Below are 70,998 nucleotides of genomic sequence, written 5' to 3'. Positions count from 1 at the left end.
TTGACCTATTTTCTCACTATCTCAGTTCTAAAAGGTCATCCCTTCACTTGGAGGCTGTGCCCTCAGGGCCTATGAATGACAACATTTTCCTTACGCTCACCCAGTCCAGGCCTCTTAATATTCTGTAGATTTCAATGAGATCTTCCCCCTCCTCCTTCTAAACAGCATTGATTATGGACCCAGAGTCCTCAATCACTGCACATGTGACATCTTCCTGTGTGCCAGCTATGGCTCCAACTGGAAAGAGTATGCCCCCAATACTCATTTGATTCCAATTTTGCTCAGGCTCCTTCATGCCATTCCTAATCAAATGCGACCCTGCTATCAAGGCCGTCACTTACTCCTCCCCTCTGGGTTTCAGCTCTTTTGACCATGTTTGAACCAAGGCTGTAATGAGGTCAGGAGCTAAGTGGCCTTGGCACAACCCAAACCAGGCATCAGTGAGTAGGTTAATGCTGCTTACACGTACTGCTTGATATCAATGCTGATGGCAATTTTCATTACTTTGCTGAAGATTGAGAGTAACTAATGGGGCGGTAGCTGGCCAAGTTGGCTTTGTCCTGCTTTTTGTGTGCAGATAAATGCATCTTTACTGTACGATCCAGTGGTTCCAGGTGTGACTTCACCACGGCAGCAAAACATCCCTGCTCTATACTTGAACCCTTTTGCTATGAATGCCAACTTATCTTTTTCCTTCTTTACGGCCTGCATGCTTATCTTCAGCAACTGGTGCACAAAGACACAGACATCTCATTATACATTCCCTTCTCTCAATTTATAGCCACTCAGATAATAATGTGCCTTCCTGCTTTTGCTACGGAAGTGGATAACCTCACATTTATTGACATTATACTTCATCTGCCATGTATTTGCACACTCATTCAGCCTGTCCAAATCACGCTGCATTTGAATACGTTCCCAATCAAGTTTGTTCTTTCTATACAGTGAAACTCAAGGAAAGGCAGCAGCATATCCAAGTCAGAATTGATTAGGAAATAAATTTCAATGAAATGAGAAATTGAGAAGGGAACAAAAGTACATTTTACTGTAATTTTTTAGCTTCAGTTGAGTGGTTAAGAAGTTTAAGAAAAGTTATTGCTGTTGCATTTGAAGTGAATGAGAAGTGATAATTTGTTTGAAACTTCTTTCAAAATGCCTGGGCCTCAGGCAGAAGCTCTAACAGAGGTTTGTTATTTCTGTTGATAACAATGGACTGTCTGATGAGCTAGAGATTGGGGGTGGAGTCAGGATGCGATCACATTACGAATTGGTCCACCTCAGTGCTCTCACAAGTGAGCAAGCCATAATGCCAGAAGTAACCTCAAACCTGTGCAGGAAACTTGGATATCGTATTGAAATTAACAAAGGATTAACAGCTACAAGGGTTTACCAACAATGATGATGACACACACTCAGGTAAGGATGATACTTTATGACAGAGTTTTTGACAGAGTTTAGGAGCTACACAGCTTTGCATTGGAGTTTCTGCAATTTGAATTTGTTGAGTATATTAACCTAGCATTTCTGGTGATGCTACTCAACATGGAACCATTCATTCGAATAGTTTACTGTTAGCACTCCAATCAACTTCAGGATCCAGATCTGCACATGGAAGGATATGCATTGCAATTGACAGACAGTGAAAAAGATGATTGGTGATCTGTCCGGTTTCACTTGAACTGGCCAACACACTCTGCTGGTTTGGTGGAGGGAGGGTGTGAATGGCACGGGTGAGGGCAGACTCCCCCCTCCCCCAGTGGAGACTGGTTAGTAATGCACTTGAAGGAGTTCCAATCAAGTTTGCTCATTGTATTCCCAAATCTCATTCAGGATTTACCGATGATGCTGTATTTGTGTTTAGAATTTTGACCTTTCGTAGATAATTTGGTCAGTTACCCTTGTGAGAGAATGGAACTGAAGGTGTTGTTTTTCATTTTTAGTCGTTCAGTATCTGCTGAGTTTGTCAACAAAGATTCATTTGTTACTTTCCTATTCACCACTGCATTGTGCAAAGCCCTTTCATCAATTAAATCACTTTGAAATATCCCGTTATGATGCTCAAAATGCATAAAGTTAGTTTTCACACAACAAAGCTGTCAGCTGGAATATGTGCTCAGTTCTCTGGCGTGATACTTCACCAGGTGACTGTTTTGCCAACTAAGTCACAGAGAGTCTGCAGTTTGGAGCTTTATTAATATAAGTCAAATTAATTTTGATTTGTTAATGGTTGTATGTTTAAACCAAAACATAGGAGCAAATTGCTGCCAATGCTGGAATCAAAAAATATTCTGATGAAGAGTCACCTCGACTCAAACGTTAGCTTTGAGAGTGTGGTGCTGGAAAGGCACAGCAGGTCAGTCAGCATCAGAGCAGCAGGAGGATCAATGTTTCAGGCAAAAGCGTTGCGTGAGGAATGTTACCTTGCTGTCTCTCCACGGATGTCGCCTTGATTGATGTTCGAATATTAAGGAACAGATCATGTCCCAGCTGTGTAGCTGAAACCAGACGCCTTGCTTTTTGGCTTCTTAGGCTAATGTTTCACCATTTTGATACTTTTCGGGTGGCTGGCTGCTGGTGCCTCAGTTGTAGCTTTCACTTTTGAAGGTGACTTGTGTAGTTACTGATTCCTGATGAAGTGCTCATGCTCGGAGCGTCAATTCCCCTGCTCCTTGGATGCTGCTTGACCTGCTGTGCTTTTACGACATAGAACATAGAAGATTACAGCGCAGTAGAGGTCCTTCATCCCTTGATGTTGCGCCAATCTGTCGAACCAATCTGAAGCCCATCTAAACTGCACTATTCTACTTTCACCCATTTGCCTATCCAATGACTATTTAAATGCCCTTAAAGTTGGTGAGTCTACTACTGTTGCAGGCAGTGCGTTCCATGCGCCTACTATTCTCTGAGTGAAGAAACTACCTCTGACATCTGTCCTACATCTATCACCCCTCAATATAAAGCTATGTCCTCTCAGGCCAGCCATCACCGTCCAAGGAAAAAGGCTACCACTGTCCACCCTGTCTAACCCTTTGATTGTCTTATATGTCTCAATTAAGTTGCCTCTCAAACTTCTTCTTGCTAATGAAAGCTGCCTCAAGTCCCTCAGCCTTTCCTCGTGAGACCTTCCCTCCATACTATGCAACATCCGAGTAAATCTCTTCCGAGCTATTTCCAAAGCTTCAACATGCTTCCCGGAGTTCATGGGAGAGGGGGAGAATGAGAAGGGAAAAGTGCGGGGAAAGGTTTTCACACAGAGGATGGTAGGTGCTTGGATCACGTTGCCAGTTGAAGCGCTGGAAGCAGGGACGTTTAAGGTTCACCTTATAGAACATAGAACATAAAAAGATACAGCGCAGTATAGGCCCTTTGGCCCTCGATGTTGCACCGATTCAAGCCCACCTGACCTACACTAGCCCACTATCCTCCATATGCCTATCCAATGCCTGTTTAAATGCCCATAAAGAGGGAGAGTCCAACACTGCTACTGGCAGGGCATTCCATGAACGCACGACTAGCTGAGTAAAGAATCTACCCCTAACATCTGTCCTATACCTACCACCCCTTAATTTAAAGCTATGCCCCCTCATAATATCTGACTCCATACATGGAACAAGGTTCTCATGGTCAACCCTATCTAAATCCCTAATCATCTTGTACATCTCCAGCAACTCACCCCTAAACTTTCTTTTCTCCAATGAAAACAGCCCCAAGTGCCTCGGCCTTTCCTCATACGATCGTCCTACCATACCAGGCAACATCCTGGTAAACCTCCTCTGCGCCCGTTCCAATGCCTCCACATCCTTCCTACAGTATGGCGACCAATACTGCACACAATACTCCAGATGCGGCCACACCAGAGTCTTATACAACTGCAACATGAATACAACTGCAACATGAATATATCTTGTAAGACACGTCTGCAAATTTACTAATCCATCCACCTATGTTATGCCTGCATCTAAGTCATTTATAAAAATGACAAACAGCAGTGGTCCCAAAACAGACCCTTGTGGCACACCACTAGTAACCGGACTCCAGGCTGAATATTTTCCATCAACCACCACTCGCTGCCTCCTTTCAGAAAGCCAGTTTCCAAGCCAAACTGCTAAATCACCCTCAATTCCATGCCTCTGCATTTTCTCCAACAGCCTACCACGCGGAGCCTTATCAAAGGCTCCCGGCGTCCTGCCTGTCCACCCCATTGAAAACAATAGCGTGCTTCTTGAGAATTCTTGATCGGTCACTCAGAATTTTGACACTCAGTTGAGTTTGATTCTGTCCAACTACATTCTTGCCCATAAAGCTGTAAGATTTCCTTTGATGACGCGCAGGCTGTGTCTTCAGACTCACCGTATAACTGAATGTTCCCACTGTGAAAGCACCACTTCACCTGTGTGTGTTCCTCGCGCAGTTTCTGAAGGTTGCAGCGCAACGTGACTCAGCCGTATCAACGAAACCGGTGTCCACCTCCATTCTTACCGGTTTGCCGTTCAGTAAGGGAGCGACCGGGGCGTCGGCAGGTATCGCCAGTATCTGTAACCACAACATCTCATTGGTTTGTGCGTCAGGGCTTTTGTCTTCTTGCCCTTTTTGTACCATTTAGGATTTCTTCCTGTACTTTTGCTGCAGGTTATTGGTACTTTCATCCCCGAGCGCACCGACTTAGTATATTCTTTTTTAATGCTGCAGTTTCTGCACACAGCTTCTTTCTACCAGCAATTTGCTGCTGCCTGACATGTGTTTCCACAGCAGTGGCAGTTTTGTGTCTGCGTTGGTGCTTGTCCCTGGGCCACCATTTGTGAACTCTCAGCCACCATTTTGTGAGGTGTTGACCTTCCTTGGCTGCGAGTTCCATCACGGTTGCCATTCCCAGCACTTTCATTTAAGTGTAGTCACCTTTGCGTCAGTAATCTCTTCTGGATCGCTTCACATCTTGCGGCAGGCTGCTACAAAAGGTAGAGTCTCGCGGGATCTGAGGTGAGCCGGCTAGCTGGATACAAAGCCAGCTCGGTCACAGAAGACAGAGAGTAGCGGTGGAAGCGCATTTTTCGGAAAGGGGATCAGTAACTAGTGGTATCCCGCAGGGCACAGTGCTAGGACCTTTGTTGTTTGTGACGTGTAAATAAATGATCTGTATAAACAGCTGTACAAAACTCCAGTTAGGCTACAATTGGGATACCGCGCGCAGTGCTGTTCGGCACACTCACTGCCAGAAGGATGTGGATGCTTTGGAGAGGGTGCAGAGAAGGTTTACCAGGACCTTGCCTGCCCTGGAGTGCTTCTGTTGTGAGGAGAGGTTGAATAAACTTGGGATTGTTGTCACGGCAAAGGCGGAAGCTGAGGGGCGACCCGATAGGGGTTGGACAGCATACTGAGAGGCATCGGAAGGGTGGCGAGTCAGTGGGTACAGGTTCACGGTGAGAGGGGGAAAGTGAGAAGGGAGAAGTGCGGAGAAAGGTTTTCACATAGGGGATGGTGGGTGTCTGGAACGCGTTGCCAGTCGAAGCGCTGGAAGCAGGCACGTTAGGAACGTTTCAGGCTCACCTTGTTGGACACGTGAACGGGAGGCGGAACGGCGGGACTGAAACCGCGTCTGGGCAACAGGTAGCACGCCCAAACAAGGAGTAGGAATCGGCACAGGCTCGCTGGGCCCTGTGTCATCGATCCGACGGTGCCAAAGTCTCCGGCCACGTGTACAACTGTGGTGAAATTCCGCAAATACCTTGTAGACGGGGCTGTGACAGGGACCTTATTGGGGTGTCCACGATAATGGGGGCCACGGAGGGCACTTTTGCTGAGTTTGCAGATGGCACAAAGATAGCTAGAGGGACGGGTAGTTTTGAGGAAATGGGCAGGCTGCAGAAGAGCGTGGACACGTTGGGCGAGTGGGGAAAAGAAGTGACCAAGTGTGCGTAATTGCACTTTGGTAGCAAGAACAATCGGGTAGACGATTTTCTGAACGAGGGAAAGGCTTTGCAAATCTGCAGCGCAGAGGGTCTTGGGAGTCCTAGTTCCAGGTTGTTTCAAGATTAACATGCAGGTCCATCCGATGGTTCGGAAGGCAAATGCAGTGCCGGCATTCATTTCAAGCGGGCGAGAAAACAGGAGCGGGGACGTGCTGCCGAGGCTGCATCAGGCTCTGGTCTGACCACAGGTGGAATATTGGGAGCAGTTTTGTGCCGTGTACCGAAGGAAGGGATGCGCTGGTGTTGGGACGGAGTCTAGAGAAGGTTTCCCCTGGGTTTGTCACATGAGGTCTCTGGGTCTGTGCCCGATGGTGTTTCGAAAGGTAAGGCGGGATCTGACCGAAGCTTACAAGCTACTGGGGGGCCTGGTCAGAGTGGTTGTGAAGAAGATGGTCCCGCTAGTAGGCGAGACGAGGACCTGGAAGTACAGCCTCAGGGTGAAGGGTCGCCCCTTCAGGCCGAGATGAGGTTGCATTTAAGACAGAGATGGAGAGGTTCAAAGTTTGGGAGAAGATTTGTAGCTCGGGTGCTCGTTGTTGTGGTTCTGTTCGCCGAACTGGGAATTTGTGTTTGTGCCGAGCTAGGTGACATCGTCAGTGCTTGGGAGCCTCCTGTGAAGCGCTTCTGTGATGTTTCCTCCGGCGTTTGTAGTGATTTGTACCTGCCGCTTCCGGTTATCAGTTCCAGTTGTTTGATTAGATTAGATTACTTACAATGTGGAAACAGGCCCTTTGGCCCAACAAGTCCACACCGACCCGCCGAAGCGCAACACCACGGGCAATTTAGCATGGCCAATTCACCTGACCCGCACATCTTTGGACTGTGGGAGGAAACCGGAGTACCCGGAGGAAACCCACACAGGCACGGGGAGAATGTGCAAACTCCACACAGTCTGTCGCCTGAGTTGGGAATTGAACCCGGGTCTCTGGCGTTGTGAGGCAGCAGTGCTAACCACGGTGCCACCGTGCCGCCCACACAGTGTCCGCTGCAGTGGCCGGTATATTGGGTCCAGGTCGATGTGGATTCATTATTGAATGAATCTGTGGATGAGTGCCATGCCTCTAGGAATTCCCTGGCTGTTCTCTGTTTGGCTTGTCCTATAATAGTAGTGCTTCACAGAAGCGCTTCACAGAGATAGAGAGGCTCTTGATTATAAGGGGATCAAGGGTCGTGGGGAGAGGGCAGGAGAATCGGGGTTGAGAAACCTGTGAGCCACAGCCGAATGGCCTGATTCTGCTCCTACGTCTTACGGGCCGTCAGACCTTCCGTGGTCTTGCGGTCATGACAGAAAGCAGTTGTTTCCCAGAGGGTGGTGGCGGTCTGGAATTCACTGCTTGGGAGGGTAGCGAGGCGGGGAACCTCAAAACCTTGAAAAACTACTTGGATGAGCACTGGAAATGTCATAACTTTTCCTGGCTACGGACCAAGTGCTGGAAAGTGGGACTAGAGCAGACTTAGAGTAGCTTTGTCAGTGCGGACTCGGAGGGCCAGAAGGCCTCTTCTGTACTGTGTGACTGTGTGGGGAAGCTTTCTGATTCCCATCTGTTGATTGAGGCCGCGCTACTGATGCTTCCTGATGCGGAGCAGCCGGATGGATCCAAGTGCGCACTGAAGGTGAGAGGGTGGGAGAGAGCTTCGGAGCCTCCGCCCGTTTGGTTCAGGTTCCGTCTCGTCCTGATGCATGCATCGATGTAGGTGCTCAGTGGTTACCGATAGAGTGAAGGTGCAGTTGATCACTGACTCCACGCGTGGTGCTGCAGGTTGTAATGTCTAGACGAAAACAGAACTCGCTGCAACCTTCGGGAGAAGGGTCACTGGACTCGAAGCGTTAATTCTGCTTTCTCTCCACAGAAGCTGAGGTTTTGCTTACTGGGTGTTTTGCTTTATTTTGCATTTTCGACCTTGCTTTTTGATTGCACGGCCGCTATCAAACCATTAGCTTGCTGTTAGCACTGCAATTAGCACTCTTGAATCTTGATTTGCAATTCTAAGGAAGCAGACTGAATTGGAATGTTTGGAGCGGGAGCCGAACCAATAAGGGCTGATTTGCTGTAAATTGATCTTCACATCCCTGGTCGTGCTGTTCATTTGCACGAGGTGGGTTGGGGGATGGGAGTTCACATTTTCCAAGACAAGATGGGTTAGTCTGTAAGAGTTTCTGTTTGTAAAGGTGAGCCGAGATTTCCTGGCACTGAGATTTTTCGAGTAAAAAATGAGGTCTGCAGGTCAGAATTCGAACCTGCTCCAATCATTTGCCTTGTGGGGAGGCAGGGACTTTTCACATTGGTAACAGCCTGAGGCAAAGTCTTGGAAACAAGAGCATTTTATTCTTTACGGCCTTGCAAGAACGGGCGTTTCGCTCAAGCAATCAGGCGAGCAAAAGCGCGCCAAAACAAAGCATGTAAGCATTCTTATTCAGTTTGCAAGTTGCGGAATCACGCCTCCCTTTTCCCATCCTATCATAAGCCGATTTACCTGACTTGTTTTTCTCTAATTTTCCTGATCTGACTACCCTGCTGTCCTTGTCCTTGTCTGTTACAGCCTGTCTGTTATTTTAGCCAGTTCCCCTTATCATACTATAAGCTTATTGTGAGATGCCCCTACTGCTTCTTTTGTGGTCAGCCACAACACTTTAAAGTTTTTTTTTAAGATTAGATTAGATTACTTACAGTGTGGAAACAGGCCCTTCGGCCCAACAAGTCCACACTGACCCGCCGAAGCGCAACCCACCCATACCCCCACACTTATCCCTTACCTAACACTACAGGCAATTTAGCATGGCCAATTCACCTGACCCGCACATCTTTGTGACTGTGGGAGGAAACCGGAGCACCCGGAGGAAACCCACGCAGACACAGGGAGAACGTGCAAACTCCACACAGTCAGTCGCCTGAGGCTGGAATTGAACCCAGGTCCCTGGTGCTATGAGGCAGCAGTGCTAACCACTGTGCCACCGTGCCGCCCACACTGTGCCACCGTGCCGCCCACACAAGTTATTTCTTAGTTTAAAACTATTTCTTAAACAAAAACCTCTATATTCGTTAAAATCTTAGCCTTAAGTATACCGCAAGAATCCCGCGACCGTTTGTGTAATGTTCCCCTTCCCCTCCCCCCACAACATGGTGGGCCGAAGGGCCTGTACTGTGCTGTACTGTTCTATGTTCTAACTGCAGGCACATCCACACACACACACACGCACACACATCAAAGACATGGAGGGCTCGGCTGAATCTACTGCTCTCTTCTCTGCCTGTCACATTTCATCGAGCTAGTGTCCTAGGCCCAAGCATCTTCAGCGAGTGGTTAGAATATGCAGTGCACTGCCTGAGAGAGAGGGTGCTGGAGGCAGATTCAATGGTGACTTTGGTTGGAGGGTCGGATACTTATCTGAAGAGAGGGCGAGTGGGACTGGGGAAGTTGCTCGTGCAGAGAGCTGATGCAGACAAGACAGGCTGAATGTCTCATTCAATGCGTGCAGTTCTGCAGTTGGTTACCACCTCCTCAAGTCACGTCAGCTTAGCCCTGACCCACCTGATTGGTGAGATACTGACAATCTCTACATGACCATGAGGCAGTGCTTCACTGACAGGGGAAAAAAAGCAACTGCTGTAAACGGATCTGCTGCTCTAGTTAGAAATCCTGGGAGGACTACGGCGACAGGGAAACTGTCAGCAGTGATCTACAAGTCTTTGAACAGAATCAAGCTGATTGAAAACATGGAGGACAAATGGGACTTGAGGCAGTCCGCGGTATTGTAGTTATCGCTTCTCGGCCTTTTGGCTAAGATCAAGTGTAGTATCTGTTCTTATCAGTTTAATATCTGATACGTCCCTTATCTGGGGACCATATATTAAATTGATTTTTGGAGCAGGGAGATGGAATAGGGGCTTGCTCCGTCCACTCCACGCATCGACCTGGTATTGTAGTACCTCCGGGAACGGTGCACCCCTCATCTAAAAACAGCTTCATGTTTATAGCGCAGGCTTTCGGTGTTTCATTTCTCACACCTCACATCCAGCCGGGCGTGAGTTGATTCAAACTCGTCTGTTCTAAGGTAGCTGTTCAGCTCCCGCTCCCTATCCTTCTCTCGCCGTCTCTGTCTCTTGCGCACCTTGACACTTGCTCTCAATGTCATCCCCTCACCCCTGCTGCGTGCTGCACCGTCCCGCCAATGCCGGGCCCCGATCACACCACATGGTGTCAGAATTTGGGAGTTGCAGCAACCGTAGCTGCCCACCAGCTTTTCCTACTCGTGAGCGACATTTCAGAAAAACAAGAGAAGGTCAACTGTGCTACGTTGCTGCATGCTGCTGGGGATGAAGCTATCTAGGGGTTCAGTCGTTTTGATTTTGATGACTTGAAAGAGAGATTTCGAGAACACTGTGAGCTAGGACAAAAATAATCGGGACGTATTTAAGGCACATGCTTTTCATCAGAGTGCAAGGGCAGGCGGAATCGATAGGTACGTATGTGACTGACCGGAAAAACGAGGCAAAGGACTGTGAGTTTCAGCCACTTTCCGATTCACTGAGCCGCGACAGAATCGTGTGTGCTATCACGACTGACTGAGTCAGAGGCAGGTTACTCAGAGAGTCAATTCTCACTGGGAAAAGCAAAGAGACAGCACTAACTCGACAACAGCACGTGAGAAAACGTAGAACAAACAAACCAATGTTTGCTGACCGGAACTGGCCTGGAAAGATAATAAGGCAGGTAGGAGCACTGCAGATTATCCGGCACCTGGGCTGTGTACGCAGGGACTGGCACAACACCCCCTTGCCTTCTTTTGCACTACTTTGCTGCCTCAGCCAGAACTGGCAGCATTCTAAGTCAGTCTCACACAAGCAGCGTGTGCCAGCTGTCTGTGACAACAAATTCCAAAGACTCACAACCCTCTGAGAGAAGACGTTTCTCCTGATCTCACTCTTAAATTGGTGCCTCTTTATTCTGTTCAGTTCTAGACACTCCCATGAGGGAAAATGTCCTCTCAGCATTTACCCTGTCGAGCCACGTAAGAATCCAATATGTTTCAATAAGATTGTGTCTCATTCATTTCAACTCAGGATCTACACTCATCTGGAGGTAGGGTTTACCGGGCTCAATTTTACTGAAAAGCTGACCTCCGGCTAGTTCAGCAAATAGGTCGTTGAGCAAAGGGAAAGGAAACCGCCTAGCACACACCAGCAGGTGAACTGTTGCAGCATGATATTGCGGCTCCGGAACTCAATCCCTCTACGAATGAAACCCAACAGCCTTCTTAACAGCACTATCCACCTGGGGGTGGCAACTTTCAGGGATCTATGTACATGGGACTCCAAGATCCCTCTGCACATCCACACTACCAATAATCTTTCCATCGACCCAGTACTCTGCCTTCCAGTTATTCTTCCCAAAGTGCATCACCTCACATTTAGCTGCATTGAACTCCATTTGCCACCTCTCAGCCCGATTCTGCAGTTTATCCAAGTCCCCCTGCAACCTGTAACATTCTTCCACACTGACCACTACTCCACCGACTTTAGCGTCGTCTGCAAATTTACTAATCCATCCACCTATGTTATGCCTGCGTCTAAGTCATTTATAAAAATGACAAACAGCAGTGGTCCCAAAACAGACCCTTGTGGCACACCACTAGTAACCGGACTCCAGGCTGAATATTTTCCATCAACCACCACTCGCTGCCTCCTTTCAGAAAGCCAGTTTCCAAGCCAAACTGCTAAATCACCCTCAATTCCATGCCTCTGCATTTTCTCCAACAGCCTACCACGCGGAGCCTTATCAAAGGCTCCCGGCGTCCTGCCTGTTCACCCCATTGAAAACAATAGCGTGCTTCTTGAGAATTCTTGATCGGTCACTCAGAATTTTGACACTCAGTTGAGTTTGATTCTGTCCAACTACATTCTTGTCCATAAAGCTGTAAGATTTCCTTTGATGACGCGCAGGCTGTGTCTTCAGACTCACCGTATAACTGAACGTACCCACTGTGAAAGCACCACTTCACCTGTGTGTGTTCCTCGCGCAGTTTCTGAAGGTTGCAGCGCAACGTGACTCAGCCGTATCAACGAAACCTGACGTATGCAGGGCAGCCGAAGGTGTGCCGAACCTGCGGGAGGTCAGGCCACATGGCGGCCGACTGCAAGGTGACCGTATGCCGAAATTGCAAGCAGGAAGGCCACCTGACCAAGGATTGTAAGGAGGCCAAGAACTGTAACCTGTGCAGAGAGGCGGGCCACATGTACAAGGCCTGCCCAAGACGAGGAGCCGCTACCTACGCACAGATGGCCGGAGGTAGCAACACGAATACGAGCCGCGGACCAACAAAGACGAGGAAGGCAAATGAAAATAGTGTGGAAACGGTGCCTGGAGGCACCCAGAAGGAAGAGCAGGCAGTAGCGGAGCAGACGGCAGACAGCGGGGAGGTGCAGCAGCCGATCCAAGCTCCGTCAAGGCAGTCGGAGGAAATGGAAGAGGAGGAATCAAAGGATGCAGAGGACTGGATCACAGTAAAAAACAGGAAGAGGAAACCTCTCGGGGGCCCCAAAGCCACCCAGCGAAGGGGAAAGCGACACCTACAAGCCGAAGACGCATGCAGCTCTTCCGATGGTGAGGATGGGCGCAAGAAGGGTCGTCATCAGAGGAAGAGGCAGAGCGCTGTGAGGAGAAAGGAGGGCAGCACCGCCCAGGAAGGAAAGGACGATCCCTCTGAGGGGACGGGTAAAGGCCTCCCCCTACCCGGTGAGAACCAGGAGGTACTCACCGGCCCACAGCTCCAGGTATCTGGGAGCAGCGGTCCTATGACAGCCCTGCTGTCAGACGGAGAACTGGTCAGTGCGGACCACGGGCCCGACACGAAGACAACAGAGTGGGGTAATGGCCCTAGCGCGGAGCTGGACAGTTACCTCAGCCCTGCCAAGGTCCAACAGTTTGCCGCCACCACAGGGATGCACGCAGCTACCCCAGAAGGGCAAGACCAGCAGCAAACGGACACCGGTAAACCTGTAAACTGTTAAAATGGGGTTGAAAATTGCTAGCATCAACGTGCGTAGCATCAAATCGGCTACGCGATGCGTTTCAACGCTGGCCTCCCTGGCCAGCGTCAAAGCCGACGTCCTGTTTCTGCACGAGTGTGGGATACCCCACCTCAGCAGTTACAGGAGGTGGTCGAGCTTGTGGGCCCATGGGCCGTCAGTGTGGTCGGGGGGCAACGATAACCGCTCCTCAGGCCTAGGGATCCTTTTGCGGGGAGGTAACTTCACCATCTCCGAGGTTAAGGAGGTGGTGGGCGGGCGCCTCCTCGTCACGGATGTTAAACACAGAAACGCTCCCGTAAGACTAATCAACGTGTACGCCCCAGCGGATAAGAGTGAACGGTTGGCCGTCCTGCAACAGCTTCCACTGTTGCTGGCTACGTCCAGGCCGGTCATTCTGGCCGGAGACTTCAACTGCATCATTGATGCAGATGGACGATCCGGCGGGGGGGACAGTAAACTGGACGCTACGTCCAGAGCCCTGATGGAAACGGTCAAAGATGCCAAGCTGCACGACGTCTTCAGCACCCCTGCAGATGGAGCGCAGCGTAGATACACATGGTCACGGGTAGACGGGTCTATCCGCTCAAGGATAGATTACCTGTTTGTGTCCCGAACGTTCTCGGTCAGAACCACCGACGTCAAGCCGGTGTTCTTCTCTGACCACTGCCTCCTACTGGCCGACTGTCACCTACAGGACGAGCAGCGGACGGGCAAGGGAACGTGGAAACTGAACACTAAGCTGTTGACCCCGGAAACATCGAGGAGCTCAAGAGGGATTACGCAGGTTGGAGAACCGCGAAGTGTCTCTTTGAGTCTCCAGCAGACTGGTGGGAAACAGTAAAAGGGAACATCAAGAGATTCTTCATCCTCAAAGGTGTTCAGGAGGCGAGAGAGAGGGGGGGGAAACTGTCCCAACTCCAGAAAAGTATGCAGAACCTGCTCCTGCTGCAGACGTTGGGGGTCGATGTCACGGAGGACCTCAAGGAGGTGAAGGGCCAGCAAGCCTCGCTCTTTGCCTCGGAGGCCTCCAAGATAATCTTCCGGTCCAGGGTCCGCTCGGTAGAGCAGGACGAGACGTGCTCACGTTTCTTCTTCCAGAAGGTGCACAAAGAGAGCTCCGTGCTCAGCAGCCTGAAGGAAGAAGATGGCTCGGTAACGTCATCTCAGGCTGACATCATGAGGATCAGCAAATCCTTCTATGCCAGCCTGTATGACACGAAGCCAACCGACAGCACGGCCTCACAGTCGTTCCTGTCCTCTATCACGGAGGTCCTAGAGGACGGAACGCGAGAGAGGCTGGACCAGCCGCTATCTCTGGATGAGCTGACCAGGGCCTTCGAGTCCTTTGAAAAGAATAGGGTTCAAATGTTTTAGTAGGATCAGACATGGGGGTAAAAAAGGGGGAGGCGTGGCATTACTTGTCAAAGACAGTATCACAGCAGTGGAATGGACGATGGAAGAGGACTTGCCATCTGAGGTAGTTTGGGCTGAGGTTAGAAATAGGAAAGGTGAGGTCACCCTGTTAGGTGTTTTCTACAGGCCTCCTAATAGTCCTAGAGAAGTAGAGGATAATATTGCGAGGATGATTCAGGAAAAGAGTGAAGGTAGCAGGGTGGTTGTTATGGGGGACTTTAACTTCCCAGATATTGACTGGGAGAGCTATAGCTCGAGTTCATTAGATGGGTCGGTGTTTGTACAATGTGTGCAGGAGGGTTTCCTGACACAATATGTCGACAGGCCAACAAGAGGGGAGGCTATATTGGATTTGGTTCTAGGTAATGAACCAGGCCAGGTGTTAGACTTGGAGGTAGGTGAGCACTTCGGGGACAGTGACCACAACTCGGTGACTTTTACTTTAGTGATGGAGAGGGATAATCGTGCGCCGCAGGGCAAGAGCTATAGCTGGGGGCAGGGAAATTATGATGCAGTGAGGCATGACTTAGGATGTGTGGATTGGAAAAACAGGCTTCAAGAGAAGAACACTAATGAGATGTGGGGATTGTTCAAGGAGCAGCTACTGCGTGTCCTCGATAGGTATGTACCAGTCAGGCATGGTGTAAAGGGCCTTGTGAGGCAGCCGTGGTTTAGTAAGGAATTGGAGTCCCTTGTGAAAGGGAAGAAGGCGGCATATGTAAAGATGAGGCGTGAAGGTTCAGTAGGGGCGATTGAGAGTTATAAGGTAGCCAGGAAGGAGCTAAAGAGGGAGCTAAGAGAAGCGAGAAGGGGACATGAAAAGTCTTTAGCTGGTAGGATTAGGGAAAACCCAAAGGCTTTCTATAGGTATGTCAAGAATAAAAGGATGACTAGGGTAGGTATCGGTCCAGTCAAGGATAGTAGTGGGAAGTTGTGTGTGGAGGCGGAGGAGATTGGAGAGACATTAAATCAGTACTTTTCATCAGTATTCACTCAGGAACAGGACACTGTTGCTGATGTGAATATGGAATCACAAATAATTAGAATGGATGCCCTGGAAATATGCAGGGAAGAGGTTTTGGGAATATTGGAAAGGATGAATATAGATAAGTCTCCTGGGCCTGATGGCATTTACCCCAGGATCCTATGGGAAGCTAGGGAGGAGATAGCAGAGCCATTGGCCTGGATTTTTATGTCGTCATTGTCAACGGGAATAGTACCAGAGGACTGGAGGATAGCGAATGTGGTCCCATTGTTCAAGAAAGGGAGTAGGGATAGCCCTAGTAACTATAGGCCAGTGAGTCTGACTTCAGTGGTGGGCAAAGTCTTAGAGAGAATGGTAAGGGATAAGATTTATGAACATCTGGGTAGGAATAACGTGATCAGGGATAGCCAGCATGGTTTTGTGAAGGGCAGGTCGTGCCTCACAAACCTTATTGAGTTCTTTGAGAAGGTGACTAAGGAAGTGGATGAGGGTAAAGCAGTAGATGTTGTGTATATGGATTTTAGTAAGGCGTTCGATAAGGTTCCCCATGGTAGGCTAATGCTAAAACTTCGGAGGTATGGCATTGAGGATACATTAGAGGTTTGGATTAGGAATTGGCTGGCTGGAAGGAGACAGAGGGTAGTAGTTGATGGATTATGTTCATCTTGGAGCGCAGTTACTAGCGGTGTACCACAAGGATCTGTTTTGGGACCATTGCTTTTTGTTATCTTTATAAATGATCTAGAGGAAGGACTTGAAAGCTGGGTAAGCAAGTTTGCGGATGACACAAAAGTCAGTGGAGTTGTGGATAGTGAGGAAGGAAGTGGTAGGTTACAGCGGGATATAGATAAGTTGCAGAGCTGGGCGGAAATGTGGCAAATGGAATTCAATGTAGCTAAGTGCGAAGTCGTTCACTTTGGTAGGAATAACAAGATGATGGATTACTGGGCTAATGGTAGGCTACTTGGTAGTGTGGATGAGCAGAGGGATCTTGGTGTCTATGTACACAGATCTCTGAAAGTTGCCACCCAGGTAAATAGTGCTGTGAGGAAGGCATATGGTGTACTGGGCTTTATTGGCAGAGGAATTGAGTTCCGGAGTCCTGAGGTCATGTTGCAGTTGTATAAGACTCTGGTGAGGCCTCATCTGGAGTATTGTGTGCAGTTTTGGTCGCCATACTATAGGAAGGATGTGGAAGCTTTAGAACGAGTGCAGAGGAGGTTTACCAGGATGTTGCCTGGAATGGTAGGAAAATCTTATGAGGAAAGGCTGAGGCACTTGGGGCTGTTCTCATTGGAGAAGAGAAGGTTTAGGGGAGATCTGATAGAAGTGTATAAGATGATTAGGGGTTTAGATAGGGTAGATACTAAGAACCTTTTACCGCTAATGGAGTCAGGTGTTACTAGGGGACATAGCTTTAAATTAAGGGGTGGTAGGTATAGGACAGATGTTAGGGGTAGATTCTTCACACAGCGGGTTGTGAGTTCATGGAATGCCCTGCCCGTATCAGTGGTGAACTCTCCTTCTTTATGGTCATTTAAGCGGGCATTGGATAGGCATTTGGAAGTTATTGGGCTAGTATAGATTAGATTAGATTAGATTTACAGTGTGGAAACAGGCCCTTCGGCCCAACAAGTCCACACCGACCCGCCGAAGCGCAACCCACCCATACCCCTACATTTACCCCTTACCTAACACTACGGGCAATTTAGCTTGGCCAATTCACCTGACCCGCACATCTTTGTGACTGTGGGAGGAAACCGGAGCACCCGGAGGAAACCCACGCAGACACGGGGAGAACGTGCAAACTCCACACAGTCAGTCGCCTGAGTCGGGAATTGAACCCAGGTCTACAGGCGCTGTGAGGCAGCAGTGCTAACCACTGTGCCACCGTGCCGCCCACTAGGTTAGGTAGGATTCGGTCGGCGCAACATCGAGGGCCGAAGGGCCTGTACTGCGCTGTATCCTTCTATGTTCTATGTTCTATAATAAAACTCCCGGAAGCGACGGCTTACCGGTCGAGATCTATTCCGCTCTTTGGGACTTGATTGGCCGGGACCTGCTGGAGGTGTATGTCAGTATGCTTCGGGCAGGTACCATGAGTGAATCCATGAGGAAAGGCATCATCACCCTCATCTACAAGCAGAAGGGGGAGAGGGACGAAATTAGAAATTGGAGACCGATCTCACTGTTAAACACAGACTACAAAATCTTGTCAAAGGTCATCGCTAACCGGGTCAGGTCTGCTCTGGGAGCGGTGATCCACCCCGACCAAACCTGTGCTGTACCGGGCAGGAAGATCTCTGAGAGTCTCGCACTCCTCAGGGATACGATCGCCTACGTGCAGGACAGTGGGGTGGACACCTGCCTCATCAGCCTGGACCAGGAGAAAGCCTTTGACAGGATATCGCATACATATATGAGGGATGTCCTCTCCAAAATGGGCTTTGGGGAGGGAATCTGCAATTGGATCAGACTGCTCTACACCAACATTGTCAGTGCAGTCTCAATCAATGGGTGGGAATCAGATAGCTTCCCTGTAAGATCTGGAGTCAGGCAGGGCTGCCCACTCTCTCCTGCCTTGTTTGTATGTTGCATAGAGCCATTTGCCGAATCCATCAGGAAGGATGCGAGCCTGAGAGGGGTGACTATTCCTGGCAGCGGGGGCCTACAGGTTAAGGCCTCCCTGTACATGGATGACGTCGCCGTTTTCTGCTCGGATCCGCTGTCCGTGCACAGACTCCTGTGCATCTGCGACCAGTTCGAACGGGCCTCGGGGGCCCAGGTAAACCGAGGGAAGAGCGAGGCCATGCTCTTCGGGAACTGGACCGACCAATCCTATATCCCCTTCACCGTCAGGACTGACCACCTGAAGGTGCTGGGTATTTGGTTCGGGGGTGCTGGGGCGTGCGCCAAGACCTGGGAGGAGCGGATCAGGAAGATGAGACAGAAACTAGGCAGATGGGAGCAACGGTCGCTCTCCATCGCGGGGAAAAACCTGGTCATCAGGTGCGAGGTACTCTCAGTATTGTTGTATGTGGCACAGGTCTGGCCTATCCCCAGAACCTGTGCTGCCGCAGTCACCCGGGCCATCTTCCACTTCATGTGGAGATCAAAGATGGACCCGGTCCGAAGAGACACCATGTACAAAGACCGGTGCAATGGGGGAAAAAACACTCCCAATGCCACCCTCGCCCTGATGGCCACCTTTGTGTGTGGCTGCATCAAGCTGTGCGTGGATCCCCGGTACGCAAACACCAAGTGTCACTACGTACTGAGGTTCTACCTGTCCCCGGTGTTGCGAAGGATGGGCCTGGCCTCGCTGCCGCGGAACGCTCCGAGTAGTTGGACCGTTCCGTACCACCTGTCCTTCGTGGAGAAATTTCTGAAGAAAAACACCTTTGACCACAAGTCCATCAGGAAGTGGTCAGCACGTAGCGTCCTTGAGACCCTTCGGGAAAAGGAGAGGGCGGATCCTGTTGAGTGGTTCCCTGAGCAGACTGTCAAAGCAATTTGGCAGAATGCCTCATCGCCAGAACTTTCTAACAAGCACCAAGACATGGCTTGGCTGGTGGTGAGAAGGGCTCTACCTGTGAGATCGTTTATGCACGCCCGGACTCTCTGCCGCACCGCACGCTGCCCTCGAAGCGGCTGCGGGGGGGAACGAGACTGTCACACACCTCCTTCTGGAATGTGCCTATGCAGAGGAAGTCTGGAGAGGAATGCAGTGGTATTTGTCGAGGTTCGTCCTGAGCAGCGCCGTGACACGGGACTCCGTGCTCTACGGCCTGTTCCCCGGGACGCACACCGAGACGAATATCAACTGCGCCTGGAGGATCATCAACTCGGTGAAGGACGCTCTCTGGGTGGTCCGAAACCTGTTGATCTTCCAGCTGAAGGAGTTGACCCCGACTGAGTGTTGCAGACTGGCACATTCCAAGGTCCAAGACTACGTGTTGAGGGACGCGCTGAAGCTTGGGGCAGCTGCCGCCAAGGCACGGTGGGGAAAGAGGGCGGATCCTGTTGAGTGGTTCCCTGAGCAGACTGTCAAAGCAATTTGGCAGAATGCCTCATCGCCAGAACTTTCTAACAAGCACCAAGACATGGCTTGGCTGATGGTGAGAAGGGCTCTACCTGTGAGATCGTTTATGCACGCCCGGACTCTCTGCCGCACCGCACGCTGCCCTCGAAGCGGCTGCGGGGGGGACGAGACTGTCACACACCTCCTTCTGGAATGTGCCTATGCAGAGGAAGTCTGGAGAGGAATGCAGTGGTATTTGTCGAGGTTCGTCCCGAGCAGCGCCGTGACACGGGACTCCGTGCTCTACGGCCTGTTCCCCGGGACGCACACCGAGACGAATATCAACTGCGCCTGGAGGATCATCAACTCGGTGAAGGACGCTCTCTGGGTGGTCCGAAACCTGTTGATCTTCCAGCTGAAGGAGTTGACCCCGACTGAGTGTTGCAGACTGGCACATTCCAAGGTCCAAGACTACGTGTTGAGGGATGCGCTGAAGCTTGGGGCAGCTGCCGCCAAGGCGCGGTGGGGAAAGACCACCGTTTAACATCTGCCTGTCTAAAGAAGATCAGGGGGCCCACGATAATGAGGGCCACGGAGGGCATTTTTGCTGAGTTTGCAGATGGCACAAAGATAGCTAGAGGGACGGGTAGTTTTGAGGAAATGGGCAGGCTGCAGAAGAGCGTGGACACGTTGGGCGAGTGGGGAAAAGAAGTGACCAAGTGTGCGTAATTGCACTTTGGTAGCAAGAACAATCGGGTAGACGATTTTCTGAACGAGGGAAAGGCTTTGCAAATCTGCAGCGCAGAGGGTCTTGGGAGTCCTAGTTCCAGGTTGTTTCAAGATTAACATGCAGGTCCATCCGATGGTTCGGAAGGCAAATGCAGTGCCGGCATTCATTTCAAGCGGGCGAGAAAACAGGAGCGGGGACGTGCTGCCGAGGCTGCATCAGGCTCTGGTCTGACCACAGGTGGAATATTGGGAGCAGTTTTGTGCCGTGTACCGAAGGAAGGGATGCGCTGGTGTTGGGACGGAGTCTAGAGAAGGTTTCCCCTGGGTTTGTCACATGAGGTCTCTGGGTCTGTGCCCGATGGTGTTTCGAAAGGTAAGGCGGGATCTGACCGAAGCTTACAAGCTACTGGGGGGCCTGGTCAGAGTGGTTGTGAAGAAGATGGTCCCGCTAGTAGGCGAGACGAGGACCTGGAAGTACAGCCTCAGGGTGAAGGGTCGCCCCTTCAGGCCGAGATGAGGTTGCATTTAAGACAGAGATGGAGAGGTTCAAAGTTTGGGAGAAGATTTGTAGCTCGGGTGCTCGTTGTTGTGGTTCTGTTCGCCGAGCTGGGAATTTGTGTTTGTGCCGAGCTAGGTGACATCGTCAGTGCTTGGGAGCCTCCTGTGAAGCGCTTCTGTGATGTTTCCTCCGGCGTTTGTAGTGATTTGTACCTGCCGCTTCCGGTTATCAGTTCCAGTTGTTTGATTAGATTAGATTACTTACAATGTGGAAACAGGCCCTTCGGCCCAACAAGTCCACACCGACCCGCCGAAGCGCAACACCACGGGCAATTTAGCATGGCCAATTCACCTGACCCGCACATCTTTGGACTGTGGGAGGAAACCGGAGTACCCGGAGGAAACCCACACAGGCACGGGGAGAATGTGCAAACTCCACACAGTCTGTCGCCTGAGTTGGGAATTGAACCCGGGTCTCTGGCGTTGTGAGGCAGCAGTGCTAACCACGGTGCCACCGTGCCGCCCACACAGTGTCCGCTGCAGTGGCCGGTATATTGGGTCCAGGTCGATGTGGATTCATTATTGAATGAATCTGTGGATGAGTGCCATGCCTCTAGGAATTCCCTGGCTGTTCTCTGTTTGGCTTGTCCTATAATAGTAGTGCTTCACAGAAGCGCTTCACAGAGATAGAGAGGCTCTTGATTATAAGGGGATCAAGGGTCGTGGGGAGAGGGCAGGAGAATCGGGGTTGAGAAACCTGTGAGCCACGGCCAAATGGCCTGATTCTGCTCCTACGTCTTACGGGCCGTCAGACCTTCCGTGGTCTTGCGGTCATGACAGAAAGCAGTTGTTTCCCAGAGGGTGGCGGCGGTCTGGAATGCACTGCTTGGGAGGGTAGCGAGGCGGGGAACCTCAAAACCTTGAAAAACTACTTGGATGAGCACTGGAAATGTCATAACTTTTCCTGGCTACGGACCAAGTGCTGGAAAGTGGGACTAGAGCAGACTTAGAGTAGCTTTGTCAGTGCGGACTTGGAGGGCCAGAAGGCCTCTTCTGTACTGTGTGACTGTGTGGGGAAGCTTTCTGATTCCCATCTGTTGATTGAGGCTGCGCTACTGATGCTTCCTGATGCGGAGCAGCCGGATGGATCCAAGTGCGCATTGAAGGTGAGAGGGTGGGAGAGAGCTTCGGAGCCTCCGTCCGTTTGGTTCAGGTTCCGTCTCGTCCTGATGCATGCATCGATGTAGGTGCTCAGTGGTTACCGATAGAGTGAAGGTGCAGTTGATCACTGACTCCACGCGTGGTGCTGCAGGTTGTAATGTCTAGACGAAAACAGAACTCGCTGCAACCTTCGGGAGAAGGGTCACTGGACTCGAAGCGTTAATTCTGCTTTCTCTCCACAGAAGCTGAGGTTTTGCTTACTGGGTGTTTTGCTTTATTTTGCATTTTAGACCTTGCTTTTTGATTGCACGGCCGCTATCAAACCATTAGCTTGCTGTTAGCGCTGCAATTAGCACTCTTGAATCTTGATTTGCAATTCTAAGGAAGCAGACTGAATTGGAATGTTTGGAGCGGGAGCCGAACCAATTAAGGCTGATTTGCTGTAAATTGATCTTCACATCCCTGGTCGTGCTGTTCATTTGCACGAGGTGGGTTGGGGGATGGGAGTTCACATTTTCCAAGACAAGATGGGTTAGTCTGTAAGAGTTTCTGTTTGTAAAGGTGAGCCGAGATTTCCTGGCAGTGAGATTTTTCGGTCAGAATTCGAACCTGCTCCAATCATTTGCCTTGTGGGGAGGCAGGGACTTTTCACATTGGTAACAGCCTGAGGCAAAGTCTTGGAAACAAGAGCATTTTATTCTTTACGGCCTTGCAAGAACGGGCGTTTCGCTCAAGCAATCAGGCTAGCAAAAGCGCGCCAAAACAAAGCATGTAAGCATTCTTATTCAGTTTGCAAGTTGCGGAATCACGCCTCCCTTTTCCCATCCTATCATAAGCCGATTTACCTGACTTGTTTTTCTCTAATTTTCCTGATCTGACTACCCTGCTGTCCTTGTCCTTGTCTGTTACAGCCTGTCTGTTATTTTAGCCAGTTCCCCTTATCATACTATAAGCTTATTGTGAGATGCCCCTACTGCTTCTTTTGTGGTCAGCCACAACACTTTAAAGTTTTTTTTTAAGATTAGATTAGATTACTTACAGTGTGGAAACAGGCCCTTCGGCCCAACAAGTCCACACTGACCCGCCGAAGCGCAACCCACCCATACCCCCACACTTATCCCTTACCTAACACTACAGGCAATTTAGCATGGCCAATTCACCTGACCCGCACATCTTTGTGACTGTGGGAGGAAACCGGAGCACCCGGAGGAAACCCACGCAGACACAGGGAGAACGTGCAAACTCCACACAGTCAGTCGCCTGAGGCTGGAATTGAACCCAGGTCCCTGGTGCTATGAGGCAGCAGTGCTAACCACTGTGCCACCGTGCCGCCCACACTGTGCCACCGTGCCGCCCACACAAGTTATTTCTTAGTTTAAAACTATTTCTTAAACAAAAACCTCTATATTCGTTAAAATCTTAGCCTTAAGTATACCGCAAGAATCCCGCGACCGTTTGTGTAATGTTCCCCTTCCCCTCCCCCCACAACATGGTGGGCCGAAGGGCCTGTACTGTGCTGTACTGTTCTATGTTCTAACTGCAGGCACATCCACACACACACACACGCACACACATCAAAGACATGGAGGGCTCGGCTGAATCTACTGCTCTCTTCTCTGCCTGTCACATTTCATCGAGCTAGTGTCCTAGGCCCAAGCATCTTCAGCGAGTGGTTAGAATATGCAGTGCACTGCCTGAGAGAGAGGGTGCTGGAGGCAGATTCAATGGTGACTTTGGTTGGAGGGTCGGATACTTATCTGAAGAGAGGGCGAGTGGGACTGGGGAAGTTGCTCGTGCAGAGAGCTGATGCAGACAAGACAGGCTGAATGTCTCATTCAATGCGTGCAGTTCTGCAGTTGGTTACCACCTCCTCAAGTCACGTCAGCTTAGCCCTGACCCACCTGATTGGTGAGATACTGACAATCTCTACATGACCATGAGGCAGTGCTTCACTGACAGGGGAAAAAAAGCAACTGCTGTAAACGGATCTGCTGCTCTAGTTAGAAATCCTGGGAGGACTACGGCGACAGGGAAACTGTCAGCAGTGATCTACAAGTCTTTGAACAGAATCAAGCTGATTGAAAACATGGAGGACAAATGGGACTTGAGGCAGTCCGCGGTATTGTAGTTATCGCTTCTCGGCCTTTTGGCTAAGATCAAGTGTAGTATCTGTTCTTATCAGTTTAATATCTGATACGTCCCTTATCTGGGGACCATATATTAAATTGATTTTTGGAGCAGGGAGATGGAATAGGGGCTTGCTCCGTCCACTCCACGCATCGACCTGGTATTGTAGTACCTCCGGGAACGGTGCACCCCTCATCTAAAAACAGCTTCATGTTTATAGCGCAGGCTTTCGGTGTTTCATTTCTCACACCTCACATCCAGCCGGGCGTGAGTTGATTCAAACTCGTCTGTTCTAAGGTAGCTGTTCAGCTCCCGCTCCCTATCCTTCTCTCGCCGTCTCTGTCTCTTGCGCACCTTGACACTTGCTCTCAATGTCATCCCCTCACCCCTGCTGCGTGCTGCACCGTCCCGCCAATGCCGGGCCCCGATCACACCACATGGTGTCAGAATTTGGGAGTTGCAGCAACCGTAGCTGCCCACCAGCTTTTCCTACTCGTGAGCGACATTTCAGAAAAACAAGAGAAGGTCAACTGTGCTACGTTGCTGCATGCTGCTGGGGATGAAGCTATCTAGGGGTTCAGTCGTTTTGATTTTGATGACTTGAAAGAGAGATTTCGAGAACACTGTGAGCTAGGACAAAAATAATCGGGACGTATTTAAGGCACATGCTTTTCATCAGAGTGCAAGGGCAGGCGGAATCGATAGGTACGTATGTGACTGACCGGAAAAACGAGGCAAAGGACTGTGAGTTTCAGCCACTTTCCGATTCACTGAGCCGCGACAGAATCGTGTGTGCTATCACGACTGACTGAGTCAGAGGCAGGTTACTCAGAGAGTCAATTCTCACTGGGAAAAGCAAAGAGACAGCACTAACTCGACAACAGCACGTGAGAAAACGTAGAACAAACAAACCAATGTTTGCTGACCGGAACTGGCCTGGAAAGATAATAAGGCAGGTAGGAGCACTGCAGATTATCCGGCACCTGGGCTGTGTACGCAGGGACTGGCACAACACCCCCTTGCCTTCTTTTGCACTACTTTGCTGCCTCAGCCAGAACTGGCAGCATTCTAAGTCAGTCTCACACAAGCAGCGTGTGCCAGCTGTCTGTGACAACAAATTCCAAAGACTCACAACCCTCTGAGAGAAGACGTTTCTCCTGATCTCACTCTTAAATTGGTGCCTCTTTATTCTGTTCAGTTCTAGACACTCCCATGAGGGAAAATGTCCTCTCAGCATTTACCCTGTCGAGCCACGTAAGAATCCAATATGTTTCAATAAGATTGTGTCTCATTCATTTCAACTCAGGATCTACACTCATCTGGAGGTAGGGTTTACCGGGCTCAATTTTACTGAAAAGCTGACCTCCGGCTAGTTCAGCAAATAGGTCGTTGAGCAAAGGGAAAGGAAACCGCCTAGCACACACCAGCAGGTGAACTGTTGCAGCATGATATTGCGGCTCCGGAACTCAATCCCTCTACGAATGAAACCCAACAGCCTTCTTAACAGCACTATCCACCTGGGGGTGGCAACTTTCAGGGATCTATGTACATGGGACTCCAAGATCCCTCTGCACATCCACACTACCAATAATCTTTCCATCGACCCAGTACTCTGCCTTCCAGTTATTCTTCCCAAAGTGCATCACCTCACATTTAGCTGCATTGAACTCCATTTGCCACCTCTCAGCCCGATTCTGCAGTTTATCCAAGTCCCCCTGCAACCTGTAACATTCTTCCACACTGACCACTACTCCACCGACTTTAGCGTCGTCTGCAAATTTACTAATCCATCCACCTATGTTATGCCTGCGTCTAAGTCATTTATAAAAATGACAAACAGCAGTGGTCCCAAAACAGACCCTTGTGGCACACCACTAGTAACCGGACTCCAGGCTGAATATTTTCCATCAACCACCACTCGCTGCCTCCTTTCAGAAAGCCAGTTTCCAAGCCAAACTGCTAAATCACCCTCAATTCCATGCCTCTGCATTTTCTCCAACAGCCTACCACGCGGAGCCTTATCAAAGGCTCCCGGCGTCCTGCCTGTTCACCCCATTGAAAACAATAGCGTGCTTCTTGAGAATTCTTGATCGGTCACTCAGAATTTTGACACTCAGTTGAGTTTGATTCTGTCCAACTACATTCTTGTCCATAAAGCTGTAAGATTTCCTTTGATGACGCGCAGGCTGTGTCTTCAGACTCACCGTATAACTGAACGTACCCACTGTGAAAGCACCACTTCACCTGTGTGTGTTCCTCGCGCAGTTTCTGAAGGTTGCAGCGCAACGTGACTCAGCCGTATCAACGAAACCTGACGTATGCAGGGCAGCCGAAGGTGTGCCGAACCTGCGGGAGGTCAGGCCACATGGCGGCCGACTGCAAGGTGACCGTATGCCGAAATTGCAAGCAGGAAGGCCACCTGACCAAGGATTGTAAGGAGGCCAAGAACTGTAACCTGTGCAGAGAGGCGGGCCACATGTACAAGGCCTGCCCAAGACGAGGAGCCGCTACCTACGCACAGATGGCCGGAGGTAGCAACACGAATACGAGCCGCGGACCAACAAAGACGAGGAAGGCAAATGAAAATAGTGTGGAAACGGTGCCTGGAGGCACCCAGAAGGAAGAGCAGGCAGTAGCGGAGCAGACGGCAGACAGCGGGGAGGTGCAGCAGCCGATCCAAGCTCCGTCAAGGCAGTCGGAGGAAATGGAAGAGGAGGAATCAAAGGATGCAGAGGACTGGATCACAGTAAAAAACAGGAAGAGGAAACCTCTCGGGGGCCCCAAAGCCACCCAGCGAAGGGGAAAGCGACACCTACAAGCCGAAGACGCATGCAGCTCTTCCGATGGTGAGGATGGGCGCAAGAAGGGTCGTCATCAGAGGAAGAGGCAGAGCGCTGTGAGGAGAAAGGAGGGCAGCACCGCCCAGGAAGGAAAGGACGATCCCTCTGAGGGGACGGGTAAAGGCCTCCCCCTACCCGGTGAGAACCAGGAGGTACTCACCGGCCCACAGCTCCAGGTATCTGGGAGCAGCGGTCCTATGACAGCCCTGCTGTCAGACGGAGAACTGGTCAGTGCGGACCACGGGCCCGACACGAAGACAACAGAGTGGGGTAATGGCCCTAGCGCGGAGCTGGACAGTTACCTCAGCCCTGCCAAGGTCCAACAGTTTGCCGCCACCACAGGGATGCACGCAGCTACCCCAGAAGGGCAAGACCAGCAGCAAACGGACACCGGTAAACCTGTAAACTGTTAAAATGGGGTTGAAAATTGCTAGCATCAACGTGCGTAGCATCAAATCGGCTACGCGATGCGTTTCAACGCTGGCCTCCCTGGCCAGCGTCAAAGCCGACGTCCTGTTTCTGCACGAGTGTGGGATACCCCACCTCAGCAGTTACAGGAGGTGGTCGAGCTTGTGGGCCCATGGGCCGTCAGTGTGGTCGGGGGGCAACGATAACCGCTCCTCAGGCCTAGGGATCCTTTTGCGGGGAGGTAACTTCACCATCTCCGAGGTTAAGGAGGTGGTGGGCGGGCGCCTCCTCGTCACGGATGTTAAATACAGAAACGCTCCCGTAAGACTAATCAACGTGTACGCCCCAGCGGATAAGAGTGAACGGTTGGCCGTCCTGCAACAGCTTCCACTGTTGCTGGCTACGTCCAGGCCGGTCATTCTGGCCGGAGACTTCAACTGCATCGTTGATGCAGATGGACGATCCGGCGGGGGGACAGTAAACTGGACGCTACGTCCAGAGCCCTGATGGAAACGGTCAAAGATGCCAAGCTGCACGACGTCTTCAGCACCCCTGCAGATGGAGCGCAGCGTAGATACACATGGTCACGGGTAGACGGGTCTATCCGCTCAAGGATAGATTACCTGTTTGTGTCCCGAACGTTCTCGGTCAGAACCACCGACGTCAAGCCGGTGTTCTTCTCTGACCACTGCCTCCTACTGGCCGACTGTCACCTACAGGACGAGCAGCGGACGGGCAAGGGAACGTGGAAACTGAACACTAAGCTGTTGACCCCGGGAAACATCGAGGAGCTCAAGAGGGATTACGCAGGTTGGAGAACCGCGAAGTGTCTCTTTTGAGTCTCCAGCAGACTGGTGGGAAACAGTAAAAGGGAACATCAAGAGATTCTTCATCCTCAAAGGTGTTCAGGAGGCGAGAGAGAGGGGGGGGGAAACTGTCCCAACTCCAGAAAAGTATGCAGAACCTGCTCCTGCTGCAGACGTTGGGGGTCGATGTCACGGAGGACCTCAAGGAGGTGAAGGGCCAGCAAGCCTCGCTCTTTGCCTCGGAGGCCTCCAAGATAATCTTCCGGTCCAGGGTCCGCTCGGTAGAGCAGGACGAGACGTGCTCACGTTTCTTCTTCCAGAAGGTGCACAAAGAGAGCTCCGTGCTCAGCAGCCTGAAGGAAGAAGATGGCTCGGTAACGTCATCTCAGGCTGACATCATGAGGATCAGCAAATCCTTCTATGCCAGCCTGTATGACACGAAGCCAACCGACAGCACGGCCTCACAGTCGTTCCTGTCCTCTATCACGGAGGTCCTAGAGGACGGAACGCGAGAGAGGCTGGACCAGCCGCTATCTCTGGATGAGCTGACCAGGGCCTTCGAGTCCTTCGAAAAGAATAGGGTTCAAATGTTTTAGTAGGATCAGACATGGGGGTAAAAAAGGGGGAGGCGTGGCATTACTTGTCAAAGACAGTATCACAGCAGTGGAATGGACGATGGAAGAGGACTTGCCATCTGAGGTAGTTTGGGCTGAGGTTAGAAATAGGAAAGGTGAGGTCACCCTGTTAGGTGTTTTCTACAGGCCTCCTAATAGTCCTAGAGAAGTAGAGGATAATATTGCGAGGATGATTCAGGAAAAGAGTGAAGGTAGCAGGGTGGTTGTTATGGGGGACTTTAACTTCCCAGATATTGACTGGGAGAGCTATAGCTCGAGTTCATTAGATGGGTCGGTGTTTGTACAATGTGTGCAGGAGGGTTTCCTGACACAATATGTCGACAGGCCAACAAGAGGGGAGGCTATATTGGATTTGGTTCTAGGTAATGAACCAGGCCAGGTGTTAGACTTGGAGGTAGGTGAGCACTTCGGGGACAGTGACCACAACTCGGTGACTTTTACTTTAGTGATGGAGAGGGATAATCGTGCGCCGCAGGGCAAGAGCTATAGCTGGGGGCAGGGAAATTATGATGCAGTGAGGCATGACTTAGGATGTGTGGATTGGAAAAACAGGCTTCAAGAGAAGAACACTAATGAGATGTGGGGATTGTTCAAGGAGCAGCTACTGCGTGTCCTCGATAGGTATGTACCAGTCAGGCATGGTGTAAAGGGCCTTGTGAGGCAGCCGTGGTTTAGTAAAGAATTGGAGTCCCTTGTGAAAGGGAAGAAGGCGGCATATGTAAAGATGAGGCGTGAAGGTTCAGTAGGGGCGATTGAGAGTTATAAGGTAGCCAGGAAGGAGCTAAAGAGGGAGCTAAGAGAAGCGAGAAGGGGACATGAAAAGTCTTTAGCTGGTAGGATTAGGGAAAACCCAAAGGCTTTCTATAGGTATGTCAAGAATAAAAGGATGACTAGGGTAGGTATCGGTCCAGTCAAGGATAGTAGTGGGAAGTTGTGTGTGGAGGCGGAGGAGATTGGAGAGACATTAAATCAGTACTTTTCATCAGTATTCACTCAGGAACAGGACACTGTTGCTGATGTGAATATGGAATCACAAATAATTAGAATGGATGCCCTGGAAATATGCAGGGAAGAGGTTTTGGGAATATTGGAAAGGATGAATATAGATAAGTCTCCTGGGCCTGATGGCATTTACCCCAGGATCCTATGGGAAGCTAGGGAGGAGATAGCAGAGCCATTGGCCTGGATTTTTATGTCGTCATTGTCAACGGGAATAGTACCAGAGGACTGGAGGATAGCGAATGTGGTCCCATTGTTCAAGAAAGGGAGTAGGGATAGCCCTAGTAACTATAGGCCAGTGAGTCTGACTTCAGTGGTGGGCAAAGTCTTAGAGAGAATGGTAAGGGATAAGATTTATGAACATCTGGGTAGGAATAACGTGATCAGGGATAGCCAGCATGGTTTTGTGAAGGGCAGGTCGTGCCTCACAAACCTTATTGAGTTCTTTGAGAAGGTGACTAAGGAAGTGGATGAGGGTAAAGCAGTAGATGTTGTGTATATGGATTTTAGTAAGGCGTTCGATAAGGTTCCCCATGGTAGGCTAATGCTAAAACTTCGGAGGTATGGCATTGAGGATACATTAGAGGTTTGGATTAGGAATTGGCTGGCTGGAAGGAGACAGAGGGTAGTAGTTGATGGATTATGTTCATCTTGGAGCGCAGTTACTAGCGGTGTACCACAAGGATCTGTTTTGGGACCATTGCTTTTTGTTATCTTTATAAATGATCTAGAGGAAGGACTTGAAAGCTGGGTAAGCAAGTTTGCGGATGACACAAAAGTCAGTGGAGTTGTGGATAGTGAGGAAGGAAGTGGTAGGTTACAGCGGGATATAGATAAGTTGCAGAGCTGGGCGGAAATGTGGCAAATGGAATTCAATGTAGCTAAGTGCGAAGTCGTTCACTTTGGTAGGAATAACAAGATGATGGATTACTGGGCTAATGGTAGGCTACTTGGTAGTGTGGATGAGCAGAGGGATCTTGGTGTCTATGTACACAGATCTCTGAAAGTTGCCACCCAGGTAAATAGTGCTGTGAGGAAGGCATATGGTGTACTGGGCTTTATTGGCAGAGGAATTGAGTTCCGGAGTCCTGAGGTCATGTTGCAGTTGTATAAGACTCTGGTGAGGCCTCATCTGGAGTATTGTGTGCAGTTTTGGTCGCCATACTATAGGAAGGATGTGGAAGCTTTAGAACGAGTGCAGAGGAGGTTTACCAGGATGTTGCCTGGAATGGTAGGAAAATCTTATGAGGAAAGGCTGAGGCACTTGGGGCTGTTCTCATTGGAGAAGAGAAGGTTTAGGGGAGATCTGATAGAAGTGTATAAGATGATTAGGGGTTTAGATAGGGTAGATACTAAGAACCTTTTACCGCTAATGGAGTCAGGTGTTACTAGGGGACATAGCTTTAAATTAAGGGGTGGTAGGTATAGGACAGATGTTAGGGGTAGATTCTTCACACAGCGGGTTGTGAGTTCATGGAATGCCCTGCCCGTATCAGTGGTGAACTCTCCTTCTTTATGGTCATTTAAGCGGGCATTGGATAGGCATTTGGAAGTTATTGGGCTAGTATAGGTTAGGTAGGATTCGGTCGGCGCAACATCGAGGGCCGAAGGGCCTGTACTGCGCTGTATCCTTCTATGTTCTATGTTCTATAATAAAACTCCCGGAAGCGACGGCTTACCGGTCGAGATCTATTCCGCTCTTTGGGACTTGATTGGCCGGGACCTGCTGGAGGTGTATGTCAGTATGCTTCGGGCAGGTACCATGAGTGAATCCATGAGGAAAGGCATCATCACCCTCATCTACAAGCAGAAGGGGGAGAGGGACGAAATTAGAAATTGGAGACCGATCTCACTGTTAAACACAGACTACAAAATCTTGTCAAAGGTCATCGCTAACCGGGTCAGGTCTGCTCTGGGAGCGGTGATCCACCCCGACCAAACCTGTGCTGTACCGGGCAGGAAGATCTCTGAGAGTCTCGCACTCCTCAGGGATACGATCGCCTACGTGCAGGACAGTGGGGTGGACACCTGCCTCATCAGCCTGGACCAGGAGAAAGCCTTTGACAGGATATCGCATACATATATGAGGGATGTCCTCTCCAAAATGGGCTTTGGGGAGGGAATCTGCAATTGGATCAGACTGCTCTACACCAACATTGTCAGTGCAGTCTCAATCAATGGGTGGGAATCAGATAGCTTCCCTGTAAGATCTGGAGTCAGGCAGGGCTGCCCACTCTCTCCTGCCTTGTTTGTATGTTGCATAGAGCCATTTGCCGAATCCATCAGGAAGGATGCGAGCCTGAGAGGGGTGACTATTCCTGGCAGCGGGGGCCTACAGGTTAAGGCCTCCCTGTACATGGATGACGTCGCCGTTTTCTGCTCGGATCCGCTGTCCGTGCACAGACTCCTGTGCATCTGCGACCAGTTCGAACGGGCCTCGGGGGCCCAGGTAAACCGAGGGAAGAGCGAGGCCATGCTCTTCGGGAACTGGACCGACCAATCCTATATCCCCTTCACCGTCAGGACTGACCACCTGAAGGTGCTGGGTATTTGGTTCGGGGGTGCTGGGGCGTGCGCCAAGACCTGGGAGGAGCGGATCAGGAAGATGAGACAGAAACTAGGCAGATGGGAGCAACGGTCGCTCTCCATCGCGGGGAAAAACCTGGTCATCAGGTGCGAGGTACTCTCAGTATTGTTGTATGTGGCACAGGTCTGGCCTATCCCCAGAACCTGTGCTGCCGCAGTCACCCGGGCCATCTTCCACTTCATGTGGAGATCAAAGATGGACCCGGTCCGAAGAGACACCATGTACAAAGACCGGTGCAATGGGGGAAAAAACACTCCCAATGCCACCCTCGCCCTGATGGCCACCTTTGTGTGTGGCTGCATCAAGCTGTGCGTGGATCCCCGGTACGCATACACCAAGTGTCACTACGTACTGAGGTTCTACCTGTCCCCGGTGTTGCGAAGGATGGGCCTGGCCTCGCTGCCGCGGAACGCTCCGAGTAGTTGGACCGTTCCGTACCACCTGTCCTTCGTGGAGAAATTTCTGAAGAAAAACACCTTTGACCACAAGTCCATCAGGAAGTGGTCAGCACGTAGCGTCCTTGAGACCCTTCGGGAAAAGGAGAGGGCGGATCCTGTTGAGTGGTTCCCTGAGCAGACTGTCAAAGCAATTTGGCAGAATGCCTCATCGCCAGAACTTTCTAACAAGCACCAAGACATGGCTTGGCTGGTGGTGAGAAGGGCTCTACCTGTGAGATCGTTTATGCACGCCCGGACTCTCTGCCGCACCGCACGCTGCCCTCGAAGCGGCTGCGGGGGGGACGAGACTGTCACACACCTCCTTCTGGAATGTGCCTATGCAGAGGAAGTCTGGAGAGGAATGCAGTGGTATTTGTCGAGGTTCGTCCCGAGCAGCGCCGTGACACGGGACTCCGTGCTCTACGGCCTGTTCCCCGGGACGCACACCGAGACGAATATCAACTGCGCCTGGAGGATCATCAACTCGGTGAAGGACGCTCTCTGGGTGGTCCGAAACCTGTTGATCTTCCAGCTGAAGGAGTTGACCCCGACTGAGTGTTGCAGACTGGCACATTCCAAGGTCCAAGACTACGTGTTGAGGGATGCGCTGAAGCTTGGGGCAGCTGCCGCCAAGGCGCGGTGGGGAAAGACCACCGTTTAACATCTGCCTGTCTAAAGAAGATCAGGGGGCCCACGATAATGAGGGCCACGGAGGGCATTTTTGCTGAGTTTGCAGATGGCACAAAGATAGCTAGAGGGACGGGTAGTTTTGAGGAAATGGGCAGGCTGCAGAAGAGCGTGGACACGTTGGGCGAGTGGGGAAAAGAAGTGACCAAGTGTGCGTAATTGCACTTTGGTAGCAAGAACAATCGGGTAGACGATTTTCTGAACGAGGGAAAGGCTTTGCAAATCTGCAGCGCAGAGGGTCTTGGGAGTCCTAGTTCCAGGTTGTTTCAAGATTAACATGCAGGTCCATCCGATGGTTCGGAAGGCAAATGCAGTGCCGGCATTCATTTCAAGCGGGCGAGAAAACAGGAGCGGGGACGTGCTGCCGAGGCTGCATCAGGCTCTGGTCTGACCACAGGTGGAATATTGGGAGCAGTTTTGTGCCGTGTACCGAAGGAAGGGATGCGCTGGTGTTGGGACGGAGTCTAGAGAAGGTTTCCCCTGGGTTTGTCACATGAGGTCTCTGGGTCTGTGCCCGATGGTGTTTCGAAAGGTAAGGCGGGATCTGACCGAAGCTTACAAGCTACTGGGGGGCCTGGTCAGAGTGGTTGTGAAGAAGATGGTCCCGCTAGTAGGCGAGACGAGGACCTGGAAGTACAGCCTCAGGGTGAAGGGTCGCCCCTTCAGGCCGAGATGAGGTTGCATTTAAGACAGAGATGGAGAGGTTCAAAGTTTGGGAGAAGATTTGTAGCTCGGGTGCTCGTTGTTGTGGTTCTGTTCGCCGAGCTGGGAATTTGTGTTTGTGCCGAGCTAGGTGACATCGTCAGTGCTTGGGAGCCTCCTGTGAAGCGCTTCTGTGATGTTTCCTCCGGCGTTTGTAGTGATTTGTACCTGCCGCTTCCGGTTATCAGTTCCAGTTGTTTGATTAGATTAGATTACTTACAATGTGGAAACAGGCCCTTCGGCCCAACAAGTCCACACCGACCCGCCGAAGCGCAACACCACGGGCAATTTAGCATGGCCAATTCACCTGACCCGCACATCTTTGGACTGTGGGAGGAAACCGGAGTACCCGGAGGAAACCCACACAGGCACGGGGAGAATGTGCAAACTCCACACAGTCTGTCGCCTGAGTTGGGAATTGAACCCGGGTCTCTGGCGTTGTGAGGCAGCAGTGCTAACCACGGTGCCACCGTGCCGCCCACACAGTGTCCGCTGCAGTGGCCGGTATATTGGGTCCAGGTCGATGTGGATTCATTATTGAATGAATCTGTGGATGAGTGCCATGCCTCTAGGAATTCCCTGGCTGTTCTCTGTTTGGCTTGTCCTATAATAGTAGTGCTTCACAGAAGCGCTTCACAGAGATAGAGAGGCTCTTGATTATAAGGGGATCAAGGGTCGTGGGGAGAGGGCAGGAGAATCGGGGTTGAGAAACCTGTGAGCCACGGCCAAATGGCCTGATTCTGCTCCTACGTCTTACGGGCCGTCAGACCTTCCGTGGTCTTGCGGTCATGACAGAAAGCAGTTGTTTCCCAGAGGGTGGCGGCGGTCTGGAATGCACTGCTTGGGAGGGTAGCGAGGCGGGGAACCTCAAAACCTTGAAAAACTACTTGGATGAGCACTGGAAATGTCATAACTTTTCCTGGCTACGGACCAAGTGCTGGAAAGTGGGACTAGAGCAGACTTAGAGTAGCTTTGTCAGTGCGGACTCGGAGAGCCAGAAGGCCTCTTCTGTACTGTGTGACTGTGTGGGGAAGCTTTCTGATTCCCATCTGTTGATTGAGGCCGCGCTACTGATGCTTCCTGATGCGGAGCAGCCGGATGGATCCAAGTGCGCATTGAAGGTGAGAGGGTGGGAGAGAGCTTCGGAGCCTCCGTCCGTTTGGTTCAGGTTCCGTCTCGTCCTGATGCATGCATCGATGTAGGTGCTCAGTGGTTACCGATAGAGTGAAGGTGCAGTTGATCACTGACTCCACGCGTGGTGCTGCAGGTTGTAATGTCTAGACGAAAACAGAACTCGCTGCAACCTTCGGGAGAAGGGTCACTGGACTCGAAGCGTTAATTCTGCTTTCTCTCCACAGAAGCTGAGGTTTTGCTTACTGGGTGTTTTGCTTTATTTTGCATTTTAGACCTTGCTTTTTGATTGCACGGCCGCTATCAAACCATTAGCTTGCTGTTAGCGCTGCAATTAGCACTCTTGAATCTTATTTTGCAATTCTAAGGAAGCAGACTGAATTGGAATGTTTGGAGCGGGAGCCGAACCAATTAAGGCTGATTTGCTGTAAATTGATCTTCACATCCCTGGTCGTGCTGTTCATTTGCACGAGGTGGGTTGGGGGATGGGAGTTCACATTTTCCAAGACAAGATGGGTTAGTCTGTAAGAGTTTCTGTTTGTAAAGGTGAGCCGAGATTTCCTGGCACTGAGATTTTTCGGTCAGAATTCGAACCTGCTCCAATCATTTGCCTTGTGGGGAGGCAGGGACTTTTCACATTGGTAACAGCCTGAGGCAAAGTCTTGGAAACAAGAGCATTTTATTCTTTACGGCCTTGCAAGAACGGGCGTTTCGCTCAAGCAATCAGGCGAGCAAAAGCGCGCCAAAACAAAGCATGTAAGCATTCTTATTCAGTTTGCAAGTTGCGGAATCACGCCTCCCTTTTCCCATCCTATCATAAGCCGATTTACCTGACTTGTTTTTCTCTAATTTTCCTGATCTGACTACCCTGCTGTCCTTGTCCTTGTCTGTTACAGCCTGTCTGTTATTTTAGCCAGTTCCCCTTATCATACTATAAGCTTATTGTGAGATGCCCCTACTGCTTCTTTTGTGGTCAGCCACAACACTTTAAAGTTTTTTTTTAAGATTAGATTAGATTACTTACAGTGTGGAAACAGGCCCTTCGGCCCAACAAGTCCACACTGACCCGCCGAAGCGCAACCCACCCATACCCCCACACTTATCCCTTACCTAACACTACAGGCAATTTAGCATGGCCAATTCACCTGACCCGCACATCTTTGTGACTGTGGGAGGAAACCGGAGCACCCGGAGGAAACCCACGCAGACACGGGGAGAACGTGCAAACTCCACACAGCCTGAGGCTGGAATTGAACCCAGGTCCCTGGTGCTATGAGGCAGCAGTGCTAACCACTGTGCCACCGTGCCGCCCACACTGTGCCACCGTGCCGCCCACACAAGTTATTTCTTAGTTTAAAACTATTTCTTAAACAAAAACCTCTATATTCGTTAAAATCTTAGCCTTAAGTATACCGCAAGAATCCCGCGACCGTTTGTGTAATGTTCCCCTTCCCCTCCCCCCACAACATGGTGGGCCGAAGGGCCTGTACTGTGCTGTACTGTTCTATGTTCTAACTGCAGGCACATCCACACACACACACACGCACACACATCAAAGACATGGAGGGCTCGGCTGAATCTACTGCTCTCTTCTCTGCCTGTCACATTTCATCGAGCTAGTGTCCTAGGCCCAAGCATCTTCAGCGAGTGGTTAGAATATGCAGTGCACTGCCTGAGAGAGAGGGTGCTGGAGGCAGATTCAATGGTGACTTTGGTCGGAGGGTCGGATACTTATCTGAAGAGAGGGCGAGTGGGACTGGGGAAGTTGCTCGTGCAGAGAGCTGATGCAGACATGACAGGCTGAATGTCTCATTCAATGCGTGCAGTTCTGCAGTTGGTTACCACCTCCTCAAGTCACGTCAGCTTAGCCCTGACCCACCTGATTGGTGAGATACTGACAATCTCTACATGACCATGAGGCAGTGCTTCACTGACAGGGGAAAAAAAGCAACTGCTGTAAACGGATCTGCTGCTCTAGTTAGAAATCCTGGGAGGACTACGGCGACAGGGAAACTGTCAGCAGTGATCTACAAGTCTTTGAACAGAATCAAGCTGATTGAAAACATGGAGGACAAATGGGACTTGAGGCAGTCCGCGGTATTGTAGTTATCGCTTCTCGGCCTTTTGGCTAAGATCAAGTGTAGTATCTGTTCTTATCAGTTTAATATCTGATACGTCCCTTATCTGGGGACCATATATTAAATTGATTTTTGGAGCAGGGAGATGGAATAGGGGCTTGCTCCGTCCACTCCACGCATCGACCTGGTATTGCAGTACCTCCGGGAACGGTGCACCCCTCATCTATAAATCTTAAAAACAGCTTCATGTTTATAGCGCAGGCTTTCGGTGCTTCATTTCTCACACCTCACATCCAGCCGGGCGTGAGTCGATTCAAACTCGTCTGTTCTAAGGTAGCTGTTCAGCTCCCGCTCCCTATCCTTCTCTCGCCGTCTCTGTCTCTTGCGCACCTTGACACTTGCTCTCAATGTCATCCCCTCACCCCTGCTGCGTGCTGCACCGTCCCGCCAATGCCGGGCCCCGATCACACCACATGGTGTCAGAATTTGGGAGTTGCAGCAACCGTAGCTGCCCACCAGCTTTTCCTACTCGTGAGCGACATTTCAGAAAAACAAGAGAAGGTCAACTGTGCTACGTTGCTGCATGCTGCTGGGGATGAAGCTATCTAGGGGTTCAGTCGTTTTGATTTTGATGACTTGAAAGAGAGATTTCGAGAACACTGTGAGCTAGGACAAAAATAATCGGGACGTATTTAAGGCACATGCTTTTCATCAGAGTGCAAGGGCAGGCGGAATCGATAGGTACGTATGTGACTGACCGGAAAAACGAGGCAAAGGACTGTGAGTTTCAGCCACTTTCCGATTCACTGAGCCGCGACAGAATCGTGTGTGCTATCACGACTGACTGAGTCAGAGGCAGGTTACTCAGAGAGTCAATTCTCACTGGGAAAAGCAAAGAGACAGCACTAACTCGACAACAGCACGTGAGAAAACGTAGAACAAACAAACCAATGTTTGCTGACCGGAACTGGCCTGGAAAGATAATAAGGCAGGTAGGAGCACTGCAGATTATCCGGCACCTGGGCTGTGTACGCAGGGACTGGCACAACACCCCCTTGCCTTCTTTTGCACTACTTTGCTGCCTCAGCCAGAACTGGCAGCATTCTAAGTCAGTCTCACACAAGCAGCGTGTGCCAGCTGTCTGTGACAACAAATTCCAAAGACTCACAACCCTCTGAGAGAAGACGTTTCTCCTGATCTCACTCTTAAATTGGTGCCTCTTTATTCTGTTCAGTTCTAGACACTCCCATGAGGGAAAATGTCCTCTCAGCATTTACCCTGTCGAGCCACGTAAGAATCCAATATGTTTCAATAAGATTGTGTCTCATTCATTTCAACTCAGGATCTACACTCATCTGGAGGTAGGGTTTACCGGGCTCAATTTTACTGAAAAGCTGACCTCCGGCTAGTTCAGCAAATAGGTCGTTGAGCAAAGGGAAAGGAAACCGCCTAGCACACACCAGCAGGTGAACTGTTGCAGCATGATATTGCGGCTCCGGAACTCAATCCCTCTACGAATGAAACCCAACAGCCTTCTTAACAGCACTATCCACCTGGGGGTGGCAACTTTCAGGGATCTATGTACATGGGACTCCAAGATCCCTCTGCACATCCACACTACCAATAATCTTTCCATCGACCCAGTACTCTGCCTTCCAGTTATTCTTCCCAAAGTGCATCACCTCACATTTAGCTGCATTGAACTCCATTTGCCACCTCTCAGCCCGATTCTGCAGTTTATCCAAGTCCCCCTGCAACCTGTAACATTCTTCCACACTGACCACTACTCCACCGACTTTAGCGTCGTCTGCAAATTTACTAATCCATCCACCTATGTTATGCCTGCGTCTAAGTCATTTATAAAAATGACAAACAGCAGTGGTCCCAAAACAGACCCTTGTGGCACACCACTAGTAACCGGACTCCAGGCTGAATATTTTCCATCAACCACCACTCGCTGCCTCCTTTCAGAAAGCCAGTTTCCAAGCCAAACTGCTAAATCACCCTCAATTCCATGCCTCTGCATTTTCTCCAACAGCCTACCACGCGGAGCCTTATCAAAGGCTCCCGGCGTCCTGCCTGTTCACCCCATTGAAAACAATAGCGTGCTTCTTGAGAATTCTTGATCGGTCACTCAGAATTTTGACACTCAGTTGAGTTTGATTCTGTCCAACTACATTCTTGTCCATAAAGCTGTAAGATTTCCTTTGATGACGCGCAGGCTGTGTCTTCAGACTCACCGTATAACTGAACGTACCCACTGTGAAAGCACCACTTCACCTGTGTGTGTTCCTCGCGCAGTTTCTGAAGGTTGCAGCGCAACGTGACTCAGCCGTATCAACGAAACCTGACGTATGCAGGGCAGCCGAAGGTGTGCCGAACCTGCGGGAGGTCAGGCCACATGGCGGCCGACTGCAAGGTGACCGTATGCCGAAATTGCAAGCAGGAAGGCCACCTGACCAAGGATTGTAAGGAGGCCAAGAACTGTAACCTGTGCAGAGAGGCGGGCCACATGTACAAGGCCTGCCCAAGACGAGGAGCCGCTACCTACGCACAGATGGCCGGAGGTAGCAACACGAATACGAGCCGCGGACCAACAAAGACGAGGAAGGCAAATGAAAATAGTGTGGAAACGGTGCCTGGAGGCACCCAGAAGGAAGAGCAGGCAGTAGCGGAGCAGACGGCAGACAGCGGGGAGGTGCAGCAGCCGATCCAAGCTCCGTCAAGGCAGTCGGAGGAAATGGAAGAGGAGGAATCAAAGGATGCAGAGGACTGGATCACAGTAAAAAACAGGAAGAGGAAACCTCTCGGGGGCCCCAAAGCCACCCAGCGAAGGGGAAAGCGACACCTACAAGCCGAAGACGCATGCAGCTCTTCCGATGGTGAGGATGGGCGCAAGAAGGGTCGTCATCAGAGGAAGAGGCAGAGCGCTGTGAGGAGAAAGGAGGGCAGCACCGCCCAGGAAGGAAAGGACGATCCCTCTGAGGGGACGGGTAAAGGCCTCCCCCTACCCGGTGAGAACCAGGAGGTACTCACCGGCCCACAGCTCCAGGTATCTGGGAGCAGCAGTCCTATGACAGCCCTGCTGTCAGACGGAGAACTGGTCAGTGCGGACCACGGGCCCGACACGAAGACAACAGAGTGGGGTAATGGCCCTAGCGCGGAGCTGGACAGTTACCTCAGCCCTGCCAAGGTCCAACAGTTTGCCGCCACCACAGGGATGCACGCAGCTACCCCAGAAGGGCAAGACCAGCAGCAAACGGACACCGGTAAACCTGTAAACTGTTAAAATGGGGTTGAAAATTGCTAGCATCAACGTGCGTAGCATCAAATCGGCTACGCGATGCGTTTCAACGCTGGCCTCCCTGGCCAGCGTCAAAGCCGACGTCCTGTTTCTGCACGAGTGTGGGATACCCCACCTCAGCAGTTACAGGAGGTGGTCGAGCTTGTGGGCCCATGGGCCGTCAGTGTGGTCGGGGGGCAACGATAACCGCTCCGCAGGCCTAGGGATCCTTTTGCGGGGAGGTAACTTCACCATCTCCGAGGTTAAGGAGGTGGTGGGCGGGCGCCTCCTCGTCACGGATGTTAAATACAGAAACGCTCCCGTTAGACTAATACCACTGCATTCCTCTCCAGACTTCCTCTGCATAGGCACATTCCAGAAGGAGGTGTGTGACAGTCTCGTTCCCCCCCGCAGCCGCTTCGAGGGCAGCGTGCGGTGCGGCAGAGAGTCCGGGCGTGCATAAACGATCTCACAGGTAGAGCCCTTCTCACCACCAGCCAAGCCATGTCTTGGTGCTTGTTAGAAAGTTCTGGCGATGAGGCATTCTGCCAAATTGCTTTGACAGTCTGCTCAGGGAACCACTCAACAGGATCCGCCCTCTCCTTTTCCCGAAGGGTCTCAAGGACGCTACGTGCTGACCACTTCCTGATGGACTTGTGGTCAAAGGTGTTTTTCTTCAGAAATTTCTCCACGAAGGACAGGTGGTACGGAACGGTCCAACTACTCGGAGCGTTCCGCGGCAGCGAGGCCAGGCCCATCCTTCGCAACACCGGGGACAGGTAGAACCTCAGTACGTAGTGACACTTGGTGTTTGCGTACCGGGGATCCACGCACAGCTTGATGCAGCCACACACAAAGGTGGCCATCAGGGCGAGGGTGGCATTGGGAGTGTTTTTTCCCCCATTGCACCGGTCTTTGTACATGATGTCTCTTCGGACCGGGTCCATCTTTGATCTCCACATGAAGTGGAAGATGGCCCGGGTGACTGCGGCAGCACAGGTTCTGGGGATAGGCCAGACCTGTGCCACATACAACAATACTGAGAGTACCTCGCACCTGATGACCAGGTTTTTCCCCGCGATGGAGAGCGACCGTTGCTCCCATCTGCCTAGTTTCTGTCTCATCTTCCTGATCCGCTCCTCCCAGGTCTTGGCGCACGCCCCAGCACCCCCGAACCAAATACCCAGCACCTTCAGGTGGTCAGTCCTGACGGTGAAGGGGATATAGGATTGGTCGGTCCAGTTCCCGAAGAGCATGGCCTCGCTCTTCCCTCGGTTTACCTTGGCCCCCGAGGCCCGTTCGAACTGGTCGCAGATGCACAGGAGTCTGTGCACGGACAGCGGATCCGAGCAGAAAACGGCGACGTCATCCATGTACAGGGAGGCCTTAACCTGTAGGCCCCCGCTGCCAGGAATAGTCACCCCTCTCAGGCTCGCATCCTTCCTGATGGATTCGGCAAATGGCTCTATGCAACATACAAACAAGGCAGGAGAGAGTGGGCAGCCCTGCCTGACTCCAGATCTTACAGGGAAGCTATCTGATTCCCACCCATTGATTGAGACTGCACTGACAATGTTGGTGTAGAGCAGTCTGATCCAATTGCAGATTCCCTCCCCAAAGCCCATTTTGGAGAGGACATCCCTCATATATGTATGCGATATCCTGTCAAAGGCTTTCTCCTGGTCCAGGCTGATGAGGCAGGTGTCCACCCCCCTGTCCTGCACGTAGGCGATCGTATCCCTGAGGAGTGCGAGACTCTCAGAGATCTTCCTGCCCGGTACAGCACAGGTTTGGTCGGGGTGGATCACCGCTCCCAGAGCAGACCTGACCCGGTTAGCGATGACCTTTGACAAGATTTTGTAGTCTGTGTTTAACAGTGAGATCGGTCTCCAATTTCTAATTTCGTCCCTCTCCCCCTTCTGCTTGTAGATGAGGGTGATGATGCCTTTCCTCATGGATTCACTCATGGTACCTGCCCGAAGCATACTGACATACACCTCCAGCAGGTCCCGGCCAATCAAGTCCCAAAGAGTGGAATAGATCTCGACCGGTAAGCCGTCGCTTCCGGGAGTTTTATTCTTTTCGAAGGACTCGAGGGCCCTGGTCAGCTCATCCAGAGATAGCGGCTGGTCCAGCCTCTCTCGCGTTCCGTCCTCTAGGACCTCCGTGATAGAGGACAGGAACGACTGTGAGGCCGTGCTGTCGGTTGGCTTCGTGTCATACAGGCTGGCATAGAAGGATTTGCTGATCCTCATGATGTCAGCCTGAGATGACGTTACCGAGCCATCTTCTTCCTTCAGGCTGCTGAGCACGGAGCTCTCTTTGTGCACCTTCTGGAAGAAGAAACGTGAGCACGTCTCGTCCTGCTCTACCGAGCGGACCCTGGACCGGAAGATTATCTTGGAGGCCTCCGAGGCAAAGAGCGAGGCTTGCTGGCCCTTCACCTCCTTGAGGTCCTCCGTGACATCGACCCCCAACGTCTGCAGCAGGAGCAGGTTCTGCATACTTTTCTGGAGTTGGGACAGTTTCCCCCCCCTCTCTCTCGCCTCCTGAACACCTTTGAGGATGAAGAATCTCTTGATGTTCCCTTTTACTGTTTCCCACCAGTCTGCTGGAGACTCAAAGAGACACTTCGCGGTTCTCCAACCTGCGTAATCCCTCTTGAGCTCCTCGATGTTTCCCGGGGTCAACAGCTTAGTGTTCAGTTTCCACGTTCCCTTGCCCGTCCGCTGCTCGTCCTGTAGGTGACAGTCGGCCAGTAGGAGGCAGTGGTCAGAGAAGAACACCGGCTTGACGTCGGTGGTTCTGACCGAGAACGTTCGGGACACAAACAGGTAATCTATCCTTGAGCGGATAGACCCGTCTACCCGTGACTATGTGTATCTACGCTGCGCTCCATCTGCAGGGGTGCTGAAGACGTCGTGCAGCTTGGCATCTTTGACCGTTTCCATCAGGGCTCTGGACGTAGCGTCCAGTTTACTGTCCCCCCCGCCGGATCGTCCATCTGCATCAATGATGCAGTTGAAGTCTCCGGCCAGAATGACCGGCCTGGACGTAGCCAGCAACAGTGGAAGCTGTTGCAGGACGGCCAACCGTTCACTCTTATCCGCTGGGGCGTACACGTTGATTAGTCTTACGGGAGCGTTTCTGTGTTTAACATCCGTGACGAGGAGGCGCCCGCCCACCACCTCCTTAACCTCGGAGATGGTGAAGTTACCTCCCCGCAAAAGGATCCCTAGGCCTGAGGAGCGGTTATCGTTGCCCCCCGACCACACTGACGGCCCATGGGCCCACAAGCTCGACCACCTCCTGTAACTGCTGAGGTGGGGTATCCCACACTCGTGCAGAAACAGGACGTCGGCTTTGACGCTGGCCAGGGAGGCCAGCGTTGAAACGCATCGCGTAGCCGATTTGATGCTACGCACGTTGATGCTAGCAATTTTCAACCCCATTTTAACAGTTTACAGGTTTACCGGTGTCCGTTTGCTGCTGGTCTTGCCCTTCTGGGGTAGCTGCGTGCATCCCTGTGGTGGCGGCAAACTGTTGGACCTTGGCAGGGCTGAGGTAACTGTCCAGCTCCGCGCTAGGGCCATTACCCCACTCTGTTGTCTTCGTGTCGGGCCCGTGGTCCGCACTGACCAGTTCTCCGTCTGACAGCAGGGCTGTCATAGGACCGCTGCTCCCAGATACCTGGAGCTGTGGGCCGGTGAGTACCTCCTGGTTCTCACCGGGTAGGGGGAGGCCTTTACCCGTCCCCTCAGAGGGATCGTCCTTTCCTTCCTGGGCGGTGCTGCCCTCCTTTCTCCTCACAGCGCTCTGCCTCTTCCTCTGATGACGACCCTTCTTGCGCCCATCCTCACCATCGGAAGAGCTGCATGCGTCTTCGGCTTGTAGGTGTCGCTTTCCCCTTCGCTGGGTGGCTTTGGGGCCCCCGAGAGGTTTCCTCTTCCTGTTTTTTACTGTGATCCAGTCCTCTGCATCCTTTGATTCCTCCTCTTCCATTTCCTCCGACTGCCTTGACGGAGCTTGGATCGGCTGCTGCACCTCCCCGCTGTCTGCCGTCTGCTCCGCTACTGCCTGCTCTTCCTTCTGGGTGCCTCCAGGCACCGTTTCCACACTATTTTCATTTGCCTTCCTCGTCTTTGTTGGTCCGCGGCTCGTATTCGTGTTGCTACCTCCGGCCATCTGTGCGTAGGTAGCGGCTCCTCGTCTTGGGCAGGCCTTGTACATGTGGCCCGCCTCTCTGCACAGGTTACAGTTCTTGGCCTCCTTACAATCCTTGGTCAGGTGGCCTTCCTGCTTGCAATTTCGGCATACGGTCACCTTGCAGTCGGCCGCCATGTGGCCTGACCTCCCGCAGGTTCGGCACACCTTCGGCTGCCCTGCATACGTCAGGTTTCGTTGATACGGCTGAGTCACGTTGCGCTGCAACCTTCAGAAACTGCGCGAGGAACACACACAGGTGAAGTGGTGCTTTCACAGTGGGTACGTTCAGTTATACGGTGAGTCTGAAGACACAGCCTGCGCGTCATCAAAGGAAATCTTACAGCTTTATGGACAAGAATGTAGTTGGACAGAATCAAACTCAACTGAGTGTCAAAATTCTGAGTGACCGATCAAGAATTCTCAAGAAGCACGCTATTGTTTTCAATGGGGTGAACAGGCAGGACGCCGGGAGCCTTTGATAAGGCTCCGCGTGGTAGGCTGTTGGAGAAAATGCAGAGGCATGGAATTGAGGGTGATTTAGCAGTTTGGCTTGGAAACTGGCTTTCTGAAAGGAGGCAGCGAGTGGTGGTTGATGGAAAATATTCAGCCTGGAGTCCGGTTACTAGTGGTGTGCCACAAGGGTCTGTTTTGGGACCACTGCTGTTTGTCATTTTTATAAATGACTTAGACGCAGGCATAACATAGGTGGATGGATTAGTAAATTTGCAGACGACGCTAAAGTCGGTGGAGTAGTGGTCAGTGTGGAAGAATGTTACAGGTTGCAGGGGGACTTGGATAAACTGCAGAATCGGGCTGAGAGGTGGCAAATGGAGTTCAATGCAGCTAAATGTGAGGTGATGCACTTTGGGAAGAATAACTGGAAGGCAGAGTACTGGGTCGATGGAAAGATTATTGGTAGTGTGGATGTGCAGAGGGATCTTGGAGTCCCATGTACATAGATCCCTGAAAGTTGCCACCCCCAGGTGGATAGTGCTGTTAAGAAGGCTGTTGGGTTTCATTCGTAGAGGGATTGAGTTCCGGAGCCGCAATATCATGCTGCAACAGTTCACCTGCTGGTGTGTGCTAGGCGGTTTCCTTTCCCTTTGCTCAACGACCTATTTGCTGAACTAGCCGGAGGTCAGCTTTTCAGTAAAATTGAGCCCGGTAAACCCTACCTCCAGATGAGTGTAGATCCTGAGTTGAAATGAATGAGACACAATCTTATTGAAACATATTGGATTCTTACGTGGCTCGACAGGGTAAATGCTGAGAGGACATTTTCCCTCATGGGAGTGTCTAGAACTGAACAGAATAAAGAGGCACCAATTTAAGAGTGAGATCAGGAGAAACGTCTTCTCTCAGAGGGTTGTGAGTCTTTGGAATTTGTTGTCACAGACAGCTGGCACACGCTGCTTGTGTGAGACTGACTTAGAATGCTGCCAGTTCTGGCTGAGGCAGCAAAGTAGTGCAAAAGAAGGCAAGGGGGTGTTGTGCCAGTCCCTGCGTACACAGCCCAGGTGCCGGATAATCTGCAGTGCTCCTACCTGCCTTATTATCTTTCCACGCCAGTTCCGGTCAGCAAACATTGGTTTGTTTGTTCTACGTTTTCTCACGTGCTGTTGTCGAGTTAGTGCTGTCTCTTTGCTTTTCCCAGTGAGAATTGACTCTCTGAGTAACCTGCCTCTGACTCAGTCAGTCGTGATAGCACACACGATTCTGTCGCGGCTCAGTGAATCGGAAAGTGGCTGAAACTCACAGTCCTTTGCCTCGTTTTTCCGGTCAGTCACATACGTACCTATCGATTCCGCCTGCCCTTGCACTCTGATGAAAAGCATGTGCCTTAAATACGTCCCGATTATTTTTGTCCTAGCTCACAGTGTTCTCGAAATCTCTCTTTCAAGTCATCAAAATCAAAACGACTGAACCCCTAGATAGCTTCATCCCCAGCAGCATGCAGCAACGTAGCACAGTTGACCTTCTCTTGTTTTTCTGAAATGTCGCTCACGAGTAGGAAAAGCTGGTGGGCAGCCACGGTTGCTGCAACTCCCAAATTCTGACACCATGTGGTGTGATCGGGGCCCGGCATTGGCGGGACGGTGCAGCACGCAGCAGGCGTGAGGGGATGACATTGAGAGCAAGTGTCAAGGTGCGCAAGAGACAGAGACGGCGAGAGAAGGATAGGGAGCGGGAGCTGAACAGCTACCTTAGAACAGACGAGTTTGAATCGACTCACGCCCGGCTGGATGTGAGGTGTGAGAAATGAAGCACCGAAAGCCTGCGCTATAAACATGAAGCTGTTTTTAGATTTATAGATGAGGGGTGCACCGTTCCCGGAGGTACTGCAATACCAGGTCGATGCGTGGAGTGGACGGAGCAAGCCCCTATTCCATCTCCCTGCTCCAAAAATCAATTTAATATATGGTCCCCAGATAAGGGACGTATCAGATATTAAACTGATAAGAACAGATACTACACTTGATCTTAGCCAAAAGGCCGAGAAGCGATAACTACAATACCGCGGACTGCCTCAAGTCCCATTTGTCCTCCATGTTTTCAATCAGCTTGATTCTGTTCAAAGACTTGTAGATCACTGCTGACAGTTTCCCTGTCGCCGTAGTCCTCCCAGGATTTCTAACTAGAGCAGCAGATCCGTTTACAGCAGTTGCTTTTTTTCCCCTGTCAGTGAAGCACTGCCTCATGGTCATGTAGAGATTGTCAGTATCTCACCAATCAGGTGGGTCAGGGCTAAGCTGACGTGACTTGAGGAGGTGGTAACCAACTGCAGAACTGCACGCATTGAATGAGACATTCAGCCTGTCATGTCTGCATCAGCTCTCTGCACGAGCAACTTCCCCAGTCCCACTCGCCCTCTCTTCAGATAAGTATCCGACCCTCCGACCAAAGTCACCATTGAATCTGCCTCCAGCACCCTCTCTCTCAGGCAGTGCACTGCATATTCTAACCACTCGCTGAAGATGCTTGGGCCTAGGACACTAGCTCGATGAAATGTGACAGGCAGAGAAGAGAGCAGTAGATTCAGCCGAGCCCTCCATGTCTTTGATGTGTGTGCGTGTGTGTGTGTGTGGATGTGCCTGCAGTTAGAACATAGAACAGTACAGCACAGTACAGGCCCTTCGGCCCACCATGTTGTGGGGGGAGGGGAAGGGGAACATTACACAAACGGTCGCGGGATTCTTGCGGTATACTTAAGGCTAAGATTTTAACGAATATAGAGGTTTTTGTTTAAGAAATAGTTTTAAACTAAGAAATAACTTGTGTGGGCGGCACGGTGGCACAGTGTGGGCGGCACGGTGGCACAGTGGTTAGCACTGCTGCCTCATAGCACCAGGGACCTGGGTTCAATTCCAGCCTCAGGCTGTGTGGAGTTTGCACGTTCTCCCCGTGTCTGCGTGGGTTTCCTCCGGGTGCTCCGGTTTCCTCCCACAGTCAAAAAGATGTGCGGGTCAGGTGAATTGGCCATGCTAAATTGCCTGTAGTGTTAGGTAAGGGATAAGTGTGGGGGTATGGGTGGGTTGCGCTTCGGCGGGTCAGTGTGGACTTGTTGGGCCGAAGGGCCTGTTTCCACACTGTAAGTAATCTAATCTAATCTTAAAAAAAAACTTTAAAGTGTTGTGGCTGACCACAAAAGAAGCAGTAGGGGCATCTCACAATAAGCTTATAGTATGATAAGGGGAACTGGCTAAAATAACAGACAGGCTGTAACAGACAAGGACAAGGACAGCAGGGTAGTCAGATCAGGAAAATTAGAGAAAAACAAGTCAGGTAAATCGGCTTATGATAGGATGGGAAAAGGGAGGCGTGATTCCGCAACTTGCAAACTGAATAAGAATGCTTACATGCTTTGTTTTGGCGCGCTTTTGCTCGCCTGATTGCTTGAGCGAAACGCCCGTTCTTGCAAGGCCGTAAAGAATAAAATGCTCTTGTTTCCAAGACTTTGCCTCAGGCTGTTACCAATGTGAAAAGTCCCTGCCTCCCCACAAGGCAAATGATTGGAGCAGGTTCGAATTCTGACCGAAAAATCTCAGTGCCAGGAAATCTCGGCTCACCTTTACAAACAGAAACTCTTACAGACTAACCCATCTTGTCTTGGAAAATGTGAACTCCCATCCCCCAACCCACCTCGTGCAAATGAACAGCACGACCAGGGATGTGAAGATCAATTTACAGCAAATCAGCCCTTATTGGTTCGGCTCCCGCTCCAAACATTCCAATTCAGTCTGCTTCCTTAGAATTGCAAATCAAGATTCAAGAGTGCTAATTGCAGTGCTAACAGCAAGCTAATGGTTTGATAGCGGCCGTGCAATCAAAAAGCAAGGTCGAAAATGCAAAATAAAGCAAAACACCCAGTAAGCAAAACCTCAGCTTCTGTGGAGAGAAAGCAGAATTAACGCTTCGAGTCCAGTGACCCTTCTCCCGAAGGTTGCAGCGAGTTCTGTTTTCGTCTAGACATTACAACCTGCAGCACCACGCGTGGAGTCAGTGATCAACTGCACCTTCACTCTATCGGTAACCACTGAGCACCTACATCGATGCATGCATCAGGACGAGACGGAACCTGAACCAAACGGGCGGAGGCTCCGAAGCTCTCTCCCACCCTCTCACCTTCAGTGCGCACTTGGATCCATCCGGCTGCTCCGCATCAGGAAGCATCAGTAGCGCGGCCTCAATCAACAGATGGGAATCAGAAAGCTTCCCCACACAGTCACACAGTACAGAAGAGGCCTTCTGGCCCTCCGAGTCCGCACTGACAAAGCTACTCTAAGTCTGCTCTAGTCCCACTTTCCAGCACTTGGTCCGTAGCCAGGAAAAGTTATGACATTTCCAGTGCTCATCCAAGTAGTTTTTCAAGGTTTTGAGGTTCCCCGCCTCGCTACCCTCCCAAGCAGTGAATTCCAGACCGCCACCACCCTCTGGGAAACAACTGCTTTCTGTCATGACCGCAAGACCACGGAAGGTCTGACGGCCCGTAAGACGTAGGAGCAGAATCAGGCCATTCGGCTGTGGCTCACAGGTTTCTCAACCCCGATTCTCCTGCCCTCTCCCCACGACCCTTGATCCCCTTATAATCAAGAGCCTCTCTATCTCTGTGAAGCGCTTCTGTGAAGCACTACTATTATAGGACAAGCCAAACAGAGAACAGCCAGGGAATTCCTAGAGGCATGGCACTCATCCACAGATTCATTCAATAATGAATCCACATCGACCTGGACCCAATATACCGGCCACTGCAGCGGACACTGTGTGGGCGGCACGGTGGCACCGTGGTTAGCACTGCTGCCTCACAACGCCAGAGACCCGGGTTCAATTCCCAACTCAGGCGACAGACTGTGTGGAGTTTGCACATTCTCCCCGTGCCTGTGTGGGTTTCCTCCGGGTACTCCGGTTTCCTCCCACAGTCCAAAGATGTGCGGGTCAGGTGAATTGGCCATGCTAAATTGCCCGTGGTGTTGCGCTTCGGCGGGTCGGTGTGGACTTGTTGGGCCAAAGGGCCTGTTTCCACATTGTAAGTAATCTAATCTAATCAAACAACTGGAACTGATAACCGGAAGCGGCAGGTACAAATCACTACAAACGCCGGAGGAAACATCACAGAAGCGCTTCACAGGAGGCTCCCAAGCACTGACGATGTCACCTAGCTCGGCACAAACACAAATTCCCAGTTCGGCGAACAGAACCACAACAACGAGCACCCGAGCTACAAATCTTCTCCCAAACTTTGAACCTCTCCATCTCTGTCTTAAATGCAACCTCATCTCGGCCTGAAGGGGCGACCCTTCACCCTGAGGCTGTACTTCCAGGTCCTCGTCTCGCCTACTAGCGGGACCATCTTCTTCACAACCACTCTGACCAGGCCCCCCAGTAGCTTGTAAGCTTCGGTCAGATCCCGCCTTACCTTTCGAAACACCATCGGGCACAGACCCAGAGACCTCATGTGACAAACCCAGGGGAAACCTTCTCTAGACTCCGTCCCAACACCAGCGCATCCCTTCCTTCGGTACACGGCACAAAACTGCTCCCAATATTCCACCTGTGGTCAGACCAGAGCCTGATGCAGCCTCGGCAGCACGTCCCCGCTCCTGTTTTCTCGCCCGCTTGAAATGAATGCCGGCACTGCATTTGCCTTCCGAACCATCGGATGGACCTGCATGTTAATCTTGAAACAACCTGGAACTAGGACTCCCAAGACCCTCTGCGCTGCAGATTTGCAAAGCCTTTCCCTCGTTCAGAAAATCGTCTACCCGATTGTTCTTGCTACCAAAGTGCAATTACGCACACTTGGTCACTTCTTTTCCCCACTCGCCCAACGTGTCCACGCTCTTCTGCAGCCTGCCCATTTCCTCAAAACTACCCGTCCCTCTAGCTATCTTTGTGCCATCTGCAAACTCAGCAAAAGTGCCCTCCGTGGCCCCCATTATCGTGGACACCCCAATAAGGTCCCTGTCACAGCCCCGTCTACAAGGTATTTGCGGAATTTCACCACAGTTGTACACGTGGCCGGAGACTTTGGCACCGTCGGATCGATGACACAGGGCCCAGCGAGCCTGTGCCGATTCCTACTCCTTGTTTGGGCGTGCTACCTGTTGCCCAGACGCGGTTTCAGTCCCGCCGTTCCGCCTCCCGTTCACGTGTCCAACAAGGTGAGCCTGAAACGTTCCTAACGTGCCTGCTTCCAGCGCTTCGACTGGCAACGCGTTCCAGACACCCACCATCCCCTATGTGAAAACCTTTCTCCGCACTTCTCCCTTCTCACTTTCCCCCTCTCACCGTGAACCTGTACCCACTGACTCGCCACCCTTCCGATGCCTCTCAGTATGCTGTCCAACCCCTATCGGGTCGCCCCTCAGCTTCCGCCTTTGCCGTGACAACAATCCCAAGTTTATTCAACCTCTCCTCACAACAGAAGCACTCCAGGGCAGGCAAGGTCCTGGTAAACCTTCTCTGCACCCTCTCCAAAGCATCCACATCCTTCTGGCAGTGAGTGTGCCGAACAGCACTGCGCGCGGTATCCCAATTGTAGCCTAACTGGAGTTTTGTACAGCTGTTTATACAGATCATTTATTTACACGTCACAAACAACAAAGGTCCTAGCACTGTGCCCTGCGGGATACCACTAGTTACTGATCCCCTTTCCGAAAAATGCGCTTCCACCGCTACTCTCTGTCTTCTGTGACCGAGCTGGCTTTGTATCCAGCTAGCCGGCTCACCTCAGATCCCGCGAGACTCTACCTTTTGTAGCAGCCTGCCGCAAGATGTGAAGCGATCCAGAAGAGATTACTGACGCAAAGGTGACTACACTTAAATGAAAGTGCTGGGAATGGCAACCGTGATGGAACTCGCAGCCAAGGAAGGTCAACACCTCACAAAATGGTGGCTGAGAGTTCACAAATGGTGGCCCAGGGACAAGCACCAACGCAGACACAAAACTGCCACTGCTGTGGAAACACATGTCAGGCAGCAGCAAATTGCTGGTAGAAAGAAGCTGTGTGCAGAAACTGCAGCATTAAAAAAGAATATACTAAGTCGGTGCGCTCGGGGATGAAAGTACCAATAACCTGCAGCAAAAGTACAGGAAGAAATCCTAAATGGTACAAAAAGGGCAAGAAGACAAAAGCCCTGACGCACAAACCAATGAGATGTTGTGGTTACAGATACTGGCGATACCTGCCGACGCCCCGGTCGCTCCCTTACTGAACGGCAAACCGGTAAGAATGGAGGTGGACACCGGTTTCGTTGATACGGCTGAGTCACGTTGCGCTGCAACCTTCAGAAACTGCGCGAGGAACACACACAGGTGAAGTGGTGCTTTCACAGTGGGAACATTCAGTTATACGGTGAGTCTGAAGACACAGCCTGCGCGTCATCAAAGGAAATCTTACAGCTTTATGGGCAAGAATGTAGTTGGACAGAATCAAACTCAACTGAGTGTCAAAATTCTGAGTGACCGATCAAGAATTCTCAAGAAGCACGCTATTGTTTTCAATGGGGTGGACAGGCAGGACGCCGGGAGCCTTTGATAAGGCTCCGCGTGGTAGGCTGTTGGAGAAAATGCAGAGGCATGGAATTGAGGGTGATTTAGCAGTTTGGCTTGGAAACTGGCTTTCTGAAAGGAGGCAGCGAGTGGTGGTTGATGGAAAATATTCAGCCTGGAGTCCGGTTACTAGTGGTGTGCCACAAGGGTCTGTTTTGGGACCACTGCTGTTTGTCATTTTTATAAATGACTTAGACGCAGGCATAACATAGGTGGATGGATTAGTAAATTTGCAGACGACGCTAAAGTCGGTGGAGTAGTGGTCAGTGTGGAAGAATGTTACAGGTTGCAGGGGGACTTGGATAAACTGCAGAATCGGGCTGAGAGGTGGCAAATGGAGTTCAATGCAGCTAAATGTGAGGTGATGCACTTTGGGAAGAATAACTGGAAGGCAGAGTACTGGGTCGATGGAAAGATTATTGGTAGTGTGGATGTGCAGAGGGATCTTGGAGTCCCATGTACATAGATCCCTGAAAGTTGCCACCCCCAGGTGGATAGTGCTGTTAAGAAGGCTGTTGGGTTTCATTCGTAGAGGGATTGAGTTCCGGAGCCGCAATATCATGCTGCAACAGTTCACCTGCTGGTGTGTGCTAGGCGGTTTCCTTTCCCTTTGCTCAACGACCTATTTGCTGAACTAGCCGGAGGTCAGCTTTTCAGTAAAATTGAGCCCGGTAAACCCTACCTCCAGATGAGTGTAGATCCTGAGTTGAAATGAATGAGACACAATCTTATTGAAACATATTGGATTCTTACGTGGCTCGACAGGGTAAATGCTGAGAGGACATTTTCCCTCATGGGAGTGTCTAGAACTGAACAGAATAAAGAGGCACCAATTTAAGAGTGAGATCAGGAGAAACGTCTTCTCTCAGAGGGTTGTGAGTCTTTGGAATTTGTTGTCACAGACAGCTGGCACACGCTGCTTGTGTGAGACTGACTTAGAATGCTGCCAGTTCTGGCTGAGGCAGCAAAGTAGTGCAAAAGAAGGCAAGGGGGTGTTGTGCCAGTCCCTGCGTACACAGCCCAGGTGCCGGATAATCTGCAGTGCTCCTACCTGCCTTATTATCTTTCCACGCCAGTTCCGGTCAGCAAACATTGGTTTGTTTGTTCTACGTTTTCTCACGTGCTGTTGTCGAGTTAGTGCTGTCTCTTTGCTTTTCCCAGTGAGAATTGACTCTCTGAGTAACCTGCCTCTGACTCAGTCAGTCGTGATAGCACACACGATTCTGTCGCGGCTCAGTGAATCGGAAAGTGGCTGAAACTCACAGTCCTTTGCCTCGTTTTTCCGGTCAGTCACATACGTACCTATCGATTCCGCCTGCCCTTGCACTCTGATGAAAAGCATGTGCCTTAAATACGTCCCGATTATTTTTGTCCTAGCTCACAGTGTTCTCGAAATCTCTCTTTCAAGTCATCAAAATCAAAACGACTGAACCCCTAGATAGCTTCATCCCCAGCAGCATGCAGCAACGTAGCACAGTTGACCTTCTCTTGTTTTTCTGAAATGTCGCTCACGAGTAGGAAAAGCTGGTGGGCAGCCACGGTTGCTGCAACTCCCAAATTCTGACACCATGTGGTGTGATCGGGGCCCGGCATTGGCGGGACGGTGCAGCACGCAGCAGGCGTGAGGGGATGACATTGAGAGCAAGTGTCAAGGTGCGCAAGAGACAGAGACGGCGAGAGAAGGATAGGGAGCGGGAGCTGAACAGCTACCTTAGAACAGACGAGTTTGAATCGACTCACGCCCGGCTGGATGTGAGGTGTGAGAAATGAAGCACCGAAAGCCTGCGCTATAAACATGAAGCTGTTTTTAGATTTATAGATGAGGGGTGCACCGTTCCCGGAGGTACTGCAATACCAGGTCGATGCGTGGAGTGGACGGAGCAAGCCCCTATTCCATCTCCCTGCTCCAAAAATCAATTTAATATATGGTCCCCAGATAAGGGACGTATCAGATATTAAACTGATAAGAACAGATACTACACTTGATCTTAGCCAAAAGGCCGAGAAGCGATAACTACAATACCGCGGACTGCCTCAAGTCCCATTTGTCCTCCATGTTTTCAATCAGCTTGATTCTGTTCAAAGACTTGTAGATCACTGCTGACAGTTTCCCTGTCGCCGTAGTCCTCCCAGGATTTCTAACTAGAGCAGCAGATCCGTTTACAGCAGTTGCTTTTTTTCCCCTGTCAGTGAAGCACTGCCTCATGGTCATGTAGAGATTGTCAGTATCTCACCAATCAGGTGGGTCAGGGCTAAGCTGACGTGACTTGAGGAGGTGGTAACCAACTGCAGAACTGCACGCATTGAATGAGACATTCAGCCTGTCATGTCTGCATCAGCTCTCTGCACGAGCAACTTCCCCAGTCCCACTCGCCCTCTCTTCAGATAAGTATCCGACCCTCCGACCAAAGTCACCATTGAATCTGCCTCCAGCACCCTCTCTCTCAGGCAGTGCACTGCATATTCTAACCACTCGCTGAAGATGCTTGGGCCTAGGACACTAGCTCGATGAAATGTGACAGGCAGAGAAGAGAGCAGTAGATTCAGCCGAGCCCTCCATGTCTTTGATGTGTGTGCGTGTGTGTGTGTGTGGATGTGCCTGCAGTTAGAACATAGAACAGTACAGCACAGTACAGGCCCTTCGGCCCACCATGTTGTGGGGGGAGGGGAAGGGGAACATTACACAAACGGTCGCGGGATTCTTGCGGTATACTTAAGGCTAAGATTTTAACGAATATAGAGGTTTTTGTTTAAGAAATAGTTTTAAACTAAGAAATAACTTGTGTGGGCGGCACGGTGGCACAGTGTGGGCGGCACGGTGGCACAGTGGTTAGCACTGCTGCCTCATAGCACCAGGGACCTGGGTTCAATTCCAGCCTCAGGCTGTGTGGAGTTTGCACGTTCTCCCCGTGTCTGCGTGGGTTTCCTCCGGGTGCTCCGGTTTCCTCCCACAGTCACAAAGATGTGCGGGTCAGGTGAATTGGCCATGCTAAATTGCCTGTAGTGTTAGGTAAGGGATAAGTGTGGGGGTATGGGTGGGTTGCGCTTCGGCGGGTCAGTGTGGACTTGTTGGGCCGAAGGGCCTGTTTCCACACTGTAAGTAATCTAATCTAATCTTAAAAAAAAACTTTAAAGTGTTGTGGCTGACCACAAAAGAAGCAGTAGGGGCATCTCACAATAAGCTTATAGTATGATAAGGGGAACTGGCTAAAATAACAGACAGGCTGTAACAGACAAGGACAAGGACAGCAGGGTAGTCAGATCAGGAAAATTAGAGAAAAACAAGTCAGGTAAATCGGCTTATGATAGGATGGGAAAAGGGAGGCGTGATTCCGCAACTTGCAAACTGAATAAGAATGCTTACATGCTTTGTTTTGGCGCGCTTTTGCTCGCCTGATTGCTTGAGCGAAACGCCCGTTCTTGCAAGGCCGTAAAGAATAAAATGCTCTTGTTTCCAAGACTTTGCCTCAGGCTGTTACCAATGTGAAAAGTCCCTGCCTCCCCACAAGGCAAATGATTGGAGCAGGTTCGAATTCTGACCGAAAAATCTCAGTGCCAGGAAATCTCGGCTCACCTTTACAAACAGAAACTCTTACAGACTAACCCATCTTGTCTTGGAAAATGTGAACTCCCATCCCCCAACCCACCTCGTGCAAATGAACAGCACGACCAGGGATGTGAAGATCAATTTACAGCAAATCAGCCCTTATTGGTTCGGCTCCCGCTCCAAACATTCCAATTCAGTCTGCTTCCTTAGAATTGCAAATCAAGATTCAAGAGTGCTAATTGCAGTGCTAACAGCAAGCTAATGGTTTGATAGCGGCCGTGCAATCAAAAAGCAAGGTCGAAAATGCAAAATAAAGCAAAACACCCAGTAAGCAAAACCTCAGCTTCTGTGGAGAGAAAGCAGAATTAACGCTTCGAGTCCAGTGACCCTTCTCCCGAAGGTTGCAGCGAGTTCTGTTTTCGTCTAGACATTACAACCTGCAGCACCACGCGTGGAGTCAGTGATCAACTGCACCTTCACTCTATCGGTAACCACTGAGCACCTACATCGATGCATGCATCAGGACGAGACGGAACCTGAACCAAACGGGCGGAGGCTCCGAAGCTCTCTCCCACCCTCTCACCTTCAGTGCGCACTTGGATCCATCCGGCTGCTCCGCATCAGGAAGCATCAGTAGCGCGGCCTCAATCAACAGATGGGAATCAGAAAGCTTCCCCACACAGTCACACAGTACAGAAGAGGCCTTCTGGCCCTCCGAGTCCGCACTGACAAAGCTACTCTAAGTCTGCTCTAGTCCCACTTTCCAGCACTTGGTCCGTAGCCAGGAAAAGTTATGACATTTCCAGTGCTCATCCAAGTAGTTTTTCAAGGTTTTGAGGTTCCCCGCCTCGCTACCCTCCCAAGCAGTGAATTCCAGACCGCCACCACCCTCTGGGAAACAACTGCTTTCTGTCATGACCGCAAGACCACGGAAGGTCTGACGGCCCGTAAGACGTAGGAGCAGAATCAGGCCATTCGGCTGTGGCTCACAGGTTTCTCAACCCCGATTCTCCTGCCCTCTCCCCACGACCCTTGATCCCCTTATAATCAAGAGCCTCTCTATCTCTGTGAAGCGCTTCTGTGAAGCACTACTATTATAGGACAAGCCAAACAGAGAACAGCCAGGGAATTCCTAGAGGCATGGCACTCATCCACAGATTCATTCAATAATGAATCCACATCGACCTGGACCCAATATACCGGCCACTGCAGCGGACACTGTGTGGGCGGCACGGTGGCACCGTGGTTAGCACTGCTGCCTCACAACGCCAGAGACCCGGGTTCAATTCCCAACTCAGGCGACAGACTGTGTGGAGTTTGCACATTCTCCCCGTGCCTGTGTGGGTTTCCTCCGGGTACTCCGGTTTCCTCCCACAGTCCAAAGATGTGCGGGTCAGGTGAATTGGCCATGCTAAATTGCCCGTGGTGTTGCGCTTCGGCGGGTCGGTGTGGACTTGTTGGGCCAAAGGGCCTGTTTCCACATTGTAAGTAATCTAATCTAATCAAACAACTGGAACTGATAACCGGAAGCGGCAGGTACAAATCACTACAAACGCCGGAGGAAACATCACAGAAGCGCTTCACAGGAGGCTCCCAAGCACTGACGATGTCACCTAGCTCGGCACAAACACAAATTCCCAGTTCGGCGAACAGAACCACAACAACGAGCACCCGAGCTACAAATCTTCTCCCAAACTTTGAACCTCTCCATCTCTGTCTTAAATGCAACCTCATCTCGGCCTGAAGGGGCGACCCTTCACCCTGAGGCTGTACTTCCAGGTCCTCGTCTCGCCTACTAGCGGGACCATCTTCTTCACAACCACTCTGACCAGGCCCCCCAGTAGCTTGTAAGCTTCGGTCAGATCCCGCCTTACCTTTCGAAACACCATCGGGCACAGACCCAGAGACCTCATGTGACAAACCCAGGGGAAACCTTCTCTAGACTCCGTCCCAACACCAGCGCATCCCTTCCTTCGGTACACGGCACAAAACTGCTCCCAATATTCCACCTGTGGTCAGACCAGAGCCTGATGCAGCCTCGGCAGCACGTCCCCGCTCCTGTTTTCTCGCCCGCTTGAAATGAATGCCGGCACTGCATTTGCCTTCCGAACCATCGGATGGACCTGCATGTTAATCTTGAAACAACCTGGAACTAGGACTCCCAAGACCCTCTGCGCTGCAGATTTGCAAAGCCTTTCCCTCGTTCAGAAAATCGTCTACCCGATTGTTCTTGCTACCAAAGTGCAATTACGCACACTTGGTCACTTCTTTTCCCCACTCGCCCAACGTGTCCACGCTCTTCTGCAGCCTGCCCATTTCCTCAAAACTACCCGTCCCTCTAGCTATCTTTGTGCCATCTGCAAACTCAGCAAAAGTGCCCTCCGTGGCCCCCATTATCGTGGACACCCCAATAAGGTCCCTGTCACAGCCCCGTCTACAAGGTATTTGCGGAATTTCACCACAGTTGTACACGTGGCCGGAGACTTTGGCACCGTCGGATCGATGACACAGGGCCCAGCGAGCCTGTGCCGATTCCTACTCCTTGTTTGGGCGTGCTACCTGTTGCCCAGACGCGGTTTCAGTCCCGCCGTTCCGCCTCCCGTTCACGTGTCCAACAAGGTGAGCCTGAAACGTTCCTAACGTGCCTGCTTCCAGCGCTTCGACTGGCAACGCGTTCCAGACACCCACCATCCCCTATGTGAAAACCTTTCTCCGCACTTCTCCCTTCTCACTTTCCCCCTCTCACCGTGAACCTGTACCCACTGACTCGCCACCCTTCCGATGCCTCTCAGTATGCTGTCCAACCCCTATCGGGTCGCCCCTCAGCTTCCGCCTTTGCCGTGACAACAATCCCAAGTTTATTCAACCTCTCCTCACAACAGAAGCACTCCAGGGCAGGCAAGGTCCTGGTAAACCTTCTCTGCACCCTCTCCAAAGCATCCACATCCTTCTGGCAGTGAGTGTGCCGAACAGCACTGCGCGCGGTATCCCAATTGTAGCCTAACTGGAGTTTTGTACAGCTGTTTATACAGATCATTTATTTACACGTCACAAACAACAAAGGTCCTAGCACTGTGCCCTGCGGGATACCACTAGTTACTGATCCCCTTTCCAAAAAATGCGCTTCCACCGCTACTCTCTGTCTTCTGTGACCGAGCTGGCTTTGTATCCAGCTAGCCGGCTCACCTCAGATCCCGCGAGACTCTACCTTTTGTAGCAGCCTGCCGCAAGATGTGAAGCGATCCAGAAGAGATTACTGACGCAAAGGTGACTACACTTAAATGAAAGTGCTGGGAATGGCAACCGTGATGGAACTCGCAGCCAAGGAAGGTCAACACCTCACAAAATGGTGGCTGAGAGTTCACAAATGGTGGCCCAGGGACAAGCACCAACGCAGACACAAAACTGCCACTGCTGTGGAAACACATGTCAGGCAGCAGCAAATTGCTGGTAGAAAGAAGCTGTGTGCAGAAACTGCAGCATTAAAAAAGAATATACTAAGTCGGTGCGCTCGGGGATGAAAGTACCAATAACCTGCAGCAAAAGTACAGGAAGAAATCCTAAATGGTACAAAAAGGGCAAGAAGACAAAAGCCCTGACGCACAAACCAATGAGATGTTGTGGTTACAGATACTGGCGATACCTGCCGACGCCCCGGTCGCTCCCTTACTGAACGGCAAACCGGTAAGAATGGAGGTGGACACCGGTTTCGTTGATACGGCTGAGTCACGTTGCGCTGCAACCTTCAGAAACTGCGCGAGGAACACACACAGGTGAAGTGGTGCTTTCACAGTGGGAACATTCAGTTATACGGTGAGTCTGAAGACACAGCCTGCGCGTCATCAAAGGAAATCTTACAGCTTTATGGGCAAGAATGTAGTTGGACAGAATCAAACTCAACTGAGTGTCAAAATTCTGAGTGACCGATCAAGAATTCTCAAGAAGCACGCTATTGTTTTCAATGGGGTGGACAGGCAGGACGCCGGGAGCCTTTGATAAGGCTCCGCGTGGTAGGCTGTTGGAGAAAATGCAGAGGCATGGAATTGAGGGTGATTTAGCAGTTTGGCTTGGAAACTGGCTTTCTGAAAGGAGGCAGCGAGTGGTGGTTGATGGAAAATATTCAGCCTGGAGTCCGGTTACTAGTGGTGTGCCACAAGGGTCTGTTTTGGGACCACTGCTGTTTGTCATTTTTATAAATGACTTAGACGCAGGCATAACATAGGTGGATGGATTAGTAAATTTGCAGACGACGCTAAAGTCGGTGGAGTAGTGGTCAGTGTGGAAGAATGTTACAGGTTGCAGGGGGACTTGGATAAACTGCAGAATCGGGCTGAGAGGTGGCAAATGGAGTTCAATGCAGCTAAATGTGAGGTGATGCACTTTGGGAAGAATAACTGGAAGGCAGAGTACTGGGTCGATGGAAAGATTATTGGTAGTGTGGATGTGCAGAGGGATCTTGGAGTCCCATGTACATAGATCCCTGAAAGTTGCCACCCCCAGGTGGATAGTGCTGTTAAGAAGGCTGTTGGGTTTCATTCGTAGAGGGATTGAGTTCCGGAGCCGCAATATCATGCTGCAACAGTTCACCTGCTGGTGTGTGCTAGGCGGTTTCCTTTCCCTTTGCTCAACGACCTATTTGCTGAACTAGCCGGAGGTCAGCTTTTCAGTAAAATTGAGCCCGGTAAACCCTACCTCCAGATGAGTGTAGATCCTGAGTTGAAATGAATGAGACACAATCTTATTGAAACATATTGGATTCTTACGTGGCTCGACAGGGTAAATGCTGAGAGGACATTTTCCCTCATGGGAGTGTCTAGAACTGAACAGAATAAAGAGGCACCAATTTAAGAGTGAGATCAGGAGAAACGTCTTCTCTCAGAGGGTTGTGAGTCTTTGGAATTTGTTGTCACAGACAGCTGGCACACGCTGCTTGTGTGAGACTGACTTAGAATGCTGCCAGTTCTGGCTGAGGCAGCAAAGTAGTGCAAAAGAAGGCAAGGGGGTGTTGTGCCAGTCCCTGCGTACACAGCCCAGGTGCCGGATAATCTGCAGTGCTCCTACCTGCCTTATTATCTTTCCACGCCAGTTCCGGTCAGCAAACATTGGTTTGTTTGTTCTACGTTTTCTCACGTGCTGTTGTCGAGTTAGTGCTGTCTCTTTGCTTTTCCCAGTGAGAATTGACTCTCTGAGTAACCTGCCTCTGACTCAGTCAGTCGTGATAGCACACACGATTCTGTCGCGGCTCAGTGAATCGGAAAGTGGCTGAAACTCACAGTCCTTTGCCTCGTTTTTCCGGTCAGTCACATACGTACCTATCGATTCCGCCTGCCCTTGCACTCTGATGAAAAGCATGTGCCTTAAATACGTCCCGATTATTTTTGTCCTAGCTCACAGTGTTCTCGAAATCTCTCTTTCAAGTCATCAAAATCAAAACGACTGAACCCCTAGATAGCTTCATCCCCAGCAGCATGCAGCAACGTAGCACAGTTGACCTTCTCTTGTTTTTCTGAAATGTCGCTCACGAGTAGGAAAAGCTGGTGGGCAGCCACGGTTGCTGCAACTCCCAAATTCTGACACCATGTGGTGTGATCGGGGCCCGGCATTGGCGGGACGGTGCAGCACGCAGCAGGCGTGAGGGGATGACATTGAGAGCAAGTGTCAAGGTGCGCAAGAGACAGAGACGGCGAGAGAAGGATAGGGAGCGGGAGCTGAACAGCTACCTTAGAACAGACGAGTTTGAATCGACTCACGCCCGGCTGGATGTGAGGTGTGAGAAATGAAGCACCGAAAGCCTGCGCTATAAACATGAAGCTGTTTTTAGATTTATAGATGAGGGGTGCACCGTTCCCGGAGGTACTGCAATACCAGGTCGATGCGTGGAGTGGACGGAGCAAGCCCCTATTCCATCTCCCTGCTCCAAAAATCAATTTAATATATGGTCCCCAGATAAGGGACGTATCAGATATTAAACTGATAAGAACAGATACTACACTTGATCTTAGCCAAAAGGCCGAGAAGCGATAACTACAATACCGCGGACTGCCTCAAGTCCCATTTGTCCTCCATGTTTTCAATCAGCTTGATTCTGTTCAAAGACTTGTAGATCACTGCTGACAGTTTCCCTGTCGCCGTAGTCCTCCCAGGATTTCTAACTAGAGCAGCAGATCCGTTTACAGCAGTTGCTTTTTTTCCCCTGTCAGTGAAGCACTGCCTCATGGTCATGTAGAGATTGTCAGTATCTCACCAATCAGGTGGGTCAGGGCTAAGCTGACGTGACTTGAGGAGGTGGTAACCAACTGCAGAACTGCACGCATTGAATGAGACATTCAGCCTGTCATGTCTGCATCAGCTCTCTGCACGAGCAACTTCCCCAGTCCCACTCGCCCTCTCTTCAGATAAGTATCCGACCCTCCGACCAAAGTCACCATTGAATCTGCCTCCAGCACCCTCTCTCTCAGGCAGTGCACTGCATATTCTAACCACTCGCTGAAGATGCTTGGGCCTAGGACACTAGCTCGATGAAATGTGACAGGCAGAGAAGAGAGCAGTAGATTCAGCCGAGCCCTCCATGTCTTTGATGTGTGTGCGTGTGTGTGTGTGTGGATGTGCCTGCAGTTAGAACATAGAACAGTACAGCACAGTACAGGCCCTTCGGCCCACCATGTTGTGGGGGGAGGGGAAGGGGAACATTACACAAACGGTCGCGGGATTCTTGCGGTATACTTAAGGCTAAGATTTTAACGAATATAGAGGTTTTTGTTTAAGAAATAGTTTTAAACTAAGAAATAACTTGTGTGGGCGGCACGGTGGCACAGTGTGGGCGGCACGGTGGCACAGTGGTTAGCACTGCTGCCTCATAGCACCAGGGACCTGGGTTCAATTCCAGCCTCAGGCTGTGTGGAGTTTGCACGTTCTCCCCGTGTCTGCGTGGGTTTCCTCCGGGTGCTCCGGTTTCCTCCCACAGTCACAAAGATGTGCGGGTCAGGTGAATTGGCCATGCTAAATTGCCTGTAGTGTTAGGTAAGGGATAAGTGTGGGGGTATGGGTGGGTTGCGCTTCGGCGGGTCAGTGTGGACTTGTTGGGCCGAAGGGCCTGTTTCCACACTGTAAGTAATCTAATCTAATCTTAAAAAAAAACTTTAAAGTGTTGTGGCTGACCACAAAAGAAGCAGTAGGGGCATCTCACAATAAGCTTATAGTATGATAAGGGGAACTGGCTAAAATAACAGACAGGCTGTAACAGACAAGGACAAGGACAGCAGGGTAGTCAGATCAGGAAAATTAGAGAAAAACAAGTCAGGTAAATCGGCTTATGATAGGATGGGAAAAGGGAGGCGTGATTCCGCAACTTGCAAACTGAATAAGAATGCTTACATGCTTTGTTTTGGCGCGCTTTTGCTCGCCTGATTGCTTGAGCGAAACGCCCGTTCTTGCAAGGCCGTAAAGAATAAAATGCTCTTGTTTCCAAGACTTTGCCTCAGGCTGTTACCAATGTGAAAAGTCCCTGCCTCCCCACAAGGCAAATGATTGGAGCAGGTTCGAATTCTGACCGAAAAATCTCAGTGCCAGGAAATCTCGGCTCACCTTTACAAACAGAAACTCTTACAGACTAACCCATCTTGTCTTGGAAAATGTGAACTCCCATCCCCCAACCCACCTCGTGCAAATGAACAGCACGACCAGGGATGTGAAGATCAATTTACAGCAAATCAGCCCTTATTGGTTCGGCTCCCGCTCCAAACATTCCAATTCAGTCTGCTTCCTTAGAATTGCAAATCAAGATTCAAGAGTGCTAATTGCAGTGCTAACAGCAAGCTAATGGTTTGATAGCGGCCGTGCAATCAAAAAGCAAGGTCGAAAATGCAAAATAAAGCAAAACACCCAGTAAGCAAAACCTCAGCTTCTGTGGAGAGAAAGCAGAATTAACGCTTCGAGTCCAGTGACCCTTCTCCCGAAGGTTGCAGCGAGTTCTGTTTTCGTCTAGACATTACAACCTGCAGCACCACGCGTGGAGTCAGTGATCAACTGCACCTTCACTCTATCGGTAACCACTGAGCACCTACATCGATGCATGCATCAGGACGAGACGGAACCTGAACCAAACGGGCGGAGGCTCCGAAGCTCTCTCCCACCCTCTCACCTTCAGTGCGCACTTGGATCCATCCGGCTGCTCCGCATCAGGAAGCATCAGTAGCGCGGCCTCAATCAACAGATGGGAATCAGAAAGCTTCCCCACACAGTCACACAGTACAGAAGAGGCCTTCTGGCCCTCCGAGTCCGCACTGACAAAGCTACTCTAAGTCTGCTCTAGTCCCACTTTCCAGCACTTGGTCCGTAGCCAGGAAAAGTTATGACATTTCCAGTGCTCATCCAAGTAGTTTTTCAAGGTTTTGAGGTTCCCCGCCTCGCTACCCTCCCAAGCAGTGAATTCCAGACCGCCACCACCCTCTGGGAAACAACTGCTTTCTGTCATGACCGCAAGACCACGGAAGGTCTGACGGCCCGTAAGACGTAGGAGCAGAATCAGGCCATTCGGCTGTGGCTCACAGGTTTCTCAACCCCGATTCTCCTGCCCTCTCCCCACGACCCTTGATCCCCTTATAATCAAGAGCCTCTCTATCTCTGTGAAGCGCTTCTGTGAAGCACTACTATTATAGGACAAGCCAAACAGAGAACAGCCAGGGAATTCCTAGAGGCATGGCACTCATCCACAGATTCATTCAATAATGAATCCACATCGACCTGGACCCAATATACCGGCCACTGCAGCGGACACTGTGTGGGCGGCACGGTGGCACCGTGGTTAGCACTGCTGCCTCACAACGCCAGAGACCCGGGTTCAATTCCCAACTCAGGCGACAGACTGTGTGGAGTTTGCACATTCTCCCCGTGCCTGTGTGGGTTTCCTCCGGGTACTCCGGTTTCCTCCCACAGTCCAAAGATGTGCGGGTCAGGTGAATTGGCCATGCTAAATTGCCCGTGGTGTTGCGCTTCGGCGGGTCGGTGTGGACTTGTTGGGCCAAAGGGCCTGTTTCCACATTGTAAGTAATCTAATCTAATCAAACAACTGGAACTGATAACCGGAAGCGGCAGGTACAAATCACTACAAACGCCGGAGGAAACATCACAGAAGCGCTTCACAGGAGGCTCCCAAGCACTGACGATGTCACCTAGCTCGGCACAAACACAAATTCCCAGTTCGGCGAACAGAACCACAACAACGAGCACCCGAGCTACAAATCTTCTCCCAAACTTTGAACCTCTCCATCTCTGTCTTAAATGCAACCTCATCTCGGCCTGAAGGGGCGACCCTTCACCCTGAGGCTGTACTTCCAGGTCCTCGTCTCGCCTACTAGCGGGACCATCTTCTTCACAACCACTCTGACCAGGCCCCCCAGTAGCTTGTAAGCTTCGGTCAGATCCCGCCTTACCTTTCGAAACACCATCGGGCACAGACCCAGAGACCTCATGTGACAAACCCAGGGGAAACCTTCTCTAGACTCCGTCCCAACACCAGCGCATCCCTTCCTTCGGTACACGGCACAAAACTGCTCCCAATATTCCACCTGTGGTCAGACCAGAGCCTGATGCAGCCTCGGCAGCACGTCCCCGCTCCTGTTTTCTCGCCCGCTTGAAATGAATGCCGGCACTGCATTTGCCTTCCGAACCATCGGATGGACCTGCATGTTAATCTTGAAACAACCTGGAACTAGGACTCCCAAGACCCTCTGCGCTGCAGATTTGCAAAGCCTTTCCCTCGTTCAGAAAATCGTCTACCCGATTGTTCTTGCTACCAAAGTGCAATTACGCACACTTGGTCACTTCTTTTCCCCACTCGCCCAACGTGTCCACGCTCTTCTGCAGCCTGCCCATTTCCTCAAAACTACCCGTCCCTCTAGCTATCTTTGTGCCATCTGCAAACTCAGCAAAAGTGCCCTCCGTGGCCCCCATTATCGTGGACACCCCAATAAGGTCCCTGTCACAGCCCCGTCTACAAGGTATTTGCGGAATTTCACCACAGTTGTACACGTGGCCGGAGACTTTGGCACCGTCGGATCGATGACACAGGGCCCAGCGAGCCTGTGCCGATTCCTACTCCTTGTTTGGGCGTGCTACCTGTTGCCCAGACGCGGTTTCAGTCCCGCCGTTCCGCCTCCCGTTCACGTGTCCAACAAGGTGAGCCTGAAACGTTCCTAACGTGCCTGCTTCCAGCGCTTCGACTGGCAACGCGTTCCAGACACCCACCATCCCCTATGTGAAAACCTTTCTCCGCACTTCTCCCTTCTCACTTTCCCCCTCTCACCGTGAACCTGTACCCACTGACTCGCCACCCTTCCGATGCCTCTCAGTATGCTGTCCAACCCCTATCGGGTCGCCCCTCAGCTTCCGCCTTTGCCGTGACAACAATCCCAAGTTTATTCAACCTCTCCTCACAACAGAAGCACTCCAGGGCAGGCAAGGTCCTGGTAAACCTTCTCTGCACCCTCTCCAAAGCATCCACATCCTTCTGGCAGTGAGTGTGCCGAACAGCACTGCGCGCGGTATCCCAATTGTAGCCTAACTGGAGTTTTGTACAGCTGTTTATACAGATCATTTATTTACACGTCACAAACAACAAAGGTCCTAGCACTGTGCCCTGCGGGATACCACTAGTTACTGATCCCCTTTCCGAAAAATGCGCTTCCACCGCTACTCTCTGTCTTCTGTGACCGAGCTGGCTTTGTATCCAGCTAGCCGGCTCACCTCAGATCCCGCGAGACTCTACCTTTTGTAGCAGCCTGCCGCAAGATGTGAAGCGATCCAGAAGAGATTACTGACGCAAAGGTGACTACACTTAAATGAAAGTGCTGGGAATGGCAACCGTGATGGAACTCGCAGCCAAGGAAGGTCAACACCTCACAAAATGGTGGCTGAGAGTTCACAAATGGTGGCCCAGGGACAAGCACCAACGCAGACACAAAACTGCCACTGCTGTGGAAACACATGTCAGGCAGCAGCAAATTGCTGGTAGAAAGAAGCTGTGTGCAGAAACTGCAGCATTAAAAAAGAATATACTAAGTCGGTGCGCTCGGGGATGAAAGTACCAATAACCTGCAGCAAAAGTACAGGAAGAAATCCTAAATGGTACAAAAAGGGCAAGAAGACAAAAGCCCTGACGCACAAACCAATGAGATGTTGTGGTTACAGATACTGGCGATACCTGCCGACGCCCCGGTCGCTCCCTTACTGAACGGCAAACCGGTAAGAATGGAGGTGGACACCGGTTTCGTTGATACGGCTGAGTCACGTTGCGCTGCAACCTTCAGAAACTGCGCGAGGAACACACACAGGTGAAGTGGTGCTTTCACAGTGGGAACATTCAGTTATACGGTGAGTCTGAAGACACAGCCTGCGCGTCATCAAAGGAAATCTTACAGCTTTATGGGCAAGAATGTAGTTGGACAGAATCAAACTCAACTGAGTGTCAAAATTCTGAGTGACCGATCAAGAATTCTCAAGAAGCACGCTATTGTTTTCAATGGGGTGGACAGGCAGGACGCCGGGAGCCTTTGATAAGGCTCCGCGTGGTAGGCTGTTGGAGAAAATGCAGAGGCATGGAATTGAGGGTGATTTAGCAGTTTGGCTTGGAAACTGGCTTTCTGAAAGGAGGCAGCGAGTGGTGGTTGATGGAAAATATTCAGCCTGGAGTCCGGTTACTAGTGGTGTGCCACAAGGGTCTGTTTTGGGACCACTGCTGTTTGTCATTTTTATAAATGACTTAGACGCAGGCATAACATAGGTGGATGGATTAGTAAATTTGCAGACGACGCTAAAGTCGGTGGAGTAGTGGTCAGTGTGGAAGAATGTTACAGGTTGCAGGGGGACTTGGATAAACTGCAGAATCGGGCTGAGAGGTGGCAAATGGAGTTCAATGCAGCTAAATGTGAGGTGATGCACTTTGGGAAGAATAACTGGAAGGCAGAGTACTGGGTCGATGGAAAGATTATTGGTAGTGTGGATGTGCAGAGGGATCTTGGAGTCCCATGTACATAGATCCCTGAAAGTTGCCACCCCCAGGTGGATAGTGCTGTTAAGAAGGCTGTTGGGTTTCATTCGTAGAGGGATTGAGTTCCGGAGCCGCAATATCATGCTGCAACAGTTCACCTGCTGGTGTGTGCTAGGCGGTTTCCTTTCCCTTTGCTCAACGACCTATTTGCTGAACTAGCCGGAGGTCAGCTTTTCAGTAAAATTGAGCCCGGTAAACCCTACCTCCAGATGAGTGTAGATCCTGAGTTGAAATGAATGAGACACAATCTTATTGAAACATATTGGATTCTTACGTGGCTCGACAGGGTAAATGCTGAGAGGACATTTTCCCTCATGGGAGTGTCTAGAACTGAACAGAATAAAGAGGCACCAATTTAAGAGTGAGATCAGGAGAAACGTCTTCTCTCAGAGGGTTGTGAGTCTTTGGAATTTGTTGTCACAGACAGCTGGCACACGCTGCTTGTGTGAGACTGACTTAGAATGCTGCCAGTTCTGGCTGAGGCAGCAAAGTAGTGCAAAAGAAGGCAAGGGGGTGTTGTGCCAGTCCCTGCGTACACAGCCCAGGTGCCGGATAATCTGCAGTGCTCCTACCTGCCTTATTATCTTTCCACGCCAGTTCCGGTCAGCAAACATTGGTTTGTTTGTTCTACGTTTTCTCACGTGCTGTTGTCGAGTTAGTGCTGTCTCTTTGCTTTTCCCAGTGAGAATTGACTCTCTGAGTAACCTGCCTCTGACTCAGTCAGTCGTGATAGCACACACGATTCTGTCGCGGCTCAGTGAATCGGAAAGTGGCTGAAACTCACAGTCCTTTGCCTCGTTTTTCCGGTCAGTCACATACGTACCTATCGATTCCGCCTGCCCTTGCACTCTGATGAAAAGCATGTGCCTTAAATACGTCCCGATTATTTTTGTCCTAGCTCACAGTGTTCTCGAAATCTCTCTTTCAAGTCATCAAAATCAAAACGACTGAACCCCTAGATAGCTTCATCCCCAGCAGCATGCAGCAACGTAGCACAGTTGACCTTCTCTTGTTTTTCTGAAATGTCGCTCACGAGTAGGAAAAGCTGGTGGGCAGCCACGGTTGCTGCAACTCCCAAATTCTGACACCATGTGGTGTGATCGGGGCCCGGCATTGGCGGGACGGTGCAGCACGCAGCAGGCGTGAGGGGATGACATTGAGAGCAAGTGTCAAGGTGCGCAAGAGACAGAGACGGCGAGAGAAGGATAGGGAGCGGGAGCTGAACAGCTACCTTAGAACAGACGAGTTTGAATCGACTCACGCCCGGCTGGATGTGAGGTGTGAGAAATGAAGCACCGAAAGCCTGCGCTATAAACATGAAGCTGTTTTTAGATTTATAGATGAGGGGTGCACCGTTCCCGGAGGTACTGCAATACCAGGTCGATGCGTGGAGTGGACGGAGCAAGCCCCTATTCCATCTCCCTGCTCCAAAAATCAATTTAATATATGGTCCCCAGATAAGGGACGTATCAGATATTAAACTGATAAGAACAGATACTACACTTGATCTTAGCCAAAAGGCCGAGAAGCGATAACTACAATACCGCGGACTGCCTCAAGTCCCATTTGTCCTCCATGTTTTCAATCAGCTTGATTCTGTTCAAAGACTTGTAGATCACTGCTGACAGTTTCCCTGTCGCCGTAGTCCTCCCAGGATTTCTAACTAGAGCAGCAGATCCGTTTACAGCAGTTGCTTTTTTTCCCCTGTCAGTGAAGCACTGCCTCATGGTCATGTAGAGATTGTCAGTATCTCACCAATCAGGTGGGTCAGGGCTAAGCTGACGTGACTTGAGGAGGTGGTAACCAACTGCAGAACTGCACGCATTGAATGAGACATTCAGCCTGTCATGTCTGCATCAGCTCTCTGCACGAGCAACTTCCCCAGTCCCACTCGCCCTCTCTTCAGATAAGTATCCGACCCTCCGACCAAAGTCACCATTGAATCTGCCTCCAGCACCCTCTCTCTCAGGCAGTGCACTGCATATTCTAACCACTCGCTGAAGATGCTTGGGCCTAGGACACTAGCTCGATGAAATGTGACAGGCAGAGAAGAGAGCAGTAGATTCAGCCGAGCCCTCCATGTCTTTGATGTGTGTGCGTGTGTGTGTGTGTGGATGTGCCTGCAGTTAGAACATAGAACAGTACAGCACAGTACAGGCCCTTCGGCCCACCATGTTGTGGGGGGAGGGGAAGGGGAACATTACACAAACGGTCGCGGGATTCTTGCGGTATACTTAAGGCTAAGATTTTAACGAATATAGAGGTTTTTGTTTAAGAAATAGTTTTAAACTAAGAAATAACTTGTGTGGGCGGCACGGTGGCACAGTGTGGGCGGCACGGTGGCACAGTGGTTAGCACTGCTGCCTCATAGCACCAGGGACCTGGGTTCAATTCCAGCCTCAGGCTGTGTGGAGTTTGCACGTTCTCCCCGTGTCTGCGTGGGTTTCCTCCGGGTGCTCCGGTTTCCTCCCACAGTCAAAAAGATGTGCGGGTCAGGTGAATTGGCCATGCTAAATTGCCTGTAGTGTTAGGTAAGGGATAAGTGTGGGGGTATGGGTGGGTTGCGCTTCGGCGGGTCAGTGTGGACTTGTTGGGCCGAAGGGCCTGTTTCCACACTGTAAGTAA

The 70,998-nt window shown here is 50.9% G+C and overlaps 7 non-coding genes across 7 annotated transcripts; 3 read left to right on the top strand and 4 right to left on the bottom strand.

Moving 5' to 3' along the window:
* The first annotated feature begins 9,726 nt into the window (after positions 1-9,726).
* Positions 9,727-9,917, top strand: LOC132820993 (U2 spliceosomal RNA). The gene has a single exon (XR_009645271.1). It is a non-coding gene; the product is annotated as a U2 spliceosomal RNA (small nuclear RNA).
* A 14,017-nt stretch (positions 9,918-23,934) lies between these two features.
* Positions 23,935-24,125, top strand: LOC132820991 (U2 spliceosomal RNA). The gene has a single exon (XR_009645270.1). It is a non-coding gene; the product is annotated as a U2 spliceosomal RNA (small nuclear RNA).
* A 13,146-nt stretch (positions 24,126-37,271) lies between these two features.
* Positions 37,272-37,462, top strand: LOC132820987 (U2 spliceosomal RNA). The gene has a single exon (XR_009645269.1). It is a non-coding gene; the product is annotated as a U2 spliceosomal RNA (small nuclear RNA).
* Positions 37,463-47,044: 9,582 nt separating this feature from the next.
* Positions 47,045-47,235, bottom strand: LOC132820985 (U2 spliceosomal RNA). The gene has a single exon (XR_009645268.1). It is a non-coding gene; the product is annotated as a U2 spliceosomal RNA (small nuclear RNA).
* Positions 47,236-54,601: 7,366 nt separating this feature from the next.
* On the bottom strand, positions 54,602-54,792 carry LOC132820981 (U2 spliceosomal RNA). The gene has a single exon (XR_009645267.1). It is a non-coding gene; the product is annotated as a U2 spliceosomal RNA (small nuclear RNA).
* A 7,366-nt stretch (positions 54,793-62,158) lies between these two features.
* LOC132820978 (U2 spliceosomal RNA) lies at positions 62,159-62,349 on the bottom strand. Its single transcript, XR_009645266.1, has one exon. It is a non-coding gene; the product is annotated as a U2 spliceosomal RNA (small nuclear RNA).
* Positions 62,350-69,715: 7,366 nt separating this feature from the next.
* On the bottom strand, positions 69,716-69,906 carry LOC132820975 (U2 spliceosomal RNA). The gene has a single exon (XR_009645265.1). It is a non-coding gene; the product is annotated as a U2 spliceosomal RNA (small nuclear RNA).
* Positions 69,907-70,998: the final 1,092 nt, after the last annotated feature.

Source organism: Hemiscyllium ocellatum, chromosome 1, assembly GCF_020745735.1.
Source record: "Hemiscyllium ocellatum isolate sHemOce1 chromosome 1, sHemOce1.pat.X.cur, whole genome shotgun sequence".
Lineage (NCBI taxonomy): Eukaryota > Metazoa > Chordata > Chondrichthyes > Orectolobiformes > Hemiscylliidae > Hemiscyllium > Hemiscyllium ocellatum.
Note: the sequence above shows the minus strand (reverse complement) of the source record. Positions and strands in the feature narration are given on the sequence as shown.